The following is a 72,089-nucleotide window of genomic DNA, read 5'->3' as shown; positions in this document are numbered from 1 at the left end:
TAACCAAAATTTTAATACATTTAAAAAAATATATTTAAGTCGTTAAATTTTAAGTAATTTAAATTATTGTATTATTTATTACAATTTATAATGCTTTTAAAGTAGTTTAAATATTGTACTATTTATTATGATTTATAACACTTTTTTTTTAAAATTTATGTCATATTATGGAATTTGAGAAGTTATTGAAATTTTTATATGATTTTAAAAATATTTTAAATTGTTAGCTATTGTGATTTGTAGTACTTTTTTTAAACATAATTTTGAAAGTAATATTTATTACTCTATTTGTTCTAATTTATGTGGCACATGCAAAATTTTAAATATTAACCCTTTTTTATGTCTCTTTAATATATTAAGTTGTTAATTATTGTATTTTTTAGTACATTTTGAACCTAATTTTTTAATACTATATGTTATTTTCCATGTCCCAATTTATGTGGCATTAATTGATAGATTTGTTAGAGTCTAGAGATTTATTTTGTTAATTATTGTAATTTATAGTTTCTTTTTCGTCAATTTCAAACAATATATGTTGTTAATTGATAGATTTTTTGGAGTGGACTATTTTTTTATTAATTATTGTAATTTATTGTTTCTTTTTGTCAATTTCAAACAATATATGTTTATTATATAGTCTATTTTATGTGGTACCAATAGAATTTAGAGACTCAATTAAATTTTGTATATAAGTTTTAAATAATTAAGCTGTTAATTATTGTAATGTATAGTATTACTTATATTATTTTAAAATATATTTAAATATTATATGTTAGGTTTTTTATCCTAATTTATATGGCATTGATAGAATTTAAAGTGTCAAATAATTGTTAATTATTGTAATAGATAATATGGAGTATTTAAGTCATTTATAGTATAGTAATTAATATATAATATTTAGTATTTAAGTGTTATATTATGGAATTTGAGAAGTTATTGAAATTTTTATATGATTTTAAAAATATTTTAAATTCATAACTATATATTTCAATGTACAAGATTTTGATAAAATAAAATCTTTAAAGTTAAATTATAATGTTTTTGAAATTTAAATTATTAAAACATATATAATGATTTTATAGAAAAAAATAATATCATATAAAATTAAATGAAAAGGATAATAAATTCAACTTTTACCATGATAAGGTTGAAAAATATTATTTAAGTGGAAGGAGGTGGGGCCCACTTATATATTTTATATAGTAAGTATTGGACATTTGTAATGATTTAATTGGAACAATGGTAGTAAATCCTAGACTCTTCTAATATATAGTAATATACTAGTAAAGAAAGCCCGGGCGCTGCTCGGGCCCAACATTAATAAAGTTATATTGTTACTCTCTCTGTCTCATATTAGATGAGAATCTTACTAAAAAAAAAGTTCATATTATTTGAGCACTTATTAAATTAGGATAGAATTAATTGATTTTTTTTCCATTTTACCCCTACAATTAATATGACCATTCCTATATTGTATGTGTATTTTTTGTAACTCATTTCAATGTGCATTGATATAAACAAAGGGCAAAATGGTGAAGTCTTCCAATGTATTAATGATTTCTTAATCACCGTGTAAAGTTGGAAGTGCTCATCTAATATGGGACGGAGGGAGTATAGTTTATGTATTGTTATAAAATTAGTAAAGATTGTTATAATATATTTTGCTCATAAGTGAGCTAATATAGAAACTTATTTGTCATTTGTCTTTTTAATTTCAATTTTAAATAGCAAATAAATGTAGCGATAAGATTGAGGGCAGAAATGAAGCATATCTTTCTAAATTTAAGTAAAAATAAACAGAGTAGAAGTAACATTAGAGTTATCGATAGGACGATTCATTCGGTTATTTTTAAAAAAATTATACCATTCAATTTTTCGGCTATTTTATAATGTATAACGAAAATTAAAATTTTAAAATCATCCGAATCCTAATTTATGTGACACAAACAGTACAAAAATTAGTCTTTTTTTTGTTGTCTTGTAGATATTTTAAGTTATTATTTATTGTAAATTATAGTACTTTTTATTAAAGTTTTTAATAACATATGTTACTTTTTATGTTTGAGGGTTAAACCAACTTTTTTTTATATGTGTTTTGTCCTTTCCCATTTTCAAAAACTAATACTCTCTCCATTTCATTTTATATGTCATTTCTTTTTATAAATATATTGGTTATTCCCTCTTCTTATTGGAACACATGTTGACTTCTTATATAGTAGTTATTCCCTCTTCTTATATAGTAATATAACCAAAATTAAAATTTTAAAATCATCCGAATCCTAATTTATGTGACACAAGTAGTACAAAAATTAGTCTTTTTTTTTTGTTGTCTTGTAGATATTTTAAGTTATTATTTATTGTAAATTATAGTACTTTTTATTAAAGTTTTTAATAACATATGTTACTTTTTATGTTTGAGAGTTAAACCAAATTTTTTTATATGTCTTTTAATTTTATATGTGTTTTGTCCTTTTCCATTTTCAAAAACCAATACTCTCTCGATTTCATTTTATATGTCATTTCTTTTTATAAATATATTGGTTATTCCCTCTTCTTATTGGAACATATGTTGACTTCTTATATACTAGTTATTCCCTCTTTCTTATGTAGTAATATATATATGCGAACCCTAGACCTTCACTGCTAAACTTCGTTCATGGCCACTTCGGTCATTGGTCAACCACCCAATGCCATCTCCACTATGACCATTAGCCCTTGTGCCGATTATCGGCTTTCTCAAATTTACACTAAAAAAATACAATTAGTAATGTATCACAATTAGAGGTGGACGTAAATATTCAAAATATCAAATCAGATAGAACTAAATTGGTTCTTTAGGTCAATTTTAGGGTTATTTTTTTAATTTAGCGTTTGATGAAACAGTCTCAATTCTTTGTTGTTAAAGAATCAAACTTTTGTTTTATTATTTTATAAGAATCTTAAATATAATCATTATAATGTGAAAGGTTTTAATATAATTACACGGTTTTTTAGTCTTGAACTTCGGTGCATGCATTGCAAAAAAAAGTAATACTAAAGGAGATAAAATAAAAGGGTAATGCTAAATGACCAGAAATTTAAAAAAATTATAATATTTTTTTTATTTTAAAATAAACTGATCTTTTTTTCATTTTTTAATTAAAATGTATTAAAGTTAAAAGGGTAAAAATATTTTAAAAAATAAAAATAACATAGATAAAATACCATTTTGACCAAACTCTGGTCACGTTTTCTGGCCAAAAGGATTTTTCCAAAATAAAAAAGAAGACATAATTAAAGCAATAAATGCTATCCATTATATCAGAAATATATGAAACTTGAAGAGATTCCTAAAGTCTAATTTTTTTACTTTTTTTTGGTTTGTAAATATGATATTTTATAGGTAATTAAATTGGCGTCGGAGGTTGACTCCATAAATCCTAGCATGAAAAACAGGATTTTTCTTGAGCTGCAGTACGAGGTAACTAAGTAGCTAATAGGTTGGTGTAAATCCTTCATCAACTGAATAGGCCACATACTTTCTTGAGCTGCAACTGCTGCTGCCCTATGTTCTGCTTCTATTGTTGACAGCGACATAGTTGGTTGCCTTTTGCTGCACCAAGAAATTGCTCCAGCTCCGACCTTAAACACATAGCCATTAGGTGAATGACGGGTATCATGATCCCCTGCATAGTCAGAGTCACAATATCCGACCAATTTGCATTCTTTACCTTTCTTTTACAAAAGACCATAATCAAGTGTACTTTTCACATATCTTAGTATTCGCCGAACAACCTCCATATGGTGCTTCTTTGGATTGTGCATGTAGCGACTCAACACACCAATTGCAAAAGAAATATTCAGGTCGAGTCTTAGTTAAATAAATCAGACTACCTACCAATTGTCGATACATCGTCACATCTCCTAAGTCTTTTCCTTCATGCGCACACATTTTAGCATTTGGCTCCAATGGTGTTGATATTGGTTTGCAATTAAAAATTCCAAACTTCTTCAACAGATCTTCAGAATATTTTTTCTGATGCAAACAAATTCCTTCTCCATTACAATCAACCTCCAAGCCAAGAAAATGGTTGAGTTGTCCAAGTTCCTTCATCTGGAAGCGAACTGACAAATTCTTCTTTGTTAGAAGAATTTCTTCTTCACAATCTCTTGTTAGGATTAGATCATCCACATATACTAACAAAATAACTAGTTTCCTTCCAACAACTTTCACAAACAGTCTGGAATCTGATGATGCTACAGAATAACAACTATGAGTAAGAAATTCAGAAATCTTACCATACCATGCCCTTGGCGCTTGCTTTAACCCATATAGTGCTTTTCGAAGCTTAAATACATACTCGGGATGATCTTGACTCAGAAAGCCCATTGGTTGACACATGTAAATCTCCCGATCCAACTTTCCGTGCAAAAAGGCATTATTTACGTCCATCTGTCATAGGTTCCAATTTTTACTAGAAATAGGTTTGACATCTCTTGGCTTTACCACGAGCTCCCAAGTTTGATTCAGTTCTAGTGCAACAATTTCCTCCTCCATAGCTTTAATCCACTTCGGATTTTGAAATGCTTCCTCAAAATTCTTTGGTTCTTTTTCATTTTCTTATTCTACTATGGCAGCATTGGCGTACTTTGGATTAAGCTTTCTGATCCTTGATGATCTTCTAAGAGACGGGGGTATGTTTGCTCCACTTAGCTCATCTTCTTCACTGGCTTGTTGGTACACACCTGTTTGCCAAGGATTTTGAGCCACGCCTTCTTCAGCAGTATCTTCATTAGCTTCATCTTCAGCTTCATCTAGACTCAATTGGATATGAGATGAGTCCATAACATCTTTGAGAACATTTGAATCTGGCCGCATCTCTTTATTTGAAGACCACCATGAAAAAGCTTCTCAAATATCACATTCTGAGAAGTGTAGCACTTTCCCGTGCTTGGGTCACAACAACACCACCCTTTTTGTTGACTGTCATAGCCTACAAAGATACACCTAACAACCCTTTTTGTCCGTCTTTCTACGTAAATGATTAGGTATAAATACATAACATACACATCTGAAAACATGAAAATAGCTAACTGAAGGTTTCATATTCCATAACTTCTCAAAAGATGAAAGAAAACTTAACCTTTGTTGAGGAAGTCTATTGATCACAAAAACTGTAGTTTTCATAGCTTCCGCCCAAAATTGTCCCGGAATATTTGTCGCGTGAAGCAAGCTCCGAAAATTTTTTGCTGGGTGTCTATTCTTTCTTTCTGCTATGCCATTTTGTTGTGGCATATTTGGACATGTGAGCTGACGACGTATTTGATACTTTCGAAGGAATTCAGAGAATTCATATGAGGTGTATTCCCCGCCATTGTCAATTCGCATGCAAATAATTTTCTTGCCAACTTCTGCTTCAACAACCTTTTTGAATGCTTAGAATTTTTGAAAATGTATCAGACTTTTCCTTTAAAAAATAAATCCACACATACTTGAAAAAATCATCAATGGAGGTTAACATATATTTCATCCCACCAACAGAAAGTTGCTTGACATGTCCAAATACATCAGAGTGAATTAACTCTAATGGCTCCTTGGCTTTATATTTTGACTCCTCATACGACAACTGATGTGCTTTACCATACTGACAACCCGTACATATTACATTTGTCCTTATAGAAAGATTTGGAAGACCCTTCAACATTAACTTTTCCATCATGACACTAAGTTTGGAGTAGCTAACGTGACTCAATCGCATGTGCCATAAGTCTGTAGTTTCATTCTTCCTTGTCCTATCTATATATGTGGTTTCTGCCGACATTACATAGACGGAACTCAGTCTTTGTCCCTTCATTATTGGCTATTCTTTAATCTCAAGATCATGATATATTCTTACATCTTGCGGACCAAATAAAATAAAATGACCCAGAGATGTTAATTGTGCTATTGAAAGAAGATTTTTCTTCATACCTGGGACATGATAAACATTTTGAAGCAACATCAGATCAGCACTACTATTTGGAGTCACTACAACCTTGCCGATATGAGCTATCAATAATTTTGTTTCGTCGGCTGTCACTACCGCACGACTTCCCTTGTACTTGATTAGATTTTGCAACTTCTCTTTGTCATCAATCATATGACAGGTCCAAATACATCAGAGTGAATTAACTCAAATGGTTCCTTGGCTTTATATTTTGACTCTTCATACGATAACTGATGTGCTTTACCATACTGACAGCCCGCACATATTACATATGTCCTTACATAAATTTTTGAAAGACCCTTCAACATTGACTTTTCCATCATGACACTAAGTTTAGAGTAGCTAACTGACTCAATCGCATGTTCCATAAGTCTGCAATTTCATTCTTCATTGTTTTGTCTATATATACGATTTCTGCCGACATTATATAGATGGAATTCAGTCTTTGTCCCTTCATTATTGGCTCTTCTTTAATCTCAAAATCATGATATATACCTCCTTGCCCTAGCCTTACGTTACCACAGCCGTCCGCGATGGAATTAATGTAGCAAATATGAGGTAACCTTAATAGGTGGAGGCATGACCAATTTATAGAGGTTATGACTTAATCTGGTACGTCCATCAAGTAACCAATGTACATGCAAAATCTATTCTTCATTAAATATTATTTATGGTATTACTTGGATCATAAGTAAACTTGGGCCACACAAAAAGAGAAAAGTACTGAAGGAACTCTAGAGAGCACCAAACTGAAAGTTGCCATTCAAGTTTAGGAGGACACATAAAATAGGGCCATGTTAGACACTCTACTAGTCATATTTATGAGACTAACTCAAGTCTAGTAGTATCTACTTCCTTCATCAAAAGGGAAATTTTCAGCAAATAAGGATGACAAGACAATTTTCTTTAACAATAGTCCAATATCAAAAATGAGAAAGAGTTCCCCACCAGCAAATTGCATGCTATTGTGTCACGACCCAAAATATACCCTAGGCGTAAACTAGGTTTACTTGCTAGGAATCCTAAACTAGGTTCCTTACTAGGAATCTTGTTCAATAAATATACAACGGTTTTAAGAGGATGCATCCACAATGATTTGGGTAATGAGAAATTACTCATCATACTTTTAACCATATTCATAAGTGTTCGATTACGCCTTTCTGCAACACCATTTTGTTGAGGTGTTCCTGACATAGTATAATGTGCACATATGTCATGCTTTTGAGGAATTTTGCAAATGGACCTGGACATTGTCCTGATTCGTTATTTTTTCCATAATATTCATCATCTCTATCTGACCGAATGATTTTTACTTTCCTATCTAATTGTCTTTCAACCTCATTAACGTACACTTTGAGGGCGTCCGGTGCTTGAGAGTTCTCTTTCAACAAATAGATAAATCCATAACGTGAAAAATCATCGATAAAGGTAATAAAATATTTTTTTCTCCACCAAAAGATGGAACATCAAAGGGTCCGTAAATATCAGTGTGTAAATTTCAAGAAGCTGAGTACTCCTCGTGGCACCTTCCTTGGTATGTTTGGTCTGCTTTCCTTTAATGCAATCCAAACATACATCAAGATCAACAAAATTCAGATTTAGAAAAATCTCATTTTTTACTAATCTGTTTAATCTTTCTTTTGGATACATGACCCAAACGTCTATGTCACAATTTAACATAACTTTCAATTAGTGAATTACGTTCAATTCCAACATTTTGATGAATAGTAAGAAGGGATTCAGAAAAATTATTATTGAATTTCAATCTATATAAATCATCAATAAGAACACCAGAACCATAAAAAATAGTATTCTTATATAAATTGAAACATTCATGTCCAAACTTAAAATCAAATCCAGAAACATCAAGTCTTGAAAGAGAAATCAAATTCCTAGAAACTGAAGGAACATAAAGAGTCTTTAATAGATCAAAGTGATGTACAGTCTCCAAGATCAATTGATAAGTCCATATGACTTCAATTTTATCCTTCATGCAATTTTCCATGAACAAGAAATCCTTATTTGGATTTGTAGTTTGGATCGTAATAAATTCCTGCAACATAATGGATACATGAGTAGTTGCACCAGAATCAAGCTACCAAGTATTATTAGGAACTTCTACTAAATTTGATTCGAAACATACAAAAGCACTAAATGTATCTTTCTTTCTAACCAAGCTTTACGTTTCTGGCAATCTTTCTGATAGTGTCCTTCTTTTCTACAAAAACAAGACACATCAACCCTGAGTTCCTTATGAGCATCTTGTGGAACTTTAGCAGGTGCTTTCTTTTTCATAAAATTGTTGGCCTTCACTTTAAGTCTTTTACCAGCTCCTTGACCCGTGAGGTTAGTAGAATGACCTCTTTGTTTCTTAAGTCTTAACTCTTCTTTAATAAGCATACTGTACAATTCACTAAAATCTCACTTATCCTTAATAGTGTTATGCTTAATTTGGAATGGTCCATACTCAAGAGTCAATAAGTTCAGAATAAACTGAACCAAGAAGGTGTCATTCACTTTCATTCCCAAGGTCCAAAGTCTTGCTGCAATGTTGGTCATCTCGATGATATAATTTTGCATACTACGCGATCCATAAAACTTCATGGTCGTGAGTTCATCCATTAGTGTACCATTGAGAGACTTATCAATAGAACGAAAATGTTCTTCCACAAACTTCAGGTATTCCCTGGAACTTTCTGCTTGTGGAATAGTACTCTTAATGTTGTTAGCAACAATCATTCGCATGAACATAAATCTCAATTTGTTGGAGAGCTCCCATGATTTATGGAAAGACTTCTTATCCTCATTGCTCTTATCAGTAATGGTAGTAGGTTTGTCATTCAACAGAGCCAAGTCAAGATCCATCACACCTAAGTGGAACAGGACTTGTTCATGCCATTCAGAGAAGCTCAATCAAGTGAACACAGTAACAGATGAAGCATGCGAATGAAGATGAATAACTTCAAAATAGATATACATGCTCACAAATCAGAAAATAATGTGAATTCAGTAAAGCGATTAAAATATATTGTAATTCTCCTTTGGGAGATACTACGACACATTATCATAATTTAAATGTCATTTTTTAATCTTTAATATAGGTAATTGAATATTTTTAATCAAACATATATGCCATCTTTGGATATACAACATATGTTTGATTGAAAATATTCATTTACCACATAATGTTTACTATTTGTAGAATGATTGATTCACCTTTGGGTAAATTCTTAAGTTCTAGCAATAGTGAAAATCAATTTATCTATTTATTTTCAATATAGGCATTTTGTTAACTTGCATAAATAAATAACAATTTTATGAATGCATATTTTTCTTAACCATACTAGTTTGACCACTTTGATGACTAACAAACTATACAAATACTAATGTACACATAATATCATAAAATTTTGTGCATGTGAATAATTTTATACATTTTAGTTTGGCCACTTTGGTGAATAACAAACTATAGAAACATAAGCATCAAGTGATCATAAAATTTCTCTAGTTTGGCCACATTGGTGAGTAACAAACTATATAAATACAAATGCACACATAATATCATAAAATTTTATGCATGGGCATAATTTTATACATTTTAGTTTGGCCACTTTGGTGACTAAAAAACTATAGAAACATAATACATGCATCAAGTGATCATAAATATTATGTGTAGATGTTAATTTCTCTAGTTTGGCCACTTTGGTGACTAACAAACTATATTGCACTAAGTACACATATTATTTATTGCTTAGTATAACGACCACCACAATCTAAAACAAAACATAATTATTACATTATGGTAAGATTAAAATTTTCAGAATTTGTGCAATCTAAAACATAACATAATTAATTATTTATTTAGGGGTGGTGGGCAGTGACTACTCTTTATTACTTTACCAAGGCTGATGCGGTTATATAATTTATGAATATTATCCGTTCAAACAATCTAGGCTTGGCTGCCACATGTAAGATTTAAATACTTTAATACACATCAGGATCTTGAATACGATAATCTTACATAGAGATCGTTAGGGGCACATACCTGACCCGAAGACATCATCACAGAGAAAAGCGAAAGTGTTAGTCGTAAATTGGTTTCTACCTCCTTGCCCTAGCCTTACGTTACCACAGCCGCCAGCGATGGAATTAATGTAGTTAATACGTGGTAACCCTAATGGGCGGAGGGAGGACCAATTTATAGAGTTTATGACTTAATCTGGTACGTCCATCAAGTAACCAATGTACGGACGAGATCTATTCTTCATTAAACATTATTTATGATATTATTTGGGTCGCAAGTAAACTTGGGCCATAAGTAAGAATTATTTCTACACACAAAAAAAGGAAAGTACTGAAGGAACTCTAGGGAACACCAAACTGAAAGTTGCCATTCAAGTTTAGGAGGACACATAAAACATGGCCATGCTAGACACTCCACTAGTCATATATGAGACTAACTTAAGTCTAGTAGTATCTACTTCCTTCATCAAAAGGGAAATTTTTAGCAAATAAGGATGACAAGATAATTTTCGTTAACAATAGTCCAATATCAAAAATGAGAAAGAGTTCCCCACCAGTAAATTACATGCTATTGTGTCATGACCCAAAGTATACCCTAGGCGTAACATGGCGTATATGACCCCAAGATTCCCTACACAAACCACTTAGCATACATCACACAAAATAGTAGAAATAAAGATTTCAAAAGAAATAGACTTTTCTCATAAAAGAGTTTGACAAAGCGGAAGTGTAATATAGTCTTAACAAGCCATCTAAAACATCAAAAGAAGTGGTTGAGACGTAACCCATACATCACATACATCATTCGAAAATTAGAAAGACATAAAAATAAGTAAAGTGTATTGGTCCTCGGAACATGATGACTCATCAACTCTCAAATCTGATAGAATGATCAACTAGTCACGAGCGTGAAAGGTAGGAGCATCAGATCCTACATTATTGAGACAATGTAGGCACAAGTATGCATTAGTACAAAGAATGTACTAGTATGATGCAATATGTATAAATAGACATGGTGGCTTGAATAGCTTAAAACATGTAATGCATGACCAATATTGGAACATTTAAAAGCTTAAGAAAGCAACAACATGTAAATCATAAGGTATGGTCAATGCATTTGAAATAAGAGAGATAAAAAAGCTTTGAAGAAAATGTAATCATTTTTGTGGGATATTAGCTTTAACCGACAATATAACCATGAGGGCTATATCATGGAATCGGGTATATCCCTCATATCGAAAGAAGGGGATTCTACTTGCCAAGGTAGAGTCCGTACACATCTATCTTTTGCTAAAGTGGATCCACTAGCTAAGTCATTTAAGATAATTTTACATGGGCACGTAGTTTAAGACTAGAGGTTGCTACTAGTGGCTACCCTATTTGAGTCTCCATCTCAAATCCCTTTCGGTGCTAAGTAAAAATCCCAACGAAATAGATAAAACCAAACTATCATTATAACATAGGAAATGCAATGATCAATACCATTTCACATCTTGAAGATCAAAACATAGAATAGCTCCTTAAATTACAATTCAAGTATAGGTGAGAAAACTTTTCACCAATGTGAATCCATTTATGAGAAATACCTTTTACAATCATGATCATATTTGTATGTGACTAAACCTTTCACAACAACATTTATACTTTCATTTAAAAAGAACAATATCATCATAAATATCATTTTCATAAAACATGTATAACCTTCCAAACTTCATAGTTTATAGGTTCATGGGTTCTTCATAGGTTCATAGTCAAAAATCATGAATCATGCATGATTCAATATAATTTCAACTAAATATCATTTATTAACATTAAATGATGCATTACAAAACTTAATCAACAATAAAAATCATAATTGGATGAAACCATGTAGAATTAGAAAGCATCCTAATTTGATCAATTGAATTTAAGATTGACGAATTGAAAACCTTGCGACCCCATGGAGGAATGGACTCCATGAGTGAATATCCACATACCTTTCTACTCAAAGCCTAAGATGAATGGTGAATTGATGACCTTGGAGTGAACCCTAGTTTCTTCTTCTTTTTTAGGTTGAGAGAGAATTTTGGAGAGTGATTTTAGTTAAGTTTTGGGGGAAATAGGAGAATAAGTTTAAAGTGGATATATTAGGACTTAAAATATTTATATAGGGATTAGGTTTGAAGCCAAAATGCAACACCCCAGAAATTAGTAGGCTAAAACTAGAGTTAAACGTTAGGGTTAGAGCCAAGGAAGTGGGCTCCAAGGGAGAGGACTAGGGTAGTCCACTTTCCCCTAGACACTGCCTTAGTGACCACGACCACCACCACGGCTCATGATTTGGTTCGTGGTGGGCTAGGCAGTGTGCTTGCCAAGCTGCCCAAAGTGAGACCCTTCCCCACGAGCCACTTGACGGCTCGTGAAGGCCACCAAGGACCGTGGGAGTGGTCGTGGTCTTCACTTAGCCTCAAGGGGGAAAAGTCATGAATACCTAGCTAGTGTCTCAAGGTACACAGAGGGGACCACGGCTCGTGGGGCCTCTCGTGGTCCCTGGGCAAGTCGGTTAAATGAAGGGTTATTTTGGGAATTTCCTTTTTAAATGGGTATTAAGTGAGGTCATTTTGCCTTAGTTTTATACACTTATATAAGTCATTTTAAGTCAAAATACACCAATTAACCCCATTATTTCCAAAACCCCAAATCAAATCCCAAAGTTCATCTCCTCTCCAAAAATTCTCTAGAAAACTCAAGGAAGAAGAAGAAAAGGGTCAAGCTAGGTCAAGTAAAGTCTCCATTGTTTCAAGATTGGTATACTTTCTAATCAAGGTATGATGAGTTATTCATTCATGGACTCCTTTCATCCATGAAGCCCCCATGTTTCCCCCAATTGTGAAGATGAACCCCAATTCTAATTAAGGTTTCTTCCTATATTGTGGGTATTGTTGTATGTTGATCCAATTGAGTGGATAATGGTTGTTTATGATGTAATTACATGTTTTTAGTATGATTATACATGTATTATTTATTAATCTAAGATTTTAGGGTGAAATTGATATAGTTTGGTTGTATGCATGAAAGGGGAAATTGAGGGCTTAGATGTGACCTTCTAAGATTGATGAATTACTTTATGAATTGCTTAAAAGTAAAGCTTATAGATATGAATTGAAAGTGATTAGGGATTGTATGATGAATCATGATGTGTGGTGATTGAAATTGAGTTTATATGATGATATGTGATTAAAATTGCTTAAGAATGAAACATGTGGTAAAATTGTCTTGAGAATTAGGCATATATGATAACCATGTGACGTATTTTTTGAGAGTAAGACTTGTAGTATGAATGTGATTTCTAGGGTCTTGAGGTTAAAAGCTAATATGAATGAACTAGGAATGTTAAGGCTTCAAGAGTGAAGCTATTACGTATGTTGGCTTGTATATGGTATTATTGTGGAAGGACTTTGCTCACATGACCTATATTGAGAGTATATGGGATTATGCATGTAGTGACTTGATTACTTGAATTATGATTATATCCATGTCTAATGTAGTCATTCTAGATGTGTTGGTTTGATATGAGCTTTGACCCTTGAAAGGGCAATATATGATATTATGCATGTTTTATGATGGTTATGTATATTCTTTAAGATCACTTTGAGAGTAAAGTGATTATGACTATGATGTAATTGTGGTGTTGATGAAAGACTATTCTCACATACACACTTATGCATGACTATGAATGAAGTGTCCATGATTATGATGATGTAGATGTGTTAATTGAAAGGCTATTCTCATGAACACATAATGAACATGATGTGAAAGGTTTACTTACAAAATGATGATTCTAACGTTGAAAGGCTTTCTCGCCTATTTGAATCTATATCTAGACATGGACAGTGAAAGGTTATTCTCATGCATGATATAAGAGCTATCCTAATGAACTCTTTTAAATTGATTGTCAAAGACATCCTTCCATAAGACGTGAATCAAGTTATGACTTAATATGAACTCCGTGGGAATTATCCTTATCACTAAGTGGATATTGCATATGGGATATAATATCTTCCGTGAGTGTCACGCCCCGAGCTACCCCCGAGACGCGGATACGGGACCTAGGACCACAAGTGATCCCAAGCTAACCCTGCTGGCATGATCATGAGCATACTAAAGAAAATAAACTGATGCGGAAGCTAATTCATAAATAAATCTGAAAAGATGGGGAATACCCATATACTATAACTGAATATATCAAATCTGAGAGTTTAATACAAAAGAAATATCAAACTCAAAACACTAAGCTGAATCTAACTATGTCTGAAATAAGCCTCTAAACTGACTAGAAATATTGGGACATGCCCCAACTAGATCTAGCAAAACTGAAACTAAAGACTAAAAGCGATAAAGATAAACATGTCACTAGTCCTCGAAGAATGAGGATTCACCACTGATGCTGCTGAACTGAAGATCGAGAATCGATCTAAGCGTGATCTGGATACTGAGAACCTGAACCTACATCACGAGAAGATGTAGCGCACGTATGCGTCAGTACTTGAAGGGTACTGAGCATGCATGATAGAGTAAAGCTGAAATAACATATAACTGAACATATGTTTGATTGAAAATATTCATTTACCACATGATATAGATACTGAAAATACTGAATACTGAGCTAACTGATGCAATGACCAAATTTATAACATTCTGAGATTGAATACTGACTGTACTGAAATATGGTCAATGCAATTGAGTCTGACTGAAATGTGGGAGCTACTAATAACCGACATAAAACCACATGAGCTAAATGTGGAGTCCGATGTATACGCCCCATCGAGAGGACCCAATATACCCAGCCAAAGGTATAGAGGCATGACTGGCGTGATCACTAAACTGATGTTGCCCACAGAGGGGACTTACACCTACGTGGCTCGTAGTTCTGGGACTATATGGGTACGCTGAAACCCTAGTCCAACTCGGTATTATGCTACTCCCAATGAATTAAGTGGTTAACTAGTTATGACTGAATTTTTGTAAATACTGGATAGCTCGAAACTGAACATGCAAACTGAGAATGCAACAATTAATCTGATAATGATGCATTCATAAACTGAGGCATGTAAAACTGAATACTGAAATATCTGACCTAGCATGTGTAATTCAAGAACTGAAGAAATACATAGCTAGGGTTCTGAAATTCATGCGATAAACTGAGCAATAACATGATAATCTGATTTGGAACATTTAAATAACTAATTCATGATGATCTGCTATAATTCTAGAAACCCTAGGTCTGTTCATAATCATGGAATCAAGAATCTAACTGAATTCTAGGAACCTAATGGGCGAAAGGAACTCACTAGTGATATCCCACATACCTGGTGACGAATTCCACGGAGAAATCTGTCGATTTCGGGGTTGGAACTGAAAGAACCTTGCTGCATTCTTGAACTAGGGTTCTTGACCTTTTTCTCCTCTCTTGATTCTAATTTTCTAAGATTTTGATTAATGAATTGACTTGGATAAGTTCTATTTATGTTTCTAGGCTTAAACTGATTAAAACCTCATGATTTAGGGTTTAAACGACGTATCTTAGGGGTTAAACGAAATAAGAAAAGACCAAAAGACCCTTGAATTAGCTGTTGTCGGAGTGACTGACGGACCTGACTGACGGTCCGTCAATCAATCGACGGTCCGTCGATTGGGTCCGTAGGTCGAGTCTGCTCGACAGGGCTTCACTAAAACAGGTATAACTGTTTACTCGGAGGTCGGAATTTAGTAAACTCGGTGGAGTTGGAAAGATAATTAAATTATCTATCTAACCATAGGTCATGAGACACATAATTCATTTTGTGCTAAAAGTTATGACCATCTGAAGTTGACCCATCAGAATTTTCAGCTAATTGGCTGCTAACCTTCGATGTACGGTCAGACCTACGGACCATGGATCGAACGACGGTCCGTGCTGGTCAACCGTAGTTCGTGTCAGAGGCTGGGTAAAAGAGGTCTTGATCCACGGACACAGACCACGGATCGTGGTCTGATCTACGGACCGTGGGTCTGTCCGTGAGTCGGGACTTAGCCAATTTTCTGAGCTGGCTGGGGAGGGGTTGCAGTGGTGAACCACGGTCCACCAGCACGGGCCGTGGTCTGACCTACGGTCCGTGGATGGTGACCGTATGTTGCACCTGCAACTTCTCAAAATCTGCATTTTTGTCTATTTTGAATACGGGGTGTTACACTGAGAAAGGTCGGGTTTCTAGAAGCAATCTCGTGAGATGGAAGCTCCCACGTAAAAAAATCTAGGTTTCTAGTAACAATCTCCATATCCCATAAACTACGTGCCCCCGTAGGATATTTAGCTAGTGGATCTACCTAAAGCTAACAAATGATGGTCTTAGCTTAGGCAAGTAGAACAACCCTTTTCGGTGTGGGTAACATCGGATTCCATGTAGCTCACATGGTCTATGTCGGTTAAGGCTAATTATCACAAAGTCAAGTCTAGTATGAACTATGGTTACTCAAGAAGCCTTACTTACCATGGGTGAGATTTATGGGGTCTTATTCATGCATTGCACAAGTATGCTTTGAGGGTATCTATGGTATGTTCCTCTTATGTTATGATGATCTATGTAATGAATATGTTTTTGACTTATGCTTATGATGTATGCTTAGTTTGTGTTGTAACTTGAAAGTCCCTTCCAATACATGTGTGACTAAAGGTGAATGTTCCCTTGTGTATGAGAAATAAGCTAAGGATGAGATCAAAAGATGGTAAAAATGAATGAGAACCTAAAGTGACTCACTTAACATGGGTGGAATTATGGGGTCGTCCATGCATTGCACAAGCTTGCCTTGCGGTGGCTTATGAAGTGATTCTGTCATGTTATATTAAACTAAATGCATTTATTATGCCTATGACTATGATATTATATCTTATGCTCACAAGTTATGATTATTATCTCTTATGCTATAGCCTATGTCTTATGATGATATCTCTTTTAATTATGACTTATGTTATTGTCTCTTATGATTATGGTATATGTCTTATGTTGACTAATGCCTCTTATATGCTTATATTGATGATTTATGCTAGCCATCATATTTAGTACATCATTGTACCAACACATACTTTTGCGTACATTCTTATCAAATGTAGGGTTCGGCGATATTGACTTCCATCCTCGTGGCTAGGTTCATAGTAGATCAAGAAGAGAAGTTTTGGTGAGTCCTCATAGCATCGAAGACTTGATCACCCTTTCTTTTTTATGTATTTTTTTATGTAAGAACTTTTGTATGGGTTGTGTCCCTAACTCGTTTCAAGTATTGGATGGTTTGAGACAAGTGTACTAGACTTCCGCTTCATTTTATAAGACTTCGATTATATTGAAAAATATTTTAAATTTCCATACTTTTCTATTATCTTATGTTATGATATGCTAAGAGGCTTGTGTGAGGCTTTTTGGAGTCTTGTACGCCGTGTCACATCTAGGGGGTACTCCTGGGTCGTGACAAACTTGGTATTAGAGCACAAGGTTTAGAATAGTTCTAGGATGTCTCAAACCACGTCTAGTAAATGAGAGGCTATTAGATTCTTAGGAAACTTCACTTCTTCATTCTCTAAGTCGTGCCATGTAGTTTAACTCTATAAGGTCTCTCTCCTACTTTTTATTCGATGGTCTTCAGGATATGACTACTCGAAGGGCTCATGCTACAAGGAACGAGGGAGAAAATATTGGTTGTGATAACAATTATGGCTATGTGACTAGATAAGACTTGATATGCTAGATGTAGTTGACATCCTTAGGATGGATTTGTTGCATTATTGTTTGTTTTAGTGATGGTAGAACCCGACTTAGTTATGACAAGTTTTGGGGTATGATGATAGATTTGGTGAATATGTGTTTTAGTAAATGTCTAGATGTGTTGAGTGAATAGGCTCTTCTAAGAGGGTAGAAGTGTAACCTACCATGGTCTAGAATCATCTTGTGTGATGGATGTGAAACTTAGTGATAACTTGATCCGACCTTAAGAGTTGAAATGATTGGTGCTTAGAGAGTTCGTATAATCTTACTCCCAAGGGGGAGATGTACTTAGAGAGTCCGTATAGGCATACTCCCAAGGGGGTGATGATGTGCTTAGATAGCAAGGTCGTTGAGTGTTCTTGATGTTCATGATTTGGGTTTGCTAGAAATTCTTACCTTGAGAGGTGTAGTGAGTTTGAGAAGTTTAGTATTGGTTTGGTAGGACCATATGAGATCTTGAGTGGTGTTGGTAAGGTTGCTTGTGAGCTAGAGTTGCTTAATGAGAACCTCTCTAATTTAGAAGTACCGGTTTGGATCTTAGACAAGGAAGTTGTTTCCATGAAAATGTTGATGAGTGATCTTTTAGTAAGGGTTTTAGTTGGGGGTGCTACTTGGGAGGCTGAGGGCCAATAAGGTGTCCCGATATCCTCATCCTATTTCCTTGCATTCCTCCTTTAGCATTGAGATAATGAGTTCCTCATGGATTGTTCGTTGTGTGAAGTCATGTGTGTTTTGGATGTTTCCATGATTTCCTTATGTTTATGCATGTTCATGAAATGCTTATATTTAGTAAGAAAATGAGTTTTCATGATTGATTTTCCTCATGTTGTTGTGCATTGAGTATGATTTGCCTATTTGACTTCATGAGATGAGTTGATGAACATGATTATATGCATATGCTTTTCTTGAGTAAATGGCCTAATGGTTTTATGAGATTGTATTGAGCATGCTTTAATTTAAAGCTTGGAGAAGGTAATTCTTCCTATGAATATGAGAAATGTTGAGTTTTCATGCATAATGGGTGTTAAATGTAGTTCATACATGCATTGATTATGTTTGAGATGGAGTTGATATTTCCTCCTTTGAATGGTGCATTATTTTGATGTTTCATGCATGATGGGCTGCTAGTCTTGAGTCTTTACTTCATAAGGTGTCTAGATCGTCATTCGTGGATGAAGTTTCCCAAGGAGGAGATCTTGTAACACCCCAGAAATTAGTAGGCTCAAACTAGAGCTAAACGTTGGGCTTAGAGTCAAGGAAGTGGGCAAGGGACAATGAAGAGGACTAGGGCCGTCCACTCTCCCCTAGACACTGCCTTAGTGACCATGACCACCACCATGGCTCGTGGTGTGGTCCATGGTGGGCTAGGCAGTGTGCTTGCCAAGCTACCCAAAGTGAGACCCTCCCCCATGAGCCACTTGACGGCTCGTGAAGGCCACCAAGGACCGTGGTCGTGGTCTTCACTTAGCCTCAAGGGAGCCAAGTCATGAAGACCTAGCCAGTGCTTCAAGGTCCACGGAGGGGACCACGGCTCGTGGTCATGACTATGGCTCGTAGGGCCTCTCGTGGTCCCTTGGTAGGTCACTTAAATGAATGGTTATTTTGGGAAGTTCCTTTTTAAATGGGTATTGAGTGAGGTCATTTTGCCTTAGCTTTATACACCTATATAGGTCATTTTAAGTCAAAATATGCCCATTCACCCCATTATTTCCAAAACCCCAAAGTTCATCTCCTCTCCAAATATTCTCTCTCTAGAAAACTCAAGGAAGAAGAAGCTGAGGGTCAAGCTAGGTCAAGTCAAGTCTCCATTTTTTTAAGCTTGGTAGGCTTTCTAATCAAGGTATGATGTCTTATTCATTCATGGACTCCTTTCATCCATGAAGCTCTCATATTTCCCCTAGTTGTGAAGATGAACCCCAATTCTAGTTAGGGTTTCTTCCTATATTGTGGGTATTGTTGTATGTTGATCCAATTGAGTGGTTAATGGTTGTTTATGATGTAATTACATGTTTTTAGTATGACTATACATGTATTCTTGATTAATCTAAGATTTTAGCGTGAAATTGATATAGTTTGGTTGTATGCCATGAAAGGCGAAATTGAGGGCTTAGATGTGACCTTCTAAGATTGATGAATTACTTTATGAATTGCTTGATATTAGAGCACCTATATATGAATTTCATAAAATTAAAGCTTATAGAAATGAATTGAATGTTATTAGGGCTTGCATGATGAATTATGATATGTGGTGATTGAGATTGAGTTAATATGATGATATGTGATTAGAATTGCTTAAGAATGAAGCATGTGGTTAAATTGTCTTGAGAATTAGGCATATATGATGACCATGTGAAGTATTGCTTGAGAGTAAGGCTTGTAGTATGAATGTGATTTCTAGGGCCTTGAGGGTAAAAACTAATATGAATGAACTAGGAATGTTAAGGCTTTGAGAGTGAAGCTATTATGTATGTTGGCTTGTATATGGTATTATTGTGGAAGGACTTTGCTCACATGACCTATATTGAGAGTATATGAGATTATGCATTTAGTGACTTGATTACTTGAATTATGATTATATCCATGTCTAATGTAGTCATTCTATATGTGTTGGTTTGATATGAGCTTTGACCCTTGAAAAGGCAATCTATGATATTATGCATGTTTTATGAAGGTTATGTATATGCTTGAAGATCACTTTGAGAGTAAAGTGATTATGACTATGATGTAATTGTGGTGTTGATGAAAGGCTATTCTCACATACACACTTACGCATGACTATGAATGAAGTTCCCATGATTATGATGATGTTGATGTGTTAATTTAAAGGCTATTCTCATGAACACATAATGAACATGATGTGAAAGGTTTTCTCTCAAAATGATGATTCTAAGGGTGAAAGGCTTTCTTACCTATTTGAATCTATATGTAGACATGGACGGTGAAAAGTTATTATCACACATGATCTAAGAGCTATCCTAATGAACTCTTTTGGATTGATTGTCAAAGACATCCTTCCATATGACATGAATCAAGTTATGACTTAACATGAACTCTGTGGGAATTATGCTTTTCACCGAGTGGATATTGAATATGAGATGAAATCTCTTTCATGAGAAAGATCGGGTTTATAGAAGTAATCTCGTGAGATGGAAGCTTCTCTGTGATAAAGGCTGAGTTTCTAGTAACAATCTTTGTATCCCATAAACTACGTGCCCCCGTAGGATATTTAGCTAGTGGATCCACCTAAAGCTAACAAATGATGGTATTACCTTAGGCAAGTAGGACAACTCTTTTCGGTGTGGGTAACACCAAATTCCATGTAAACTCACATGGTCTATGTCAGCTAAGGATAATTCCCACAATGTTAAGTCTAGTATGAACTATGGTTACTCAAGAAGCCTTACTTAGCATGGGTAAGATTTATGGGGTCTTATTCATGCATTGCACAAGTATGTTTTAAGGGTATCTATGGTATGTTCCTCTTATGTTATGATGATCTATGTAATGAATATGCTTTTGACTTATGCTTAGTTTGGGTTGTAACTTGAAAGGCCCTTCCAATACATGTGTGACTAAAGGTGAATGTTCCCTTGTCTATGAGAAATAAGCTAAGGATGAGATCAAAAGATGGTAAAAATGAATGAGGACCTAAAGTGACTCGCTTAGCATGGGTGGGATTATGGGGTCTTTTCCATGCACACAAGCTTGCCTTGAGGTGGCTTATGAAGTGTTTCTCTCATGTTATGTTAAACTAAATGCATTGATTATGCCTATGACTATGATATTATATCTTATGCTCACAAGTTATGATTATTGTCTCTTATGCTATAGCCTATGTCTTATGATGATATCTCTTTTAATTATGACTTATGTTATTGTCTCTTATGATTATGGTATATGTCTTATGTTGACTAATTCCTCTTATATGCTTATGCTGATGATTTATACTAGCCATCATATTTAGTACATCATCATACTAATGCATACTTTTGCCTACATTTTTATCAAATGTAGGGTTCGACGATATTGACTTCCATCCTCGTGGCTAGGTTCATAGTAGATCAAGAAGAGATGTTTTGGTGAGTCCTCATAGAATCGAGGACTTGATCACCCTTTCCTTTTTATGTCTTTCTTTTATGTAAGACTTTTTGTATGGGCTGTGTCCCTAACTCTTTTCAAGTATTAGATGGTTTGAGACAAGTGTAATAGACTTTCGCTTCGTTTTATGAGACTTCGATTGTATTGAAAAATGTTTTAAATTTCTGTACTTTTCTATTATCTTATGTTATGATATGCTAAGAGGCTTGTATGAGGCTTTTCAAAGTCTTGTACGCCGTGTCACATCTTGGGGGTACTCCTGGATCATGAAACAAAATAACATAGTATAGGCTTAAAACAATTAAGAAAATACCCAAAAGTTCTTAAGAAATAACTATCAAAACTGGTCTACGGGTGTGACATTTTCTATGGCTCGTACTGGTCAACCGTAGACCAAGTACTGGGACCTTAAAATTACCCAATTTTTTACGGAGCCTTTCTACGGTCCATAGGAATTCCTGTGGTCCATAGACCCTAACTGTAGAACTCAACTTTAACCCCCAAAATTTCACTAAGTTTGTGATCAACCTATGAGACCTATCTATGAATCATAGATCATCTGATGGGTCATCCTGGTGAATCGTAGAAAGAGGTATTGAGAGTTGATTTTAAAAATTATTTTATCCACTTTCTATGGATGCCTTCTAAAATCTGTAGAAGCTTCTACGACCCATAAAATGGACAGGTAGAACACAATAGTAGGTCAAAATGTTCCTCTTTTCTTTTTCCAAAATTTGAGGTGTTACGTATTGTGACTCACAATAGTAATTTGGAAGAGATTCTGAAGAATGATGAAACTACAGAGAATATGCAAAAAGGGGACAACATTTTGGAGTAGGAGAGATAGATAGGTACATTTGACAATGATAAAAATAACAAGAAGGGATTAACACTTTAGGAAAAATAACATATCACGCTCCAATTAGGAAAGCAACTGACACTCGATACCTTATTTAACCGAACTAATCACTAAATTATAATATAAAGGAAAAATGAAGGTTGACAAGGTTATCACAATAAAATGTTGAAATAAGATAATTAAACTAGCAAGGTCATAACAATATCAATGACATAATGAAAAATCTAGCATGACCAACTTAACTAATAAAGAATTAGCAAGCTGACAATGTTACAATTGAAATCATATATACAATAAGTTGGCAAGGCTATAAATGGACACCGAAAAGACCCAAAGGAGTATGTCTACAAGTCTCTATGAATACTACAATTCGACTGGTTGGAAAAAATCCCCAACAATACCAACAACTATACATAAAACATAAGTATCCAAGAGCTATAGAAAACCAACAACTCCAATGGAGCTTGTCAATCTTCACATGAGACAACACCCGTTTTGCAGAGGTCGACAAGACCTCAGTTTGAACCTGCAAATGAATATAACATGTCATGATGTGAACTAAGAATGCATATAATTAATATGTCATAACAAGAACTTAGCCAATTTTGGCTCTTTCGTGCTTAAAATCTACTCGTAAATTCATTTAATTTTCATACGATCATTTAGATCTATAGAACTCATAATAGACTCAAAGGCCTTGACTCGACTTTAACTTAGCCAATTAATCATTTATGAATTCAAAAGAATTCTGACAAGTTTAACTTGATTTATTATAAATGACTCTAAGTTGGTAACAATATGATCCTTTCTAGAAACAAGGTTCTTTGACAAGTATATCACTAAAAGAATAGAGTTCAAGATTTAGTACTTAAATCATTTTCTAATAACATTTTCGTAAAATCTACTTACAAGAAAGAATGATTTAGCAACTTCCTTAGATAAAACAATATAATTATCCAATATTGCAATTTTCAATCTCGCTCTTAGGACAATAGCATGTTCGTAGACACAAGGATAATATGGATATTCATATTTTCATTAGATTTACCTAATTTTAGTCATATCAAATATGAATCAGACCAAATATTTTATCTAACTCGATTAGTCCGTTTGTCAACCTAATAGTTATTTTCCACGTTGCTTTAATGGACCTAAATTTCTAAATGTGGAGAAAAGTAGGGAATCTTCCCCACAATAGCGACTCTTTCCTATTCTTTTTGTTTCTTCTTTTATGTGTTGTAATTTTGACACACAAATTTTCTCTTCTCTTCTTGATTAGATTTAAGAGTTTGTGGTTCAAACTTGACGAATTGTATTTGGCAAACTAAGTTAAGTGTGAACGAATTAGATGCTTGTAAAAGAAAAGGAAAATTATCTAAATCAAGACTGCAAAAGTATTTAGGCAATCTAACATATGATAAGTAGCTTTTTATTTTTATATTTCCAGATATCTAACCTATGATAAATAGCTTTTTATTTTTATATTTCCGGATATGATAAGTAGCTCAACTCGTACAGTCTATATTACTTATAATATTATTCTATCTAATAAAATGAGAAATAAAATATATGTATATATCATGACTCTAACCTCATGAAATGATCTTTTGTGGGCTGTGGCTATTTACGAAATGATTAGAAAAAATAATGTTTTTATTTTTATTTTTATGTATAAGAATAAAAATCTTTTATAAAAAAACGTAAAAGTAAAATCAAATTTATAAAAGACTATAAAATCAAATCTTTTGAAACTTTTAATTGCCTGTTATGTTGGGGGATTTTCTTGGAAAAAGATTTTGGAATATTTGCCATTTTCATCAAATAGAATACAGGTGATTTTCCACTTTGCCATCTTCCTCCCCCAGTGGATTGCCCCTTTGCACCTAACTATAGTTACTTTTACAACTATTTTTTTAAATACTACTCCCACTATTTCAAAATAAGTAAATTATTGAGGCAATATATAACTATTAAGAAAAAAAGTTTACGATATAAATTGAACAATTCACTTATTTTGAAATAGAGAGTATCATATTTAAAGAATAGTGATGTAACGTACGTGGACATGGTAAAGTTTAATGGGATAAGACACAAGTACCCTCTAGACTATGACCGAAATCTCAAAGACACATCTTAACTAAAAAAAATGATACTAGAGTAGATGAAAATCATTTACATTCCTCAAATTAGCTTTAATCAAGCAAAAAGACTCAAACATGTCATCAAACTTTGAGAAGAAACTCTTTTATGTCATCTGTTAAAAGTTTGGCTCATTTATGCCATTTTGGTTTGCGAAAAGGCTCATCTATGACATTATTTGTTAACTGAAATGACATGAATGAACCAAACTTTTAACGGATGACATAGATGAGTCTTTTCTCAAAGTTCGATGACATATTTGTGCCTTTTTCCTTTTAAAAAGTAATTCAATTAAGGATGTAGCCGAATCATAATTGACCACGTGTAAAAAATGATTTGCAAAACCAAAAATAATTTTAGTTTACAAATAATGGCATGTATGAGCCTTGGTTCATACGAAAATGACATAGATGAGCCAAACTTTTAACGAATGACATATATGAGCTTTTTTTTATCAAAGTTCAATGACATATTTAAGCTTTTTCCCTAAAGTCAAACCCCCCGCCCCTCTAACCTTGCCCCTCTTATCTCAATTGAGTTTTTCACTCGATACCGTGTACATTTGAATATTGAAAGAAAGAAGAAATTTCTCTCTTGTTCTTTATATACTTTGTCTGCATTTCTTGTCTTAGATTGCTTTATTTCATAATGTGTTATCTACATGAGTCTCTAATTTATTGCAAGGTGTTTATCTCAAAAAAGTAGAGTTAAACTTACACGTAAGGTTTAAAAGATGAGAAATATTATTCTACTCGAGACAAATTATTAACTGAGCATACAAAAAATAAATTAGTGGCAAACTGAATATATTAAGTAAATAAAGGATTAGATTCTCTTGAATCTGATATCAATGCTGATAATATCCCCATACGAGCTCAGTTGATGCGGCAAGCTAATATAACAGGTAATGAAATAGTTTAAGAAATTTTTAATATTGTTCCAGGTAGAATTCGATTGTTTACAAGGTGATGATTTTACATTTTTTATAAGGGTAATTTCTCAAGATCGAGTTGATTGCCCTTAATTAATCCTCGATAAATAACACAATTAATGACATTAATGTGGAAAGAGTAACGTTCGATTTTATTATTCATGGGGAAGTTTCATAAAGACTAATGTTGGTTGTTGGATTTTTCTCCGAGCCTTGGTCTGGTTTGATCATTCTTATGAGGAGAATTGTATTATTGGCCCGGTAGTGTAATATCATTATTTTGGCCTTCTTTCACATCTCCTTATTTGATTTGACTTTACTTTGTGTGTGATTTTGAATGTCCTCCACATGTCATGATTTACTAATAGTCTTCGGATCCTATGCTTTCCTTTGATACAACAAATATAAATGATTTTCCTTTATTTCACATTGGACCCCAAATTTCTCTCGATATCTTCTATCAAAGCAACGTTTCTCCTTTAGTTAATACTTCTAACATAGGTCATTCAATCAAATATTTTTTGAGACATGTGTAGGTGTGCAGCTGGTTTCTTGTGAAGCGTTCTAGTCTTTTGAATCACCAAACTCTATATCTTCCTTTTATTCTTTCTATTTCTTTTTGAAGCGTCGTTATTTCTGGCTGAGAAAATCTCATAATATATTTTTTTTTGTCATCCTTCATAGTTCAAGGTGCCACTTTTTACACCACTTCATTAAAAAAAGTCACTATCTAGGATTTTTGTTTTATATATAAATACTTTTCCTCCTTGAACATTGTTCATTAGTCCTTTCTTTGAAGAAAAATCTTTTCTTTTCTTTGTCCTCTTCATTGTATTCTTTACAACAAAGTGAAGAGTTTGCTCCTTTGTTATCGATTTTCTTTTCTTCCACGTCTATGCTTTATGTTTATGCTTTGTTTCTTCCCAACTTTTGCCTCATTCTTGTCTCCTCCTTCATTGTTACTTTAAATAATGATTTCTAAGGTCGCTGATGAGGACAAGGAAGAAGCTAGGGATGAGATGGAGGATGAGATAGATCGATGGTGCCGCCTAACCACCTTTTTTCTCGATATGTTCATTTTTCTTTGTTGTGGTCTTCATATATATAGTTTTGATACAAATAAACTTACATTCTACGATAAGGGTGTATACAAAATAGCTTCATTCTATCTTATAATGCAATATATGTCTACTAGATTTGTTTATTGTATTTCAGTTGTTAATCACACAATCAAATAATTAAGTGAGAAATAAAATAAGTAAGACAATTAAACCGACAGAAATCACCGATAATCAAAGGTATAATAAAATTCTTGGATAATCTAGTAAACCTAGAATAATAGGAAACTAGCTAGTCACTAATGTTTGTGGTGAATACACAATTCATAATTATTCAACTATAGAAATAGAAGAAATAAAATAAATAAATTATGTGAATCTCCGTTCCATGATGTTCTTGTGTCAGGCCTAAAAAATAAATTATGTGAATGGACGTGATGACACTTGTCTACTTCCACCAAGACAAGTCAACCTCAATCCAACGAAACGAAAGAATGCGGAAATTAAAACAAGAATAACATAAGAGCGAAATATTTATTCATTCTAAAATATAATCCCAAAACCTGATTATCACACGTACAAGCCACTAATGTATTAGTACAAAATTGAAATATAATTACAAGATGCAATGTCTTTGTTTCTCAAATAGAACAAAGCATAAGGTAAGGAACAAGAGAGTCCGCCGAGATGACAATAGCTACCTCTCAACATATCCTCAGAAAGCCTTAGATGTAACAAGAAGGAGAGCAATCAACAGATCCGGCTCGGAAGGCCTACACAAGTGTAGAAACAAGAAGTGAGTACCAACCAACATTGTACTCAACAAGCAACCAAATAAACAAGGCAAAACTAGCTAAAAAATGAGTACTCCTTTCATCCCAACTGAACCTTCTCAAAATACAACCTACATAGAAACAACCCAACCTAACAGTCTCACAATACACAGTTCACAAGGCTTAACAATCACAATCCAATAGTCACAATTCAACAACCAACAAGTATCAAGTATGTCATTCACAAGTATCAAGTAAGTCAGTCACAAATATCAAGTAGATCAATCACAAGTGTCAAATGCATCAAATCACAATAGTCAAACTCTTGCTGAAATCATTTCTCTTCGGCACAATATCACTAGCCGGAACCATTTTCCTTCAGCTTTATATCATATCACTTGCCAGAACCATTTCCCTTCGGCTTTAAATCATATCATTTGCCAGAGCCATTTCCATTCGGCATAAGATCATTAGCCGGAACCATTTCCCTTTGGCTTTATATCATATCACTTGCCGGAACCATTTTCCTTCGGCAAATTCATCACATGTCTAATCATGGTATACGACAATCAATGCAAATAAGCAATTTAATACCATAAGAAAGAGACAATACTTCAAGCAATTCAAGTCGACATTAATGCCATCAAAACATTTTATCAACCAACATATTTGGGTCCACACCAAGACAAGTCATAACATATTATGATCAACACATTGACTTTTCATTAATCTCATTTTTATTCATTAATATCAATCAAGTGGAATAATTGACCCCCTCACCTCATTCTCATTACTTTCCAACACACACAAGGAAGGAAAATACACGATTCTACTAGATTTACAAGGTTTAGGAGATCACTTGCCTCAAGTCAATCCAAGACTTAAGCCTTCCCTTTCTGAACAATATCCAAAGCCACACAATCTAATTTAATCAAATAATCACTATAAGATTTCAAAAATAGCAATCCTCATATCATACACTTTAAAAAATGGGTCAATCAACTCAAAATATCAATTCTGAAAATGAGGTTTGAATTCAAAAACCTTTACTTGAAAATGTTACCCACGACATATGAAACTCATTGGTGAAAACCATTTTGAAAAAGAAGTTAACATCAGTTCATAATCACCATTTTAGTTTAGAACTCATGTTTTTGAAAAATCTAGCCATTTGCCATTCAAAATCCCAAGTTTTGATATAAAAATTCATAAATGACAAAAGGAAAATGTGGATTTAGGGTCGCAAAGGCTTACCCAAATGATTTAGCACAATAAATCTCTTCAAAATCACCTCCAAGGGTTTTACAAAGCTCAAAATGGGTAAAACCCCCAAAATGGTAGGTCTAAAACCCTCTCAGATGTCGCAAAAGCAAACTCTAGTTTGCAAAAGCGAACCTCGGATAAAGTCTGACCTTCGTGATCACGACACACCCCCATCGTGAACGCGAAGGTCCGAGGGCCTGACCTCTCGCAAATGCGATCAGCCCTTCGCTGAAGCGATGCTAGCTAAAGTGAAGCACACAGACACAAGAAAATATAGCCTACTCTCAATACTTCAAATGCATCCTCGAGATTTGTTCGAAACCTCGTACACACAAAATATATATGCATTTTGACTAAACTCGATATTCGGACTCAATGGAACCATCGAAACATGAATCTGAGGTCTCCTTGACCTGACATCCATGAAAGTCATAAGAAATGAACATAACACCTAAAAAGGCTAAATCAAGCTTGGGACCTCTGAAAATTCAATCAAGACCTCACTTAGGCCTAAAATTATCCTCGAAATCCAAAAAAACTTTTAGAATTCCGACCCGAGCATCCGAACCTCGATGTTGACTAAACTAAACCTAAAAGCTAAAATTCCACAATTTTCCAACTTAGGACCTCAAATCCTCAAAAAGACTCCGGATCTGAAATCGACAACTCTCTTAGACCAATTTCTACATTCAAGGACTGACGAAATTGATAGAATTCCATTTTGACACTCAAAACTCCAAAAGACACAAAAAATATTTTTAACAACTTTAGCCTTTCAAACTCAAAACTTACAAAATTCATAACTTTTTACTCAAATTCCGAAACCATATTTCAATACTCAATCAAAAATGACTCGGGATCAATATCGGGAGGGATAAAATGATAATTTTACAAAAAATTCAAAAAATGACGTTTCAGATCATTACTGTCATGATTCAACTTCTCGAATCATGATGACACCTACTATAACCCACTAGTAGATAAGCCGACCCGTACCTAGAACGTTAAGTAATGAGTACAAGAGTAGAACTAAATAGAAAATAACACTAGCAACAAGAAAAGATAGAAACAAGAACAAACCAAAACTATACATAATAGGAACCCTCCCAGAACATGGAAGTCACGAGTACAAAATTTTCTAATATAAAAAAATACAAGTCCCAAAAGTGGACCACAACAAGTCGTCTCAAAGGCAAAATACATAAGGAGACAGGATGATCTAGGACGCCAAGTGTTTATGACCCTCGTCTCCGATATCTACAAGCTGGAAAAGATGGCATGAACGATCACCGTTGGTAGCTGGTACCAGAACCTGCATCACGAAAAAGATGCCAAGTGTAGCATAAGTACCAAAGCAAAGGTACTCTATAGGCATCATAGGTGACTGGGCAAGAAAGGTAAAAACAATCTGAAAGGATAGAATCTAAAAACAAACAGAGGTCAAAGTGGATATGAAAGGAAAGCACATGAGCATATCAAAAATAAATCTAAGTACAACTATACTAAACCTAATTGGACCCTATAAGCACAGAAAGTACAATCATGTGCAAGTTTAAATAAAATCTAAATGGACCCCATAATCTCGACAGGCACACAAATAACTAAGTTTATAAGAAAGAAGTGCCTCCAAACCCGATCCAACAATTGTACGCTGGGCCTCAAACCCCAAGTGATAGATTATAACTAGAGGTAACAACCTCGAACTATAAAACATCAACCTCGGACTGGGAATACAACCTGAACCGTGAACATCAACATCTGATTGGAAATAACGACCTCAAACCATGAACATCGGCCTTGAACAAGAAATAATCATAATGCCCACTCAACTCCCAGCCCAGCTAGCAAGAGTGACAAACGGGTCAGTCGACTCCGAAGAGGATTGACTAAGTCATTGTGGAATGACGTCCACCCACAAGCATCCATGAGAGGCTCCAAGCCTAGAACAACCCAATCTCTAGTCGTTGCTAAGATACACCCCTCTGGTAACCCCTCAGAGCCGTAGAGATATGAAGAGAAAACCAAAGATCTACAAGTTGCACAAACGGCTAATGTAATGCTTATACTATCAGACTCAAGTCTATTGTTCCAGCCTACAAGGATCTAGTCCGTCCGAAACATACCAAAGCTACAAGGCACGCGGGTCTAAGACAACACTAGTCTAACCTAGACTAAGGCCTAACATGCTTTAGAAAATAAGGAACAATGCAAGTAAATCACACAACACACATATAATCCTAACTGACATGGTACTACCCTTGAACCAGTATCGATAAATCCTACAACATAGTTTGTAAGAATAAAAGTAGGAATAACTAGGTACCCACCCACAATTCACACATTCAGGCTTAATCTAATTAGAAAGGAAGTTGTAGCCTACCCGTAGGCCGACCGCGCGCTCCAAATCACAAGGTCAGAGCTTTTCCTTTCAGAATGGCCTCCGAACGCTTCCACACTATCAAGAAAATGATCACAATGTTAGTACACTCGTTTAGGCACTAAAATCGCATAAAAGAGAAACAAACCAATTTTAGAGTTTAAATGGGAATTGTGGGATCCACGCCAGATTTTTTGGAATTGACTTTGTTAAGAGGTCCTAAACTATGCCTCAAACTTGTGTTCCAAAATTGAACACAATCCAAGACCTAAACAACCAACACAACAAACATGCAAAATCAACAAGAAAAACAAGTTAAAGAAACAACTTCGAGCTCAATTTACATCAAACGGTGGTTCCCCAACGCAATGCAATCACTCCACCACGTAGCCACTCTTCAAACGAACGCACAAGACTTCTAATGGCTAAAATCGGAGCTCGAATGAAGGAGAAATGACCAAAGTACTCTTTGGAACCAAGGCTGGTCGCGACATTGGTCTTAATATAAAGGCTAGATAGTTGGCCTGCGCAAATGCAGAGGGACTACTGGGCACCACGAACGCAATAGCCTGGCGCGAATGCACATGCCAAGCCTGCTGCCGCCCGCGAATGTGGCTGCATAGGCGCGAACACACCCGCCAGGGCACCAACCTTCCACGAACGTTGCCGCAGTCAAGCGAATGCGGGGAGGCTCTAAGTTGCACCAACTAGCAGTTGATGTACTAAGGCACCAAAAACTCTAACGGGGTGCCCGAGATTCATTCGAAACCCTGTGCGCGCAAATGAATTATGCTACCTTATCAAATTCGACATTCTGAACTCAACGGAACCATAAAAACTTCCATCCGATGTTGTTTTGCTGAAAAGTGGGTCCCACACCGAAGTTATGTTTTAAGCCAAAATCCTCAAGGGGTCTCGAAATTAGGACGGAAGCCTCGAGACCTAAACGAGGGATGTTCTAAATCAAACTCAATATTCTGGAGCTAACCGCACAGACAGAATTCTCATTCGAGCTTGTTTACTCAGAATGTCGATTAAAGTCAATCTTGGGCCTTATCTTGAAAGTTAGAACGCCTAATCACACAGACTCACATTGAGAGCCTCGGGAGTCATGCAAACTATGCTACTAGCCTAAAATGACCCTTTTGGAGTTGATGAAACTGTCAAAATTGGATTCTGAGGTCATCTTCTTAAACCTTTGACCAAAATTAACCATTTAAGGTTCAAAAGCTCCAAAACACTAAAACTCGCATAAAATCTAAATGAATGGCCAGGTGAACAAACTGTTATTCCCAACAAATAATAAAGGATTTGGGGTCACTACAGAAAAGCTCTAATTGACTAACATAAGGCATAAACACAAAAATGACCTGGAGGTCATGGCAATTACATCTGGCCTTCTTGCGATGTTGTTTCTCTTCAAAGTTTGAATCTTCTGTAAAAATATCTCAAAAGTATTTACAGTATGTAGAATTGACATTGGGAAAAAAATACTTCATCTAGTCCTATACTAACCTGAATTAAGCAAAAAATATGTACTTTTAGCAATCGATTACAATCCCACAATTGAATCTTTGGTTTCCCTTAAGCAATCTCCTACACTCTTAACTCACAATCACTAAAGGTAGCACTCTAAATCATGCTAACACCCATGACCAATAGCGGACCCAGGATTTTCGTTCAGGGGGTTTGAAAAATAAAAGTATAAACGTGTAAATAAGCCAACAAAATAAAATTTCAAGGAAGTAGTAGTATATAGTTTTAGTGGCGGACCCTTGATTTTTTTTGGGTTTAAAACCACACTTCTAGCATGTTTTATAAAATAAAAAAACTAAAAAAAACATGAAAAATGGAATTGAAAAATAAAATAAAATTGAAACTAAGAAAGAAAAAATGAAATGCTAACACAGGGATTTGAACCCTTGACGTGAACATTAATTTAAAGGGGACCATTCACTGGGCTATCAATTTCTCTTTGTTTTAAAGGGGGTTCAAAATATATATATCCACATAAATACATAAAATTTACCTTATATATACAGTGTAAGTTTTTGACGAGGGGGTTCGAATGACCCCCTGGAACCCACGTGGGTCCGCCCCTGCCCATGACACATCCTGACATAAAAAACAGGGGTCTACAACAAATCAAACCATCAAATATACAACTTTTGATCATCATGCAAGATATACAAGTTACCTCAAGTAAGCAATAAACTTTTAATTTTCTAACCTAAGAGACACAGTCTGACTCATAAAACTAAGCCCACTCACCTATTCTGGCAAATAAACTAATCATATTGCTTATCAATCATAAAACAAGTTTCCTCGGAAGAAGAAATAATCTACACACTCAAATCAAAGAATTAAATGTAAATTAAGGGCTTAATTAACATCAAAAATCATGTCACATGTGTGCATAAAGAATGAAATACTTTTTCATTATGTACATCTCTATTAATTAGATATGTTCAAATAAAATTTAATAAAACTTTAACGGATTTGTAATATCTGCTTGGAAACAGGTGAATAATAGGATAGTGACTTACACTTCTCTATATACTTACGCACTTTTTAGACTTTATAACCCATTATTCTCTTCTCTTTAATTTTTGTTTCTCCCAAACACACACACAAGTATATGTGGTTGTCAAGTAATAAAATGATAAAAAATAATGTCAAACCCACGCACTTGTAATTAACTGTCATCAAAATTAAATGAACACCAAATTCTTTAATAAAGTAATTTTCCAAGAGTGATTGTTGATTAACTAAACTACTGCAAGAATATAAAAATGGTAATTTAAATCAATAGTTTTACAAGAAAGAGTAGGCAAATCTTAAGCGTTGAATCGACGACAAGAGCATTTCACCGTTATCTAAGCAAAAAATTATTAAACTGGATTAAATATGTAAACAATATAATAAATTAAATATACTTCAATTCTTAAATGTTAATTTTATTGTTTCTTTCAGACTCAAATTGTTTGATCCTACCAAAACCAGAGATATCTCTCTAGAACTTTCTTTCACACAATATTTTGATCTCTAAAAATGAAATGGTTAATTCTTAAATACATTTATGAGTGCTGTGATTTTGATTATCAATTTGTTTGTTTAAAATAGATTCAAGAGGGTTTATTAAAAAAAATTGTGAATCAAACACAATTAATATAATTTATGTGTTTTAAAAGGCTCTACGTGATTTACTCTTATCTCACATTGAGAAAAAAAAAATTTGTTTAAGAGTTAATTGTGATTAAATGGTTATAACTAACTGCTGACTCAGCAGTGCTGAGCCATGTAATGTTGACTTGTAGCCAAGTGGGGGGCATTAAAGGGGTTTGGATATTTGATAAATGGGCCAGGTAATGCAGATCTCGTTGGGCTTCTCTACTCTTGACAGGATTGTGTATGCCACAACTCTACATGAACTGGTAGCGTTAAAAAACAGATTCTAGGGTTAAATATTGAGAGACCCAAAGTTGCGGGAAATAACTAGTGGTCCAATTGAAGCCACTATCCTGCATCTCATAGTTCTAATTAAGCGTGCCTATTGGGTCAAATCTAACATACAACCACCATTTGAAACTTCATGTGGTTTAATTCGATTTCTTTACAATTTTACATCAAGATAGCCCCTTATCCAATTTTACAAAGATTGGGCTTCTTTCAAAATACTTATTAGAGTTCCATAATATAGCTCCTTGAACAAAATGCCGGTGATGCCACCTATTTGGGTAAAGAAAATTGAACAACAAGTGTGGCTGACTCAACAACTATGATTTTGTGTAAGTTTAGCTTGAATCACCAATATTTGTAACTGTTCTTGTATGATTTTGCGATTGTGGTCCAATTATAATAGAGAAATAAGGATATTTTACTTCTGCCTAAGGTATGTTTGATTGTAGTGACCATTTGATAGTTTGTTTCATAACGAGCCTAATTTGTTTATCTGTGTAGCCAAGATCACATAGATATTAGATGTAGTTATTGTTGGAAAAATGATTATAGTATCTCAAAAGGAAGTGTTCATAAGATTTCCAATAGTTATGTGTCATAAATAAGTCCCGGATCACTTGTTTTAGATAGATTTACATGGGCGGCAATGATAATGTTCAAATTACTCAAAAAATAATTAAATGAGTAAGCGATCACTAGCAATATAAATACCCAACAATTGAGTCGGAGTTGAATCCCACAGGGGGTGATCTAAATCGAAGAATTCAATAAGGAAATTAAGATGCAAACTAATCTATTGTAGCTATTAGGAGAAATGGGTGGATGATTCCACCAAATTTCAAACAAGAGTTTGAAATCAATTATCACGATTCAACTAAAACATAATTTAAACAAGTAGAAGACAATCTAGGGGTGTGGGAGTCGGTGTCAACGTCAAATAAGGGAAGCAAGGGTTTGCTCAACAATGCTAGACAATCATGGATAGGCTGGGTAATCATAACAATACAAATCTTCTTTCGATCTCAACGAGTTATATCACAAAATCTCCTCTCAGTCTCATCCATGTGAAGATACAAATCAACCCAATACCTTAAGAAATCTCTCTTTCGAGAAGATTTGGCAATTAGAAATGAACTACAGTTTCTCTTTTGAGCAAACTACAATAATCAAATCCAATTTGCAAGTATTAAGCCATTTACTCACTCCAATTAAGCTCTTTTGAGCGTCAATCAAAGATCTAAGCTAATACTAAGTTTGCAATCTTAGCCCATAAATTGAACACATGCTAAATAGCTCAAATCCATAAATAACTAGCAAAAAAATTAGAGCAAGACACTAGACCCATTAAATTAGTTAACGCCCGACTCCATAATCACACCGCTAGAATTGGAGTCTTAGACAAACATCATAAAAATGAAACAAATTATACCAATTATGCTTTCAACCATTAAATTGTTGATAATCATCAATAATCTTCAACCCACTTTGAATTTAAACCTAAATTATCAAATACAAAATTGTTCAAACCCCCTAAATAAGAAGATATGAAAAAAGGTAAAGTCCCAACTTAGATATTCAAAAGTTTGTTTTCTAGTGATTCCACATTTTTTCTCTCTCTACTTTGGGCTATTTATAATTTCCTTAAAAATTAGTATGAAATTCCAGGCGCAACCTTATCGGCAACATTAGTCGGGCTCGCCTACTTGATCGTCGTCTTGTTATTCAGCTCGCCTTTTCTTGGCTTTAGGCTTCAAGTGTTTGAACCTCAGTTGACAAACTCGATTGAATCCGTCTTTCACGTTTGGCGAGTCACCGATGAACACCTTTTTTCGCCCATTTTAGTCTTGAGTTATTCCAACCTTTTGTCACTTTAGGCGAGGGGATTTTGACTTCGCCCAACCATTTTGCACTTTACTTCGCCGACCTGCCTTTAATATTTTTAGAAGTAGACACTGTCACTTCAGGTGAGGTCCAGTCACGTTGGGCGATTGCCAACTTTCTTAGGTGATCCTCAGCTGGGAGTTTTCACTCTTTTCAGCATTTTGGCCTGTTTTTGTATAGATTTATCCTTGCCTCGTCATTTATCTCTCATAGCTGTAAAACATGAAAATCTAATCAAATAAGGATATAAATAAGCATATAGGATGCGATTTGTTGAACTAAAAGGCCTCAAATGAGTCAAAATCTCAAACTCTTCAATCGACACTAGTAGAAAAAGTAGCAGATAGATCCCTCTAGTCAAGGATGGGCTGAAGGTTGAATTTATCAAATAATATGGTCATTATTGTGAATTTAATAGCAACTAGTGACCAATCAGGGTGTGCATTTTTTAAGGAAAGCCATAAAGGTGAGGACATGAGATTTTGGTCCCCGAGATGATGTTAAATTTCAAATCTGTGTCAATTTTTTTCACGACCATAAGATGAGGTCATGATAGAATACACCCTGAGAACCCCAAAATGGTGTGTAAGTTGAAAATAATAACACATACGAGACTTATATCCAATCAACCGCTACGAAGATCACCCTATCTAGGATCTGCGTCAAAAGGATAAAAAAAGTAGGGGATGAGTACAATCCACTTGTACTCAGTAGGTTAGATCGACTGAGCACAAGCAACTAATTAAACTAAGAAATAAACTATGAAATACTTCCACCTGTATGCAGAAAAGTCCCGCTCTAGCATTGGTGCCTCCAATATATATAATAACGACGCGAATAAAGTAATCACACAAGGGTATAGATAATACTCAAATCAACATAAAAGAAAGTTACACACAACACAACAAAATGACCAATGCGATGCAATGAGATGAGGAAATGATGTAGTGGAACTAAGGTCGTTGCATAACTTATCGTATACACCTTGCCAATCTTTAGCTTTTAGAGAAAGACCCATGAGGGACTTGTTACCCATATACCAATCTCAATATCTCATCAACTTGCTACCTAGCTCATGGTCAAGGATATAAGTAAGGTATCTCATTTTCTTTCTCAAAAACAGTGTTTCTCCACTTTTTCAAATTCCTTTGAACAATGATATGCTAAATGAGGACGAATGGATCACAACCATACGACACAAAGGCATAGTCCCTTCATTAAGGATTTTGAATAGCATAAAGTCCTCAAACTCATCAAGTCATGAAACACGTCCTCATATGGTAGGGATAGTAGAAAAATCCATTTGAAATCAGTCTTTACCACTTAGAAAAAATTTCTTTCATTTTAAGAATATTCAGGTGTCAACTCAAGCCCCTAACTCGAGCATTTCCATGTCAAATATAAAGATAGGCCACACAACCCCTCATTCGGGAAGTTACTTAAATATCAGAGGTTCTCAACAACAATTAACGATATCACACGAGCCTCCACACAAAAAAAACATCACAAATAGGCATCACACTGACTGAACAAGAAAATCATCATTTACTAACCTCTAAACTCATACTACAACTCATTTCACAGTCAACTTCCTAAGAAGGATTAATTACTCATCTCAGTCTAAATGAGGGATAGCCAAACCACCTTAAAGGATGAACTTCACTCGAACAACTCTATCAGAGCACTTACTCAACCACACAATTATAGAAATGATCCGTAACTATCAAGTATGAAAGGAGTTCATCAAAAGGAGCCCAATGATACCCATATTGATATGATTAGAAATCGGGGGTAAAATAGTCCAAAATCACTTCAAAAATCGAAAGAGTAAAATCAGTTTTTAGTTGAAAAACAAGTTCTACAAGCAAAGAGGAATTCATGGTTGAACAACCCATTAAAATCGACCATGAATTGAGTTCCAATTCATGAAAATACCAATTTTCAAACTTAGGGAAAACCCCTCAAAATCCACATTGAAATCATGATTTAAAGATGTTTTTAGAGTATAACGAATGAACAAATCGATAAGGAATTAATAAGGGAAGCTTACCCACATGAGTTCAATCAACCAAATCTCACAAGATCGCCTCTCTTAAGTTTCAATCGAGTGAAAATGGTGGAATGTGAAAAATGAATAGAAATCCTAAATTCACTACCAGATCTTAAAAATTGGGGTGCATAAACGTGGACCGGATGCCGCGAACGTATACCAGATGTCACGAATGCGGCCCATTGGCTGCCAAAGATTCACGAACGTAAGTACAATGGCATGGTCGCAGAGCACTGTTCATTGCAAATGCACCCCACCCCTTCGCGATCTTGGTGCATTAGACGTTGGCCCTCCACGAACGCACTAGGGGACCTGCAATGCGGTTCCCTTGCACGAGATAGCAGAAACAAGTGAAAGGCTATGATCAACTCTCCAACAAGACCCTCATAAATTATTCAGGCAGCTAAAAGTAAATTGGACATGCTACCATAATAAAATTGGCATTCTGGTTTCAATGGAATCGTCGAATTTCTAAAAAAAAAATTAAATGATGGATTTTCCATCCCGGACCTGTCTTAAGGCTTAAAATCCAACTTCTCATCCAAACGCTCAAAACTCAACCTAAGGCCTCAAAAACCTTACCAACCACCTAATAACTTGCTCAAACTTGACGTTCCAGATGAGATGGAACTGACAGAATTCCTATCCGATGCTCGTAATTCAAAATATTGACCAAAGTCAACCATACCAACACAATTCAACTCAAAAGGGACAAAATCACTCTTGATTACATCATGGACCACACTAACCATTCCTGAAACTCAAACTAAGCATAAAAATGCTACGGGGAAGAGAAAAATGGTCATTTCACAATTGAAAGCAAATTCACAAGAAATGGGACATTATGAGATCCACCACTAAAACATGTGTTCGTTCTCGAATGAAAAATAAAACAAGGTACCTAAATGGGTGAAAAATTGAGGGTATCTACGATGTATTTCGTACTCCACCTCCCATGTCGCCTCCTCAACAGGTTGGTGCCTCCACTGCACTTTACTTTAGTCAATATGCTTGCATCTCAACTTTCTAGTCTTCTTATCCAAGATAACAATCAACTCTTCCTCAAAGGCCAAATTTTGATCCAAAGAAACATAGTCCCATTGAATCACATGAGAATCATCATGACGATATTGCTTAAGCATAAAGACATGAAACACGGGGTGGACAATTGAAGGGCTCGGAGGCAAGGCCAACCTATAGGCCACCTCTCTGTACTTCTTCAAAATCTCAAAAGGTCTAATGAACCGCAGACTGAGCTTTCCTTTCTTTCCAAACCTCATCACACCCTTAGTGGGTGACACTTTAAGCAAAACCCGCTCACCAATAGAAAATGGCACATACCAAACACACCTATCTGCATAGCCCTTTTGCCTACTCTGTGCGGTCACAAGGTGCTGTTGAATCAACTTCACCCTAGCCATAGACTCCCTCAATAAATCAGTGCCCCAAGGTCATACTCTAAATGAATCGAACCATCCAAAAAGATATCTACATCTTCTACCATACAATGCCTTAAATGGTGCCATTTAAATGCTGGAATGATAGCTGTTGTTATAGGCAAACTCTACAAGAGGTAGGTATTGTTCCTAATGACCAACAAAGTCCATGACGCAAGCCCAAAGCATATCTTCAAGCATATGAATAGCTTGCTCATACTTACCATCGGATTGAGGATGGAAGATGGTACTCAACTCAAGCTTGGTACCTATTTGCTCCTGCATAGAACTCCAAAAATGAGAGGTGAACTCTGCACTTTTTTCAAACACAATAGAAATCTCCATTAAAACCGAATAATCTCCCGAATGTAGATCCTAGCCAACTGCTCCGCATTATAGTTAGTTTTCACCAAGATGAAATGAGTTGACTTGGTCAACTGGTCCACAATAACCTAAACAGAATCAAACTTACCCAAAGTCAAAGGTAATCCAGTCACAAAGTCCATAGTAATGCACTCCCACTTCCACTTAGGGATGGGCATTACTTGCATCGTACCACCCAGTCATTGATGCTCATACTTCACTTGTTGGCAATTCAAATACTTGTCTACAAAATCTACAATGTCTCTCCTCATGTCGCACCACCAATAGTGTTGCTTCAAATCATGATACATTTTGACTGCCCCCGATGAATAGCATATTTAGAACGATGAGCCTCCTCCAATATAATATTCACCCAACCACCAAATTTAGGAACACAAATGCGGCCACAAATCCTCAAAACTCCCTCGGGATCAAGAGACGCCGACTTAGCTTCTCCTTTCAACACTTTGTCCTAAATCGCTCTCAACTTGTATTCCTTAAACTAGTGGGCACAAATCTGATCCATCAATGTAGACCTAGCCTCAACAAATGCTAAAACACAGTGAGGTGCAAAAATATCAAGTTAAACCATTTGTCTAGCCAATGGCTGAACCTCTAAAGCCAAAGGTCTCTGCTCCGCCTTAAGAAAGGCTAAGCTACCAACACTAGGTGTCTTCTGACCAAAAACATCTATACCACATTTGCATTGCCTGATTGATAAAAAATGGTGATGTCATAGTTCTTCAACAATTCCAGTCATCTATACAGCCTCGTGTTTAGATTTGGCTGATAAAAGAAATATTTAAGGCTATGAGAATCGCTAAAGACTTCACAATGCACACCATAGAGGTAATGTCTCCGTAACTTTAAGATGAAGACCACTACCGCTAACTCTAAATCATGAGTAGGGTAGTTCTTCTCATGCACGTTCAGCTGTTGAGAATCATAGGCTATGACTCTCCCCTTTTTCATTAATACACCACCTAGACCAACTCCCGAAGCATCAAACAATACCATAAATGCCACACCCTCCTCGGATAATGCTTAGATAGGTGATGTCAATAACTTCTTGAGCTCTTGAAAACTCTCCTCACACTTATCGGTCCACAAAAATACCACAGTTTTCTGAGTCACTTAGCCCACGGAGTTGTGATTGAAGAGAAACTCCAAAAAAACCGATAATAATAACCCTCTAACCCTATGAAAATCTTAATCTTGGTAGGGGAAGTAGGTCTCGCCTAATCACAAAATGCCATAACCTTGGCCTGATCACCCATAATACCTTCCTTGGTCACCACATGACCCAAGAAAGCCACAGACTCAAGCCAAAACTCACACTTGGAAATTTTTTCATATAACTTATCCTCTCTCAAACTCTGAAGTATGATCCTTAAGAGATACACATGATTACCCTAATCATTGGAATAAACGAAGATATCATCAATAAACACAATCATGAAAGAGTCCAAATAAGGTCAAAATACCCAATTCCTCAACTCTATAAAAGCGGTCGGTGAATTAGTCAATCCAAATGACATTACCACAAACTCATAACTGCCATAACGATTCTTGAAAGAAGTCTTCGGGATATCATAATCCCGAACTCTCAGTTGATGGTAGCCCAACCTCAAGTCAATCTTGGAGAACACTAACGCACTTGAAGGTGATTTAACAATTCATCGATGTGGGGAAGAGGATAATTATTCTTGACTGTACCCTTGTTCAACTACTTATAATTGATACACATCCTCATACTACCATCTTTATTCTTCACAAATAAGACCAGTGCCCCCTATGGTGATACACTAGGCCGAATAAACCCTTATGCAATAAGTCCTCCTATTGAGCCTTCAATTCCTCTAGTTCCACCAGAGCTATCTGGTAAGGAGAGATGGAAATGGGCCTGGTGCCCGGCTCCAAGTCAATATAAAAATTAATATCACGATCTTGAGGAACACTTGGCAAGTTGGTGGGAAACACATCCATGAATTCTCTCACCACTCTCATGGTCTCCAAATGAGATGGGTCTTTGGTAAGATCATGTATACGGGCCAAATAAGATAAGCATTCCTTCTCCATCATACGACGGGAAAAAAGGAAAGATATCACTCCCTTTGAATACAAACTCGGCGTACCCTTCCACACCAATTGAGGTAAACCAGGGTAAGCTAAAGTCACATTCTTTGCACAAAAAATCTAAGATCGCATGATAGGGGGATAACTAATCTATACCCAATATAACATAAAAATCAAGCATATCAAGTAAAATCAGGTCTGTCTGAGTCTCACTATAAAAAAATTTCACTACACAACCCTAGTACACTTGATCCACCACTAAGGAATCACCTACTAGATAGAGACACTAATAGGCATAACAAGGGACTCACACACATGATCAATAACCATAACAAAATAAGTAGACATATAAGAATAGGTCGATTTAGTATCAAATAATATTACATCACAACGATCACAGAGTGGGACAATACCTGTGATAAATGCATTTGATGCCTACGCCTCAGACCTACCTAGTATATTATAGAACTGCTTGTGGTAACCACTAGTCTGAGAAACAACACGAGCACTACCTAGAGCTCCCTAAGATCCACCCTTGGTACCACCTTTAGAACTCTGTGAAGTACCTTGTGCCATTGTAGGTGGCATAGAATGAGTAGCCTATGATCCTGACCGGATAGTAGAAGAAGAACGTTTGGGGAAATCCTTTGCCTTGTGCCCAACCTCCTCACAAACAAAACAACCACGTGCACCTGAACCTTGCTAAGAGTAACAAGAAAAGTCTACACACCCTCCCAGACTTGAAGATCCACTATGCGTACCCTGACCGGTCTTACTAGGTCTTCTACTAACACTATCTCTAGCCTGAATAACCACATGCACTGATCTAGCTTGATAGCCCTAAGGTTCAAACACATGAAGCCTAAATCAAATGAGAGGGTGAGCTGAAAAAAAAATGATCTACCGAATCATAAGAGTGAGCTCGACTAACAGTACTGAGTGCACCATGTATGGAATTCCAGACTAATTTTTGGGTAAACTATAAATAACCCAAAAGAGAGAGAGAAAGAATGTATCAGAAATCAAAGAAATAAATCTTTTCCATTATTCATTGTTAAACTACTGCACTTTTTGGATATTTAGAAATAAACTCTCTACTTAGTTTTTGAGTTTTCAAACACTCTTGTAATTGACAATTAAGGATTGGAAATTGAAGTAGGTGTTGAAGATTATTTCTTATATCAACACATTAATGGTTGAAAACATCATTGGTATAATTTCTTTCCCTTTTATGATGCTTGGATAAAACCCCAAATCTATGGGTGTGATTATGTGGTTGGGTGTTGATTTAATTTAGTGGGTCTTGTGTTCTTCTCTGTTTTATTGTTTTTTCATCCATGAATTTGAGTTATTTAGCATGTGGTTAATTTATGGGTTAATGTTGCAAACTTAATCCTAGTCTAGATCTTCTATTGATGCTCAAAAGAGATCAATTGAAGTGGGTAAATAGCTTGATGCATGCAATTTAAGTTTGATTTCTATAGTTTACTCGAAAGAAAAATTGTGGCTCAATTTTAGTTGCCAAACCTGCTCGAAAGAGAGATTTTAATAAGGTATTGGGTTGATTTGTGATTCACATAGATGAGAATGAAAAAGGAGATTCTATGATATGATACTTTGAGATCAAAAAATGATTTTTTTCATTGAAGATTACACAACTTATCCATGTTTGTCTAGAATTATTGATTGGGAATTTGTACCCCTATTTGACATCAATACCAATTGCCACACCCCTAGATTGTCTCTTGTTTGAATCAGTATTTTTAGTTTAATTGTGATAAGTGATACCCAAACCCTTTTAGTAAATTTGGTGGAATCATCCACCCACTTGTTCTAATTACAATAATGAGTTGGTATGCATTCTTAGTTTCTTAATTGAATTCATTACATTATATCACTCCTTGTGGGATTGGACCTCAACTCTTTTGTTGGGTAATTTTATTGCTAATGATTGCTTACTCTTATCATTATTTTTGAGAGTAACTTGAGCGTTATTAGTACATCGACGGATACCAAAAGTAGAGTCACTATCTACTAGACAATAACCTAACGATCAACTCTTGAAGCATCAAAGCGTTGTCGGGAACCAAAGGAGGCCGAGCTGGTCCCCCATCCTTAGTCTACTGCTCAATAACATCATCATGCTCATATATGGGCTCAGGTAATGTGTCACGACCCAATTTCTCTAGTCATAATGGCACCTACTATACCCTATCAGTAGGTAAGCTAACCCGTAACCCAGAACATCAAGTAATGAGCGTAAGGGCAAAAACAAGCGAAAACAATAATCTAAACAAGGACAACAAAGGGGAAGCAAACCAAAATAAATATATTCAGAAATCCATCCTAGAACCTGGAAGTTATTAGTACAGAGCTATCTAATAAAGAGTACAAGTCATAAAAGTAGACCACAACAATGCGTGTCTCAAAGGCAACAAGACTAGCTAAAACAAAAGAAGGAGACAAGACAAACTCAAAACGCCAAGTGCTCACCCTAGTCTCTGAATCACAACTGCAAAAGAAGGCTGAAGCTAATCACTGCTGGTAACTGGTACTGCGACCTGCATCACGAAATAGATGCAAAGTGTAGCATGAATACAAAAACAAAAGGTACTCAGTAGGCATTAAAGGTCGACTAAGCAAAAAGGGTAAAAACAATAAGAAATAATAGAATCTAGACACAGAAAGGTCAGAGCGGATATGGAAAGAAAGCACACGAGCATACCATAAATAAACTAAGTACAACTAAACTAATCCTAAATGACCTCCATAAGCCCAGAAGGTACACTTGTGCGCAAGTTTAAATAAAACCTGAACGAACCCCCATAAGCCCGATAGGTACACAAAATAACTAGGTGTATTGAGAAAGAAGAAAATTGGGCTCCCAGCCCAAAGTAACCAAGATAATCCATCAAACTCCACCCAGCCAGTAGTGCACTCCCAGCCTAACTAGAAAGAGTGACCCCAGGGGGAACCCAACCATATAGTCCACTCCCAGCCCAGCTAGAAAGAGGGACTCGGGGGTGAGGTGGATATCGCGAGTCATCCTACCATGCAATTAGCTCCCAGCGCAGCTAAAAAGAGCAACCCGGGGTTATGGTATCTCCAATAGAATCCAATCCAGCAATAGCCATCGTGGAACGCCGTCCACTCTAAGAAATAACAAAAAAGGCTCCAAGCCTATACTATATCAATCCCACGCCTGTAGTGATGCACTGAATCTTCGAGAACACGTCGGAACCGCAGAATTAGAGGGAGAAGATACAAAAGTGTAGCAAGCAGCTATAGCGCCTAATCTATGGCTCAAACTATCAGACTCAAGTCTGCTACTCCAGTCTACAAGGAGCTAAGTCATCCGAACGACGTCGATAGAGAGTCAAGGCTATCTAGCCCATATGGGTAATAAGTCTAAGGCAATGCTAGCCTAACCTAGACTAAGGAAATGATGCTTACGATTAAGGATGAAAAAACATACAACATATAGCATACAAACATACAATATCATTTAGCATATAAACATGCAACTCTACTAAACTGGTTAACATGGTACTACACCCGAAATATGGCCAATCGATCCTAACATAAGGAATCTAATCAAAGTAGTGTAGGAATCTGGTACCCACCCCCAATACACTCCAATCGACATGCTTTTACACAATTAAGCTCAATCTAATAGAAAAGAGGTCGTAGCCTACCTTAAGGCCGACCGTGCGCACTCCAAATCACTTTGCCAGAGTTTTTCCTTCCCGAACGACCTTTGAACGCTGCCACTCTATCAAATATAGGATCACAACATTAGTACGGTCATTTAGACACCAAAATCATAACAAACGGAGATGGGTCAATTTGGAGTCAAAATGGGAATCGTGGGACCCGCACCGAACTGTCCGGATTTAACTCTGCCAAGAGACCCAAAATAGTACTCCAAACTTGTATTCTGAAATGGAATACAATTCGAAGCTCAAAACGCAGCAAAACCCAACATGCAAGAAAATAACATTTTAATCGACTTAAAGAAAACATACAACAGTCTAAACTAGGAATTTACAAGAATCGAATGGTGACCAACACTCCTTGAACACTTTACGACGTAGCCATGATAATTCCCAATAAGTGGGACTTTGAATCACTCAACACCGAGCTAAAATGACTGGGATATCACCAATTAAAGATAGCCAAAAGTAAGAACTCAAAAAAGGTTACAACAGTCAGGTTTATCCCAAAATTTACCTCGAATGATGCACAGCCGACAACTTCCGAACACTCTACAGTGAAGCCACCAAAAAGATGAAGCTCCCGCACTTCAAATTGCCTTATTTGGCTGAGAAATAAAGGAGTTAGGACGTTTTAATGTTTTGAAAAAGCTGCTGGTTTTTTGCATTAAATAAACCAGATTTCAGCATATTTTTATAAAACTAAAAACTCCGACGGGGAGCTTCGAACTCGTTTGGAACCCCGTGCACGCAAATGAGATATGCAAACATACGAAATTCAATATTCCAAACTCAATGGCGCAGTTAAAATTTCCATACGAGGTCATATTGACCAAAAGTGGGTCCCACACCTAACCGCCATTTTAATTCAAAAACCACAAAGGGGCTCGAAAAAAGCTCCGAATCCTCAGGACACGAACGAAGGTATCTAGACAAAACTTGACATTCCGGAGCTAACCGCGCTAATGGAATTGTCATCTAAGCTCCTTTACTCAGAATGTTGATAAAGTCAAACTTAGGCTTAAACTTTAAAGTTAAAACGCCTAATTGCACCGACTCACACTGAAAACCTCGGGGAGCCAAGCCGACCATGCTAATAGATTAAAATGAACCTTTTGGAGCTGATAGAATCGTCATAATTGGATTCAGATGTCATCTTCTTGAACTTTTGATCGAAAATGATCGTTCAAGGTTCATAAGCTTCAATAATACTAAAACTCGCACAATAACTAAGAGAGCGACCAAGTGACCGAACTGTCAGTACCAGCAAGTCATAAATGACTTGGGGTTGCTACAGGAACACTCTAAACGACACAAAAAAGAGCAAACCATAGAAATTACCTGGAGGGTCATTACAATATCCACTACTAAAAAGGACTTTCGTCAGTGAAAGTAAAGGTCAAGAAGTACCTGATGGCTCAAAAAAGTCGGGACACTGCTCTCGCATCTCCTGCTCGGTCTCCCAAGTAGTCTCCTCAATTGGACGATGCCTCCAACAGACCTTAACAATAGGAATGACTCTCGAGTGCAATATCTTCACATCTCTGGCTATAATGGCAACTGGCTCCTCTACCAATGACAAATGGTCATCCAACTAAACTGCATCATACTGGAGCACATGGGACTCATCAGGAACATACCAGCGCAACATCGAGAAATGGAAAATCGGGTGGATGGCTGAAAATGATGGAGGTAGGGCTAACTCATAAGCAACCTCCCCTATTGTCCAGAGTATCTCAAAAGGCCCAATGTACCTGGGGCTAAGCATGCCCCGCCTCCCAAACCTCATCACCCCCTTGGGCGACACACAGAGGAATACTTGATCAGCAACAGAGAATCTCAAAGGTCGATGCCTCCGATCCGCATAACTCTGGTGCCTACTTTGAGCCATCATGAGTCTATCCTGAATCATTCTCACCTGGTCCAAAGCCTCCTGAATCAAATTCGTACCCCGCAGCCTAGGCTATGTAGACTCAAACCAACCCACTGGAGATCGACAATGCCTACCATAGAAGGCCTCGAACGGGGCTATCTGAATCCTGGATTGGTAGCTATTGCTATAAGCAAACTCCGTCAAAGGCAAAAACTGGTCCCAATGACCACCAAACTCCAAAACATAAGCCCGCAACATGTCCTCAAGGACCTGAATAGTACGCTCCGACTGACCGTCAGTCTGCGAGTGGAAAGCTGTGCTAAGGTCAACCCGGGTTCCCAACTCATCCTGAAAGGTCCTCTTAAAGCTAGACTTGAACTGAGAACCCCGATTTGATATAATAGAAACTAGCACCCTATGAAGTCGAACTACCTCCTGAATGTAGATACGAGCCAACCTCTCGGCGCTAAATGAACACTGAACATGAAGGAAATGTGCTGACTTGGTCAGTCAATCAACGATGACCCAAATGCTATCAACACCTCTAGAAGTCCGCAGTAGGCTAGCTACAAAATCCATAGTAATGTGATCCCACTTACACTACGGAATGGGTTATCTTTGAAAGTCACCACCAGGCCTTAAATGCTCGGCATTTACTTGCTGGCAGAATAAGCAACGGGAAACAAAGTCAGAAATATCTCTCCTCATGCCGCTCCACCAGCAATGCTGCCTCAAATCATGATACATCTTTGCTGTGCCCGGATGGATAGAGTATCTAGACTCATGGGCCTCATAAAGTATCAACTATATCAAATCCCCAACTCTTGGAACACAGATGCGGTCGACGAATCTCAACTCTCCATCAGGATCTAAGTTAGTCTAGCCACCATCACCCGCTAATACTCGATCTCTAAGGGCCACCAAGGTCTGATCCTCAAACTGACAATCACAGATCCTATCAAGCAAAGTAGATTGAACTCCCATATAGGCCAAGACGCGTCTAGAATTTGAGATATCCAACCGAACCATGCTATTGGCTAAGAACTAAATGTCCAAAGCCAAAGGTCGCTCCTCAACAATTAAGAAGGCTAGGCTACCCATACTCACCACCTTTCGGCTCAAGGTGTCTGCTACCACATTTGCCTTGCCTGGATGATAGAGAATAGAGAGGTCGTAGTCCTTCAGGAACTCAATCCAATGACGCTGCCTCAAATTAAGGTTCCTCTGGCTCATGATGTACTGAAGACTCTTGTGATCGGTATAGATCTCACATCGAACTCATACAAGTAGTGCCTCCAAATCATAAGCGCGGAAACTACCGTCGTCAACTCCAAGTCATGGGTAGGGTAGTTGCACTCATGGATCTTAAGTTGCCTTGATGCATAAACAATAACCAGGCCTTGCTGCATCAATACACAACCCAAACCAACATCGGATGCATCACAATAAACCGTGAAGCCCTCGCCCTCAACTGGAAGAGTCAATATATGAGCGGTGGTCAATAACTCCTTGAGCCTAAAAAAGCTCACCTCACACTTCTCTGAACAAACAAAGGGAACATCAACACGAGTCAACCGGGTCAGAGGTGCTGCCAAGGTAGAGAAACCCTCCTCAAATCGGCTGTAGTAGCCTGCTAGTCCGACGAAGCTCCGAATCTTAGTAACTGAGGTGGGCCTAGCCCAATCACGAATAGCTTCAATCTTCATAGTATCTACCATAATGCCCTCCTTAGACACAACGTTCCCTAAGAACACGCTACAGAGTCTAACCAAAACTGGCACTTTGAGAACTTGGCATAAAGTTGTTGATCTCTCAAAGTCTGGAGCACAATTCTCAAATGCTACTCATGATCACCCCTACTCCGCGAGTATATCAAAATGTCATCAATGAAGACTATGACAAAGGAATGAAGATATGGCCTGAACACGCGCGTCATCAAGTCCATAAAGGCGGAAGGGGCAATAGTCAACCCAAAGGACATCACCAAGAACTCATAATGGCCATAACGGGTCCTAAATACAGTCTTAGGAATGTCTGCTACCCTAATCCTTAATTGGTGGTAACCGGACCTCAAATCAATCTTAGAGAACACTGAAGCTCCCTGTAGCTGGTCAAATAGGTCATCAATCCTAGGCAGAGGATATGATTCTTCACTGTCACCTTATTCAATTGCCTATAGTCAATGCACAAGCTCATTGTATCATCCTTCTTCTTTATAAAAAGAATGGGAGCGCCCTAAGGTGATGCTCTATAAATCCTTTACTTAAGAGATCCTGAAGTTGAACACTAAGCTCTTTGAGCTCTGCAGGTGCCATCCGATATAACGGAATAGAAATAGGCCGAGTATAGGCTCAAGCTCAATTGGAAAATCAATATCACGCTCTCGGGGTAGGCCATGTAGGTCGGTAGGAAACATATCTAAGAAGTCACGAACAACAGGAACTGACTCAATCGAAGGGACCTCCCAACTCACATCACACACATAGGCCAAATATGATAAGCATCCGCTAGCCAATAGTCTCCTAGCCCAAATAAAAGAGATAACCCCAACTGGTGTGCTACTATGAGATCCCCGCCACACCACCGGAGGAATACCAGGAATTGTTAAGGTAACGGTCTTAGAGAAGCAATCTAAAATAGCGCGACAAGGGGATAACCAGTCTATGCCCAGAATCACATCAAAATCAACCATGTCAAACAATATAAGGTCAGCCCGGGTATCACGCCCCTGGATAGTAACTAAGAAAGATCAAAATACCTGATCTACTAGTAAAGACTCACCCACAGGGGTCGACACACGCAAATGCGCTACCATAGGATCAGAAATGATACTCAAGAGAGAGGCATAGTAAATAGAAACATACAAAAAAGTAGAGCCCGGATCAAATAAAGCCAAGGTGGGCTGCTGGCATAAAAGAATCATACATGTGATCACATCGTCTGATGACTCAGCCTCCACCCTCGTTGGAGCTGCATAGAAATGGCTATGTCCACCTCTACCCCCGACCAACAAACCTACCACTTGACCTGCCTCTCTGGGACCACCCCGTATACCCTGATGACCACCTCTACGGTCCTAAACCTGACCACGGCCTCTAACTGGAGGCGTTGGTAAAGCTGGGGGAGCTGCCTGAGGAGTGGGATCAATTTGACTATGTTAATGGTACTCCCTGGCCCAATGACGAATCTCACCACACTCATAGCAACCCTGCCAAGGGCAACTCCCAGAATAATGACCACCATGGCCTAAAGAACCCGACTGAAACACCTCATGACCTTGACTCGAACTGGCGTCGCTCCGACCACCATCTGATGCCTGAAGAGAGGCCTAGGTAGGCCGGCTAGACTGACCCTGTCGAAACCGTCGTCCGGTCTTGTTATGATAATCCCTAGACCTGGGGCTGGAATCATTGTAGCTGCCCTCATGCCTAGCCCTCTTCTCGCTACCCCCTAGGACCTCACGATGAAGATGCTCTATAGTACTGGCATGGTCAACCACGTCTAAAAAGGATCGACCCGTAGAAACCAAAGATTGAATCTCAAGCCAAAGTTGTAATCTCAACCCACTGACAAATCATCTAACCCTCTTCTCCTCTGTAGGTAATATCATCTCTGCATGATGGGAAAACTCGTGGAACCTAGTCTCGTACTCTGCCACTGACATGAAGCCCTGCTCCAACCTACAGAACTGATCCCTGAGGCAGTCTCTTACACTACGAGGAATAAACATAGCCAAGAAGGCCTCAGAAAACTCATCCCATGACACCGGTAGAGATCCAACTGGCATGGTCTGCATGAACGTGCGCCACCACTGCCTCGCAGGCCTATTTAGCTGGCAAGCGATGAAGCCGACCCCTCTAGACTCCACTAGACCCAAAGTGCTAAGCCTCTCATGGCAAATAGTAAGAAACTCGTGGGCATCCTTACCCACAGCCCCAAAAAACCTCGGTAGTGTCAACTTGAGAAACACACCAAACATCTTCTAGTCCTTGAGCGGCATAGGTCTATCCGCTGCCAAGGGATGTACTCCCTCAGGTGGTACCTGGACCTGAGGTACCCTCACTGTAGGCTGATCATGCGGTACTGATGCTGGTGTTGCTGGGGCGGGTAGCTGCTGAGTACCCACAAGCACACCCAAGAGTTGTGCAATAGCGACCTAGAGTTCTGGTCTCAGAACTGGTCCGGGTGGCGGCTGGCCTGGTCTCGACCCCACAGATGGAGCTAGTATATGAGCTGCTGGAGGGTTTGCTACTGGCTCTGGATCCTTCTCTCTCTCAGGTTGGTGTTAAGGCCCTGCCTAGACCTCGGGGTCAGCGTTTACCCCAAGCTGGGACTCTGTCTGTAGGCCTGGGTGCATCACCCCCGGCCCCGTTACCTCGCAAGCATACCACCCTGCGAAGGAGTGAAACAAGAGAGATTTCAAGGAACCAATAAGACACATGCTGCACGAAAGTGAAACAAAAAAGGAAATCTTCCTAAAGACATTCTGTAGCCTCCTAAAGATAAGTTACTGACGTCTCCGCATCGATCTACATGACTCTACTAGACGTTAGCTTTATAAAAGTTAGACCGATGAACCTGGGGATCTGATACCAGCTTGTCACGACTCGATTTCTTGAGTCATGATGACACCTACTATACCCTACCAGTAGGTAAGCCAACCTGTAACCTAGAACATCAAGTAATGAGCATAAGGGTAGAAACTAGCGAAAACAATAATCTAAACAAGGACAACAAGGCGGAAGCAAACCAAAATAAATATATACAGAAATCACTCCTAGAACCGAGAAGTCACTAGTACAGAGATATCTAATAAAGAGTACTAGTCCCAAAAGTGGACCACAACAAAACGTGTCTCAAAGGAAACAAGACTGGCTAAAACAAAGGGAGACAAGACAAACCCAAAATGCCAAGTGCTCACTCTCGTCTCTGAATCACAGCGGCAAAAGAAGGCTGAAGCTAATCACCATTGGTAACTGGTACTGCCACCTGCATCACGAAATAGATGCAAAGTGTAGCATGAGTACCAAAACAAAAGGTACTCAGCAGGCATCAAAGGTCGACTAAGCAAAAAAGGTAAAAACAACAAGAAAGGATATAATCTAGACACAGAGAGGTCAAAGTGGATATGGAAAGAAAGAACACGAGCATATAAAAAATAAACTAAGTGCAACTAAACTAAACCTAACTGGACCCCCATAAGCCCTGAAGGTACACTCGTGCACAAGTTTAAATAAAACATGAACGAACCCCCATAAGCCCGACAGGTACACAAAATAGCTAAGTCTATTGCAAAAAGAAGAAAATCGGGCTCCTAGCCCAAAGTAACCAAGATAATCCATCAGACTCCACCTAGCCAGCAGTGCACTCACAGCCAAGCTAGAAAGAGTGACCCCAGAGGGAACCCAACCATACAGTCCACTCCTAGCCCAGCTAGAAAGATGGACCCGGGGGTGTGGTAGATATCACGAGTGATCCTACCATGCAGTTAGCTCCCAGCCTAGCTAGAAAAAATGACCTGGGGACACCCAGTCAACAACACACTCCCATCCCAGCTAGAAAGAGAGGCCGGGAGTGAACACCAAAATCATCGAGTCTACCCAGCCAACGATAGGCTCCCAACCCAGCTAGAAAGAACGACCCCAGGGGTGATGGTATCTCCAATAGGATCCAATTTAGCAACAACCATCGTGGAATGCCGTTCACTCTAAGGAATCACAGAAAAGGCTCCAAGCCTATACTATCTCAATCCCACGCCTTTAGTGATGTACTGAACCTTTGAGAATTGCATTAGAACCTCAGCATTAGAGGGAGAAGATACAAAAGTGCAGCAAGTAGCGATTGAGCCTAATCTAAGGCTCAAACTGTTAGACTCAAGTCTGCTACTCCAGTCTACAAGGAGCTAAGTCATCCGAACGACGTCGGCAGAAGGTTAAGGCTATGCTAGCCTAACCTAAACTAAGGACATCATATTTACGGTTAAGGATGAACAAACATAAAACACATAGCATACAAGCATACAATATCATTTAGCACATAAGCATGCAACTCTACTAAACCGGTTAACATGGTACTACACCTGAAATATGGCCAATCCATCCTAACATAAGGTATCTAATCAAAGTAAAGTAGGAAACTGGTACCCACCCCTAATTCACTCCAATCGACATGCTTTTACACAATTAAGCTCAATCTAATAGAAAGGAAGCCATAGCCTACCTTAAGGAAAACCGTGCACACTCCAAATCACTTTGCTGGAGTTTTTCCTTCCTGAACGACCTTTGAACGCCGTCACTCTATCAAATATAGGATCACAATGTTAGTACGGTCATTTAGACACCAAAATCACAACAAACGAAGATGGGTCAATTTTGGAGTCAAAACGAGAATCGTGGGACCCGCACCAAATTGTCCTGATTTAATTCTTCCAAGAGACCTAAAACAGTACCCCGAACTTGTGTTCTGAAATGGAGCACAATTCAGAGCTCAAAACGCAGCAAAACCCAACATGCAAGAAAACCAAAGTTTAATCAACTTAAAAGAAAACATGCAGCAGTCTAAACTCGGATTTACAAGAATCGAATGGTGCCCAATAGTCCTTGAACACTCTATGACGTAGCCATAATAATTCCCAACACGTGGGACTTAGAATCACTCAAAACCGAGCCAAAATGAGTGAGATATCACCAATTTAAGAAAGCCAAAAGTAAGAACTCGTAAAAGGTTACAACAGTCAGGTTTATTGCAAAATTTACCTCGAACGACGCACACCCGACAACTTCTGAACACTCTACAGTGAAGCCACCAAAAAAATGAAGCTCCCGCACTTCGAATTGCATACCTTGGTATTCCGTGCAAAACATTAACAAGAGGCAAATGAATGTGAACTTATTTAAGAAGAAAAAGAAACTTATCGAAGCCTTCATCCTCGCTCTGGTTCTTAAACGTTTGAGTAAATAAGGGAGATGGTTTCACTTTCGTTGGCATTGTTTCCTCATGTGTACCCAATCCACTCTCACTACTCATATTTTCCCATTTGAGGTTTCATTGTTTCTCTTCTTCGTAGAAAATTCCTCCAATTGCAACCCACTGTGGGTACCCACATTCACCTGCCTCGGATTAGGATCTGTATTACGCGGCAATTCCCCTTGAGGGCGTTAGTGTTTGGCACTAGCGAATTGCCTAAACTATTTTTCTTGATTTTGTGTTTCCAAATGATTGTTTCTCAAATCAGTAACTATCTTATCCATGTTCACATTCTCTCTATCTTACCCAACCATGATTTTCTTCAACATCTCCTCAATACTCATGTTACCTTGCTAGCAATTTTGATGATCTATTTGACCCTGCTGTTGATAATTTTTCCCATTACCTTGGGTCGATATTGATTTTTGCCTTCTGCTTGATTTTGTTTTCCTCCCCATGAGAAATTTGGATGGTTCTTCCAACAAGGATTATACGAGTTTCCCTAGTTTTAGTGGCCCCTCCCCACTCTGCATTACCTAAAAAATTAAAGGCACCTGGGTTCGCTCCACAACACTCTGTAGTATGTTCACCACTTCCACATATTTTGCACCATATTTGTGACTGTTGTACCACATTCACCTGGACATGCTATTGTCCTAGTGACATATTGCTGATATGGGTGTTCTTCGTGTTTTGCATTGCAACAATTTGTGCATTTAAAGTTATAATAGCATCTATTTCCAACATTCTGGCAGTCTTTTGTACCATAGATTTTATGCTTCCTCCATTCCACTCAAGATTTCCCTATGAGATTCTATTCAACAAAGTGAACACTTCATCATAAGTCTTCTCCAAATATTTTCCTCCTACAACCAAATCAAGCATTTTTTTTGTGTTTGGTTCCAAACCCGCAATGAATGAGTGCACCAAAACTTTATATGCTTAATGAAGGTGTGGATAACTTAATAATTGTGATATATATGCATCTATTTCGTGCCTAAGACTGGGAACCGGACCCGATTGTACCGGTACCGTTCTGATACCATTCTGGTACCATTCCGGTATTATTCGGGACGGAATGGGATACAATGAATCGGTACGCGGAATGGAACAGTATCATGATTTGGAACTGGTATACCGGTACCGATTCATCACTGTTCCGTTCCGATCCGGGTCTGGTAAATCATTTTTAATTAAAATTAAAAATAGTATTTGTTTCATTTTTTATACTTTTATTAGCATTTCTTTTTTGATTGTTTAATTTTTTAAAATTATAAACTTAAGTTATTTAAACTACAAGTTATAAGTATAACTTAATAACTTAACAACTTATAAACTTCAAAAGATTCAAATCTTGAAAACTTATAGCATAAGCTCAAAACTTTTTAAAAAAACTTTATTAAACCTAACTTAACAAACTTATATAAGTAAAAAATTAAAAAGAAATATCTTTAAAATAAACTTAAGTAAAATTACATTATAAATTTTTAAACTTAAATACTAAAAACTATTAATCTTAGAAAAATAAAAAAAACATATATTTTAATAATTCAAAATAACTCCAAAAAAAATTATTGTTTGAAATAGCTATATGTGTTGTCCCATTTATCCCATCCCGTTCCATTCTGGTCTGTCCCAGTTCTATCCCGATATATCGTGGGACGGGACAGAACTGAACCTCCATCCCGATAATTTTTATTAGATTCATTTCGGTACCGATCAACAACTTAGTAAAACCATCCTATTTCGGTTAGGTACCGAATCATTCTGGTCCTGTGGTCCCATTCCGATCCGGTGCCTAACCTTACCCGTGCCTGGTACAAATTCTGCCCTGCTTTCATCTTAAAACTCAGTGTCTTCCTCCAATGCTAGGTTGATTTTCATTATGGAAAGAATCGTATCAATTTTTTTAAGCAAGATCATCCAATGAAGTAATAGAGTTCGCTGGCTCTGATTTCAACAATCTTCTTTCTTCCCCTAATAAAGAGAAGGGGAAGAAGGTGAGTCTCACATAATCAAAGGATACTTTAGTTGGAGTGTACATGTCATTAATTTTAAGGAAGTTCTGGATGTGCACTTGTGGGTCCTCATGAGGTAGATCAGTAAACCGTCCATTACTGTGCAACATTTTCACCATATTTTGTTTCAATTCAAACCTACCACCCGCAGGTGGTGGTTCCTGAATACTCGAAGCGACATTAGTTGTGCATGGGATTGCCACATAATAGACATTCATCTCTTCCATTGTTACAGATGCGACCGGTTCTCCCTCAACTAAAAGGGTTATTGGTTCGCTCCTAACTAGAGGGACATGGTATGTTAGTAGTTCTTGCCTTCTTTGGTAGTGAACAAATCTTTCCGGTTCAGCGAGTGGCTCTACAAGCTCTTTTTGTCTTTCCAGCTTGACGAGATTATGATTCAATGATCTTATTTGGTGTTTGGACTCATACTTGTTGTTGTTTAGGTGTGTGTTTGTGTAGGGGTGATAAGGTAGAAGCTTAGTTACTATGGTTATTCCGATTAAGATGAGACTCCATTAGATAATGCATATTCATTCTCTTTGGGTACTTAGTACTTTTATATTACAGAGCTCATGTCATATTTTATAGACTAAATATTCGAAGCTCCATGGCTATATACCCAACTCAAAAAAAAAGTTTCTCCAAAATTTCCTAATCAGGGCAAACACTTCGAAATGAAAAATGTCAAAATAGGAAAAAAGATGGATATTATTTGAATTCGTAAAGCTAAATAATAAATAGACTTCTATGAATGTCAAAAATATGGTAGGCTTACACTTTAGTTTAACTTCTGCTCTTATTTGTATATTCAACAAATTATAGACTATATTATCCTTTTTATGTAACTATTACATGCTTATCTTTGAGAATTTTTCATGGGTAGTAGCTCATCAGGTAACCAGTCGAAGTGAAAGGTGCTAGATTTTGGTAAAGGAATCAAATGGTGGAAAGTGTCACATGGGTGAATGTTATGCCAGACTTGATATATGCTACTATTATGATAAAGTAGGACACGAAGAGATCAAAGGCCCAAAGACACTTGCAAACATATGCTACTATTCTCATAAAATGGGTCATGAAGAGACGAATGTCTCAAAGACAGTTGAAAACATCTAAGTGTATGTGTGTAATGATCTTCAAGTGTTCCTATAGTGATCCCAAGCCATTTATAAGTTCTTGCAATTGATAATTCGCTAAGTAGGTCATTCATTTTGATTTTGTGCAAGTTTCTATATTTTGGAGCTTTTAAAACATAAATTGTTGACTTTGGTCAAAAGTATATGAAAAATGCAATTCTGACAATGATGTTCGCTTCAGAACATTGTGTTTTGTTTATAAGCACTTTCAATGTAGCCCGTGAGGCTTCCTAGCTTAAACCTGATTGCTGGGACAAATTTGGTATACTGTCTTCCCTTTATTAGCAGGCGGTATAGTCGCATTGCAATTATTCACTAGTACGGTTCACTTAATCCGGATGTAACAGTATAATAGCAACTGCAAACGGGGTCAGCATGAAACATCAGTTCTTGATTAACATCCTTTTGCCACTATCTTTCTTTCCTAAAAAATACAGCCCCTACCATTAGTCGTCTATGAAGATCTGGGATTCGAGATTGAATCAATCCAAAATTTTGTTCGGTCACTTCAGCAAACATAAAAAACCTAATTCTATTGAGTTGATTCCATCTCCTTGACTTTGTTCACATTCAGTAGCAGCTTGCTGGTGTCCTTTCAGGAAAGTAACTCCTGCAATAGGCAGCTACCCTTTGTGAAATTTGTCTTAAAGTAGAGTTTGGGTATGGGTCCCACTTTTCATTGAGTTGACATCGGTTGGAAGTTTCGACATCTCCATTGAGTATGGAATGACAATTTTGTGGGGTAGCATACAACAATTTCATACACGGGGTTTCCAATGAATCTCGAGCAACCTGTCAGAAAATTTATTCTTTGGGGAACCATCTGATGTGCATCAGCTAGTGCATCCCTATATAACCCTTTGGGTCCTCATGAACCAGACTGCATTCATACTGACCATTGCTTCTGGTATGTATGTTCGCAAGGCCTATGCCTAGTTTATGAAGGCCTGGGTTTATTGGCCATCACATTCACGAAGGCCAATGTAGCTAAACCTCCAGAATCATAGGGTTGGTGTAACGATTGAGATGGGTAATAGGGTTAGCCTTCCGTGATCATGGACTGGGTCCCACACTTGCAGAGGTCATTTAACAAGTCTTTTCATTAAAGATAGTCATGAATTCAGCTCCACTTCACAATTTCAAATTGTAATTGTAGGAGTTGTAGACCTTTGTTTAATATGATTATTGTTGTGTTGTATCTGTTTCTCACATTTCTACTTGCTATATTCTATGGGAGCATTTGGGGAGCTTTATTCCAAGGTAATTTCCATCCCAAAGGGATTGGCAGAGCTCTTTAATGGTGCCTTTTCAGTGAAATTCTTGCATGAGCTAAATTCTATCTTTTCCAAGCTTGAATTGTGTTCATTGTGGGAAACATGTTTAGTAAGCTCATTACCACCTATTGATAGAGTTAATTTTTGTGATTTTCAGTGTGGGTCCCATATTTCCCTTTTGACTTGATTTTGAGTTCGTCTCCAATTGTATGATTTTGGTGTCTAAACATCCGTATTGACATTCTGATAATGTTTTTTGATAGCATGGCAGTGATTAGAGGCCGCTCACAACTGAAAAACCCTGAAATTGTTATTTTGGAGGATACATGTTGATTTCTTTTATTTCTACTTGTTGTATTCTTTGGGTGCATTGGGGAGCGTCATTTCAAGGTAATTTCCATCCAAAAGGGATTGGCAGAGCTCTTTAATGGTGCCTTTTCAGTGAAATTCTTGCATGAGCTGAATTCTATCTTTTCCGAGCTTGAATTGTGTCTGATTGTGGGACGCATGTTTAGTAAGCTCATTACAACCTATTGATAGAGTTAATTTTGGGGGTTTTTAGTGTGGGTCCCATAATTCCTTTTTGACTTGATTTTGGGTTTGTCTCCAATTGTATGATTTTGGTGTCTAAACATCCATATTGACATTTTGATCATGCTTTTTGATAGCATGGCAGTGATAAGAGGACGTTCACAAGGGAAAAGCCATGAAATTGTTATTTTGGATCATACATGTTCTACATTAAGGTAGGCTATGACTTCTTGATCTTTAGATTGAGCTTTTGATTGTCAATTCATGTTAAATTGATGGAATTCGGGTTAGGTTAGTAGTTGAACCATAATTGTTCAATAGAAATCATTCATTTACTGTATTTTAAGGTTATTTTTGGGAGTTCAATCATCTTATACCTTGTTATATTCATTACCTTGCCTTGTAGATTTCATAATATTACTGCTTATATTTTTGTGGTTTCCTTAGGTTTAGGCCAATGTTGCCATTAATTTACGGTTTTAGAGACGATACGACTTGTAAATGCTCTGATGTTAGTACTGATGGCTTAGCACCATGTAAATGGATATAGCAAACTTGGATGAGGTAGTATAATCCTTATCTTGGCAATGACTCAGCTCATAGGGCATTCTATCCATAATATTTCCTCATGGTTGACTCAGACTTATGCATTGAATTTTTTTGTAGTTTTTTTAGCTATTTGGAATCAGGTCTTGGAATCAAAGATGTTGTGAGTGTCTGGTGAATCAGAGGATGGGTTTCCTTGATGATATAAACAGGTTTGAGAAAGAGCGAGTATTTAGGGGATTTTATGAGGCATATAGCCGGGTTCGAGGCCCAAGCATATCTTCTCTTAGTTGGGTTTGAGGCCCTCATGTACATTCTTTGTCATGGTTTGAGGGCCATACTAATCTTTATTAATCTTCGATTCGAGTCAGGGCACACTTGTATTTATTCAGGTTTGAGTCTTGATTGGGTTATTCTATTAGGTTCTCGGGTTGCCTTTACCACCCTTTGAATCCGTAGATGGACGTGGTCGTGCTAAAAGTGTTCCTAAGTTATTTTAGTAGTTCCTTAGCTATTTTGTGTATGCTTAGGTTATTTACTTTTAATTGCACACGAGTATAGATAATTAGATTTTCATTACCTTTTGTTTTGTGGCCTCTAGTTTGGTTTGTTCCTGCTTTTCATTAGTTTTGGATCATGCTTGTCTCATTTTGTTTTATTTTTGGCTATTCTTTTGCTTTTAAGACAAGTCTTTATATTTTGATCAACCTTTGGGACTTGTACTCTTTGTAGTAAAAATGTACATATGACTACCAGGTTTTGGGATTGATTCTCATTTTTGTTGAATATATATATATATATATATTGATGTGTTCTTTAAATTATTTCTTTTTCACTTGTTGATTGTTGTTTCTACCCAATATGTCTGTTATTAGTCATTCCGGGCTACAAGTAGGATTACTACTGGTGGGTTATGGTGAGTGTCATCATGCCTCAGGATTCTGGCTCGTGACAATGCCATTTGTTGAGAGAACCATTAAATATCATGTCGTAAGTCAACTTGTGAATCTTTAGTTATTGTGAATTAGTATAATTTCTTTCAAAAAAAAATAAGATTTACAATAAAAGAGCGTAAGAGGATGTTTAATAACCAGTTCAATATATGGTGCAAAATAATTTTGAGGAAGTTACAACAATATACATATATTAGCATATAGTGGTGGATCCAAAATTTTGTGTTAATGGGTGCAGAGCTCCCTTCAACGTAAAGTTGCTACCTATCATAAAATGTAAGAGCATAATATTTGGAATACATCAATAAAATATATTTAATGGAAAAATATAAACAAAGAATCTAAAAAATAAACAAAAAAAAATATAAAAAAGGGTGGGGAAGGAAAATAAAAATACATTGGAGCAAAAGAAGGAAAAATCAACAAACTTGAAGAGAAATCAAGAAATTAAGGAAAGGAAAAGTTGTACGAGATAAAATGAAGAAAAAGAAGAAATAGAAAAAGATAATGAATCTCTTAAACATTTGTATGACATGAGGATCAAACATGTGACCACTTTAAAAGCAATGCCACTTTAACTTCGACTCTCAAACAAAACACCCACACAAAATTTTGTTTTATGGGTTCTATTCAACGATTCGATCCCTATTTTATAATATTTCTCTCTAAGGATATATATAGGTCCTGACCGAGTCACTGTGTGGTTGAGCACACGAAACACTTTATCTGTATTTGACCATACAAAGAATATCATAATCAGATTCTCTTAATTAGGTGTAATTATAAATATTATTTCATTCATAAATAACTTTCCAAAAAAAATAAAATAAGACTACCATTCAGATTTTAAAGTCAACAATATAGTTTTTACTTTTCATATATATTGCTTTGACTAATTTGATTCTCCTAATTAGGTATGATAATTAATATTATTTTAGGAATAAATATCTTTCCAAGTTTTTAAAGACAACCACGTATTTTATGCATTTGGAAATATAGTTAGTTATTTTCTATAGATATATTAGGCTTCACTAGTATATATAGTCATGTGGAACTTACTTAGGCCTTATTATTTTATTTCTGAATAGAAAGGATCTACACACACTTTACATTTACTCTTGAAATGACAAAGGCTTTCTTGGCTAGTGTGTTTTTATTGTTCTTAATTCTTTCCAATTTCTGCCATATGGGCAAATGTGTAGAAATGGAAAAACAACAAAGTGTGATTGGAAGGTATGCAGAAGTTCCTCAAGGATGCAGTACTGCAGCAGATTGTACAACCTTTTGTATATCTATTGGTTACAAAAGTTGTGGGTGTACTAATAAATATTGTTGTTGCATTATTCCACCACCTAGTTCGTAAGAAACGATGGTATAGAACTTTTATTTTGTAGGATGTTCTTTTAATGAATTTTAATAAGAGAAAATGTGATGATTTATATATTCTATAATTCCTTGCTTTGTTTTTTAGAATTCTACTTATTTGTTGCGTATCCCGATAGTATGCTTCAAAAGAGTCCTCTTTACTTGTTTCTGGTTGAGAAATAAGAAAAAATCGTCATAGACCCTTGTTTAAATCAAACACCAATGCAAGTTTATGTGGTCATACTAGTAATTTAGTGATAGGATTATTGACTATCATTCCATAGAACTTATGATTAATCATTAACTAAACTAATGTCACGACTTGAAAATTGGAGAAGTGATGAAATCTATCTCAACCCCAACCCATAGTTCTGCCAACCCAGTAACACTTGCAAAAAGAAGAGTAAAACATGCATAAGTAAAATTTAAAACAAATATAAATCATAGCAAGATCTATTTTCATAAAAACTCAAAAGAAGTGGAGAAAATCTATTAAAAATCCTCCTAAAACCTGGTTTCACTAATACAAGCCTCACAGTGCATCAAATTATGATAATAGCTACAACACTGTCTAAAAAATATGAAAGATATGGAAAAAATAAGAAGGTAGGAGATATTTATTTACAAAGGTAATTTTCTAACTTTTTATTTGGTATTTCCCCCTTTTTTGTAAGGTATTTTTTCTTTAAATCGCGTATGCAAAATGTAATTTGGGGATATTTCTCTTAAGTTCAGAAATCACAATTTAGTGATTTGAGGTAGGGCTGACAGGGGGACGGGGACGGGGATTGGGGGACGTCACGAAGGGGGACGGGACGGACGGGACGAGGGTCATTTTGATCGAGATTTTGGGGGGATCGGGATTGGGGGGACCAGGATTGGGGGGATAAAACTTCGTCCCATCCCGTCCCACTATATATACGGGATGGGACGGGATGGGACGGGACGTGGGATTTTTATTTTTTTTATATGTTTATTTATTTGTATTGAAACTATATGTTATTGAATAGCATTTTTAGTTTATTTAGTTTTCAATAACATTTTTAGCTAATAAAAAATGCTTAAGTTTTCAAATTTCAAATTTCAAATTTCAAGTTTCAAGTTTCAAGTTTCAAGTTTCAAGTTTCAAGTTTTAAATTTCAAATTTCAAATTTGAGAAGTTCAAATTTGTATTTTAAAAGATTTTAACTTGAAATTTCAAATGTCTTTTTAAATTAAGTATTTTAAAATTAAAATTTAAATGCAAGATAATAGTTATTTAAAAAAGACTTGAATAAAGCCTTCATATTTATTCAATAAAATCTAATTGCAACTTAGAATTTAGAAGTTACAATTTACAAATATTAGTGGAGTAACTAATCTAGGCATCCACCTTTTAGGAAGGGTTCTGTTTCAATAAATTCTCATATGTAAAACTAATATTTGTTACAAATATTAGATGAGTAACTAATTTACGCAACCACCTTCTAGGAAGGGTTCTGTTTCAATTAGTTCTCGGATGTAATCTAATAGTTGTATTCTCCTTTAAAATTCAATTCTAATTGTCGCATCATATCGACGGTAATGTCCTCCGGTGTTGGCAAACTTGCTAGAAATTCTTGTGACTCTAATTCATCATCAATAGATCCAATTACCACATTAATCCAAGCTTCTTGTTTTGGAACTTAACCTTGGCAAACTATAATTCCTCTTCTCGGCGTAGACCCAGTCTCTAAATAAAACTGATGTTACCAAACTTTCTTCCGCCAATGAATGTCTATGATCGCCAAGTTGAAATCTTGCCGCACTAAAAGCAGTCTCTGATGCAACTGATGAAGCTTGAATAGCTAGAACATCATGAACCATTTTGCTCAAAATTGGAAATGCAATGCTCTGCCTCCTCCACCATGCTAACAAATCTTCATAGCCATCTCCGTCTTCCACTGTTTCTAAAGATTGCTTAAGATATTCTTCAAACTCATCATGGTTAGTAGAATTAAGACCAAGAAAACCTCGCATATAACTTGAAATTCGAGCTTTACTCTAAGGATTAGAAGTTTGACCAACTTTTCCTTGAGTATTTCCTGTAGTTACATATTTTTCATATAAAATTTTTGCTTTTATTTTTATGCTAGACTTACACATTTCACAAGTTGGATTTTTTTCCGGTAAAATTTTTAAAGTATCATAAAAAGTTTCAACAAGTCCCTGCACACCTCGTAATTTATAGTCAGATGAAGTAAAGTAGTAGTTAAAAAAATTTGAGGAATAGGAAAAAAATATTTTTAAAATTTTTCAATCATACCTTCAATTGCAACTCTAAATTTTTCAATCTTTCTATATTTAGAAAATTGAATTAAAATAGCACACATATTTATTAATACTGATGAAATAGTAGGATATTAAATTCCAGAAAACATGATTGTAGCATCATAAAAAAGTCTTAAAAATTCTAATAGTTCATTAGTTTCTTCCCAATCTTCTTCACAAATAGTCTCTAATGGGTCAGCATTATGAGCATTAAACACCATTTGTATGAGTCTTTTATATTCGTAAGCAACTGAAAACATTTCGTAAAAAGAATTCCACCTTGTTTTAATATGTCTTGGAATTTTTCTTGGTGGCAAATCACATAGTACACAACGCTCATTAAATCCCCTAATTCTAGCAGCTCTTTGAGCATAAAAAATCCAGGCAACAACATATTCAATTTTCATACAACCACATTTAAATAATAAAATACCATCTTGTACAACTAAATTTAATACATGTGCAACACATCTAACATGAAAAGAATTATCATCAATTGGACATAATCTAGTTTTTAACATACTAGCAACATTTATATTATTAGATGCATTATCTAATGCGACATACATTATTTTATCTATAAGCATCTAATAATCTAGAACACTCAAAATATTTGAAGCTAAATATGCACCAGTTTTTTTCTCTACACATTCTTTATAACTTAAGATTCTTTTTTGCAAATTCCAGTTATGATCAATCCAATGTGCTGTAACAGTTAAATAATCACGTCCATTAACACTACGACTCATGTCCGAAGTTATTGACACTCTACAATCTAATATGCTAAATATACAACGAAGATATTGACAATGTTTACCTTGATATACAAAAACATCAGATTTAACAGTATTTCTTGAAAAACATCTATAAGTAGGATTATAAGTTTGTTGAATATATTCAATAAAACTGGGATGTGAAGGAAAACTATAAGGCAAACCACAAACATAAACCATTTTAGCTAAATTTTCGCGATCTCTTTCCTTATTATATTTACGTTGTGTTAGTGGACCACCGGGGTTAGAAGGATCTAATGTTCCTTGAACCATGTTAGAAGCCCCTACCAATTCATTAACATTAATATCAAAATCATTAACTGGAATTCCTTTTTTTCTATCGGCTAATGATTTAGCTTCTTTATATTGAATTGGCACACAAGATAACAAATGTCTATTTAAGCCCCCCGTCCCACCTTAACCTCCACCTTGTTTATGTTTAAAAGGTTGCTTACACTTATTACAAATAGCAATGGAGTTTTCCTTATCTAAAGTCATAAATTGCCACACAACAGAAGTTTTAGAGCGTTTATACTTCACCTTCTCCCTTGTAGGAGGTATAAGGGGTGGGCGTCCACAATTTTACTCCGTTGAATTTGTAGTTTCATTTGGAACTTTTGTCACCGGACTCGTAGGTGTATCTTCTAATTCCTCTTCTCCCGAATCAACTTCTACTTCTTCACCTGAACTTTCATCATGATAAGGATTAATATCACCATAAATTTGTTGTAAAAATTCATGATCGAGTTGAGCATTTGAATCAATATCATAAGAAGTATCATCAACATAAGTAGAATCATTTGTATTAAATCTAACTCTAGACATTGATTTAGAAGAAGTACCGCCACATTTACTCTTATTTTTTTCCTTACTACTTTTTCATTATATTTAAATAATTTACTAATGCCACTTGGTTCTTTATCTTTTCCTTTACCGGTATTTTTTTACTAGAACTCATACTTAATTATATGTAAAGTGTAATATAAAAATAATAATAACACAAAAATTAATGACGAAAAATAAAATATAAATACTATAAAAAACGTCTACATTAATAGTAGACGTTATAACCGATTCTTGAAGCTTGTACTTTGTTGTAACTTGTAATTTGGAACTCCAATACTTGATAGAAAATATGGGAATTATATATATTATGATATAATATGAAAATTTAGAATTGAAATATATGAATTATCACTATTATGATATAATATGAGACTTAAATGGAATAAAAAATTGAGACTTAAGATTGAGAGGGTATATAAAATAGATGAGAGAATAGATGATTTTGTAAGAAATAATAAGGGATAGAGGGGTATTTATAATATTAAAAATGGGTTAAAGTGTATTTATAATAACTTGAGGGTTTGAATTAAAATTTTAAAAGTAGGGGGTGGTAGGGGGTGTTTGGGAAGTAAAAAAGGTAAATAAATCCGTTGGGGGGCCCACTAGCAGTTGCCCCAACGGATATAATTTAAAAAAAAGAAAAGAAAAGAGGGGATCCCGCGAAACCAGCCGATTCAGCCGGGCCGGGATCGGGCGAGTTCGACCGGGACCAAAGGGTGAACCGGCCCCTAACCGGTCCCCTATCCCGATCCCCTCCCAACCCGCGAGAAAATATGGGACCGGGCCCGGCGAGCCGGTTCTCGAACCGGTCGCGGGCCTAGGCCGGCCGACCCGGTCCCCCCTGCCAGGCCTAATTTGAGGGTCGATTCAAACTCTATTTTGACATCGTTACTGAAAAAATATAGAAGCGGTTGTAATACCCAAGTTTTGGAGCAACAACTAGATAATTCAATTTATGAAAATGATAAACTGATCTGACTGAACATTCATCTTACTGGAATTGTTGCATTCTGTATCACTTCTTCCGGCGTACACATTTTGAACTAATATTTCTGTTGGACATTTGTATTTCAATACATATATTGGTGAAGTCGTATTCTTATTAATATCATGACTTTGATAGAGTGAGAGATTTCAAGGAATGTTCCAAAAGGGAAAGAAATCATGAGGGGGGTTGTGGTGCATTTTGTAGTACTTCGAGGTAGATTATGATTATTCTTGTAGATTTGAATTGGGTAGTGACTTATCACAAAAAGATTTTATGGGTTTGTTGTATTGATGGGATTGAAGAGTTAGATGATTGAATTGATGATGCGGAACCTAAGTTGGAACTTAGCTGAGAGAAGGGGAATCTGTTATGTTTTACTTTATTTTGTTATGTCACATCAAACCTTGATTAGTTGATGGCCTACAAGCATTGCCTTAGGGAATTTATATTAGTGACCTACCGACATATATTTGAAATACTATTTTGTATAAATTTTAAGGCAGATATACTTTGCCCGAAACTATTTTCCTGCGGAATAAAAACTTATTTATCCTTAGTATGATAAATCAAAAATCATATTGAACCATTTTTCATCGAATGTATTTTTTTTTCAAAACTATAATACCTTGAAAATTTAATTAAAGGTATAACCATCCTCCATATGAGTATCGAACAAACCCAACAAGTTTAAGTTTGACTTGGTGTAAATGTTTAATAATAAGTGTGTAAAGGATATTGGATCTGAAAAGGGTCATAAGGGACTACTAGTGTATGAAGAGTGTTTTTGGCCTAATACCAAGAAAATGGAAGGTCATGAAGCCTTCTTTCCAACGTATTCAGCCGTTCGTCAATCCAAGCTTTGTGCTAAAAGTTATGCCTATTTTACTTGGCACTACATATTTTGCACGATCCACCGTGTGAAGTAGACATCCGTCGGAACTTCAAGGGCAGTGCTATTGTTAAGGTTGCGCGAGGTGTTGATGAGTGGTAGATTTACACTCATTTGAGGCATTATTTAGTTCAACAATTACTTTCCTCAATGCCTATTTATGCCTATTCTAATGACATTTTGATGATTTACAGCTATAAGGGCTAGGAACAAGGCAATTGAATACTTGAAAGAAAGATCAAAAACATAGAAAGAAGTGTAAACTCCACACTGTTGATCGCCTAACAAGAAGGGCGGATCAACTAATTGGCATGACCTCGCCCAAAGTGACTGTGTTCAACACTTGTTGACAACAAAGGCAGAACTTGATGACCATCGCTGAGATGACATTGCTTGGAAGAAAAATAAATGCTTAAAAGGCGAATAAATGTGGTACTTAGTGATTCACTGAATGTGAAAGGCAAACTCAAATGACCTCACTGACTGAGGTACAAATACCTGAAGCCTAAAGCAAGAGAGAGGTGAGCTAACAAGAAAATAGCGATCAACTAAATCTACTTGGCGAGCCTGACTAACGTCTCTGAAGTAGTCATGCGGTGACTTTTGGGAACTATATATAGACCAAAGGAGAGAGAAAGAAGTGTGTCGAATCTTTTTCTGGAGACTAGTCTTAAAACTTTTTCTTTAGAGTTTTAGAGTGGGAAACATTTTACCTTGTGGAGAACATCTTTAGTTTTGGTATTTTCAACTTTACTTCTGAAATTGACAATTGGAAGCTGAAATCAAAGTATGTGTTGCTTTTATTGCTTAATTTCATTTCACCCACGGATGCTATCATAATAGGTATAATTGCTTTACACTTTGTGATGGGTGGCTAAAACCAAAAGTTTAGGGGGTGCATTTATGGTGTTGAGCGTTGATTTAAGGTAGTGGGTATTGTGTTTTTCTCGATTTTATTGTTGTTCATCCATGGATTTGGTTTAATTAGCATGAGGTTAACTTATGGGTTAAGGTTGCAAACTTAATCCCACTTCCGATCTCCGATATAAGCTCAGAAGAGATTAATTAGAGTGGGTAATTAGTTTGATACATGAAATTAGGTTTGATGTATGTAGTTTGCTTGAAAAATAGATTGTGAGTCGGATCTATTTGCCCTAATACTGTTCATTAGAGAGTATACTGTAAGGTAATGGGTTGTTTCGTTATACATATAAATGAGACCGAAATGAGATTCTATGAGTTGATACTATGAGGTTGAAAGAAGATTAGTGTCATTGAAGATGATCCAGCGTATCCATGAATGTTTAGCACTATTGAGCAACACAATTACCCCTATGTGACATCAATTTTGAATCCTAGCACCCATAGGTTACTTGTTAATTACTTGAATTTATGAAATTTTATTTTATTGGACTATTGATACCAAAACCTTTTTCGTAAATTTGGTGGTCTATCCACCCATGTTCCTTACTTGCTACATATAAATTAATTTACATTCTCAATTTCTTGATATAATTCCTTGCAATATATAATTCTCTGTGGGATTCGACCCCGACTATTAGTTGGATATTTTTATTGACGACTGTCGTTACTCTATGAATTTGTTTTAGAGAGTAGTTTGAGCGTTATCAAAAATGGTTTCGTTTCTTCCATGAACATGGATCACCAACAGGTAAAACACCACGAACGTGCCAAAGTCCCGCGAAGGTGAAGGCGAACAACCCAACATTTCTAGGTAATAAAAGGGCATGAAGTTATCATAAGTGGGGAGGATTCTTCATTTCAAAGATCCAAAATTCTCTATTTCTCTTTCTAAATTCCCATCTCATCTCTCTTCTCTCAAGTCTTTAAGCTTTGTGTGTGGAGTTAGCATCTAAGGTATGTTTTCTTCCCTTCTTCTATTGAATTCCAGCATTGTTAAGTGCTTGATATGGTATTGTTGAGTTGTGATTAAATGATGCTTAGTTTTTAAAATTGTAGGGTTGTTGTGTTCATTTGTGATTGTTCATGGTGGATACTAACTAAGTTAGTGTTTTGGCTGCAATTGAGGGCGTGAAGTATGTGAAACTTGTGCCTAAAATGCTTCTCTTTACCTGTTTGTCGAAATTCCTAAGCTAAACCTTTCAATTCTATGGAAGACAACTCCGTGAATGTGCCCTAGGAATCGTGAAAGCAGAGGAATATTCTCCAATATTCTCTGTGAATGTAACCTAAAGCCCGTAAACATGGAGGAATATGATCCAAGATTCTCCACGAATGTGCCCATCAATCTTCGAATGCGGAGTTGTTATTCTTGTGGAGCCACAAACACGACCCTCCTTCGAAAACGCAGAGGAGACAGTGATAGCAGACAAATACAGTAGCTTCGTATAGCTTAACTCAAGCCTTCTTTTGATGATTTCTATAGCTTGAATACTTCCTAATACATTGCTTTAAGTGTCTTCAAGAGCTTTTAACATGTTGGATTTATTTGTAGGTGTTTTGAGCTAAAAATAGATTCTGAAACCAATCCAAATGATCAATAAATGGCTCTAGAAATTGAGGAGGAAAAGTATTATGATAAGAGCAGGTTTCGATCGGCAAAATCTGTCTAGAAATATGGGAAAGACATAGCTTGGACAATCTTAAAGAGGGGTAATGGACTTCTATGGCTGGCTGATTTCTAGAGGTTGGATATGCATTGCTGATGAGTCTATCAAGGGTAATCACACGCTCGTGGTAGAGTTTTATCCCAATGCCCTTGAGACCGAATTCGGTGGAGTGGTGGTTACCACAGTCTGAGGTGTTCAAGTCTACTTTTGTGTGACAATAATTCCCTATATGGACTCCCGGATGCTAATAATGATGGATTCAGAAACAGGTATAGAGAGTTGGGCAACGAGTGGCTTGTTGAGAAATTGTATGCTAGTGAGCCTCCAGACTGGTTTACATTGAACCGAGGGGTTGATTCTCATGGGTTCACACCCAGGATGAAGTCTTGGCTCTCTATTATTTGTGCTAGTTAGACAGTGTGGTGCTTATTGTTGTTGTTATGGATGGAATGGAGATTGAAGTTGGGAGATTGATCGTGGACCATATTGCTGAGTAGCTTTGGTAGAGACAAAGAGTATCCTATTCCCATCTCTTATTACCAGCTTGTATTATGATGTTGGGTGATAAAACGCTCTACAGATGAGGAAAAGAAACTAGTTAAAGAGATTCATCCCTTAAAAAAGGGGAGACTAGGAGACATGAGCAAGAAGAGAAAGATTGATGTAGAAGACCCTGAGTTTGACCAGTTCACTGTGTCCGGTGCTTCCACATCTATAGTGCCTCTTAATTATGGGCCAGCTACCATGAGGCACCTCTCTTCCCAGATATATGAGGTCCGAGAGATGATGAAGAGCATTCCTTCTGGCT

At 36.4% G+C, this 72,089-nt stretch overlaps 2 protein-coding genes and 1 pseudogene across 2 annotated transcripts; all 3 read right to left on the bottom strand.

Annotated features, from left to right (window-relative positions):
• Positions 1-8,387: 8,387 nt before the first annotated feature.
• Positions 8,388-8,831, bottom strand: LOC125819364 (uncharacterized). Its single transcript, XM_049498811.1, has one exon. The coding sequence runs from the start codon at positions 8,829-8,831 to the stop codon at positions 8,388-8,390; it is 444 nt and encodes a 147-aa protein (XP_049354768.1).
• A 30,819-nt stretch (positions 8,832-39,650) lies between these two features.
• On the bottom strand, positions 39,651-40,073 carry LOC125819363 (uncharacterized). The gene has a single exon (XM_049498810.1). The coding sequence runs from the start codon at positions 40,071-40,073 to the stop codon at positions 39,651-39,653; it is 423 nt and encodes a 140-aa protein (XP_049354767.1).
• Positions 40,074-40,238: 165 nt separating this feature from the next.
• Positions 40,239-57,324, bottom strand: LOC125819361 (uncharacterized; annotated as a pseudogene).
• Between the last annotated feature and the right edge of the window lie 14,765 nt (positions 57,325-72,089).

The sequence above is a fragment of the Solanum verrucosum genome, unplaced genomic scaffold, assembly GCF_900185275.1.
Source record: "Solanum verrucosum unplaced genomic scaffold, falcon-dt-bn FXZP01000207.1, whole genome shotgun sequence".
Lineage (NCBI taxonomy): Eukaryota > Viridiplantae > Streptophyta > Magnoliopsida > Solanales > Solanaceae > Solanum > Solanum verrucosum.
The sequence above is the reverse complement of the archived record's forward strand: the minus strand, read 5'-3'. Positions and strand labels throughout refer to the sequence as shown.

Coding starts and splice junctions, on each gene's coding strand:
- LOC125819364 (XM_049498811.1), bottom strand. CDS start 8,831: ATGGATCTTGACTTGGCTCTGTTGAATGACAAACCTACTACCATTACT.
- LOC125819363 (XM_049498810.1), bottom strand. CDS start 40,073: ATGGCTAGGGTGAAGTTGATTCAACAGCACCTTGTGACCGCACAGAGT.